The sequence below is a fragment of the Chenopodium quinoa genome, unplaced genomic scaffold, assembly GCF_001683475.1.
Source record: "Chenopodium quinoa cultivar QQ74 unplaced genomic scaffold, ASM168347v1, whole genome shotgun sequence".
Taxonomy (NCBI): Eukaryota; Viridiplantae; Streptophyta; class Magnoliopsida; order Caryophyllales; family Amaranthaceae; genus Chenopodium; species Chenopodium quinoa.
The window spans coordinates 831,788-903,154 of NW_018744311.1; the positions used below are offsets into that span (position 1 = coordinate 831,788).

Here is a 71,367-nt window from a genome sequence, read left to right on the forward strand (position 1 = left end):
TCTGAAAACATATAATGGTCATATATGGTTCCAAACGGCATTATATGACCCTGAGATGTATCCTCTAGGATCTCAACACTTTTCGCCACCAGGCCCCGTAACCTCAAAATTCCTTAAAACGCGTGAATAATAGTCTATAATTTTGGGATTTTTTGACATTTTTTTGCTCGGAAATGAAAATTACCGAGATGTTTACCATGGTCCCTAATAGCCTCCGGGAGCCCATTTTGGTGGGTAACACCTTCTAATATGCCTTTAAACGGTCAATTTACCCGTTCGCACCCTGCACCGATTTCGTGAACTCTAGCCTACCACGGACATTTCTGACAACATATAATGGTAATATATGGTTCCAAACGACATTATATGACCCTTTGATGTATCATCTAGGTTTTCAACACTTTTCGTCACCGGGCCCTGTAACCTCAAAATTCCTCAAAAAACGTGGTTAATAGCCCTTTAATTTTGGGATTTTTGACCTTTTTTTCGCCCTTAATTAAAAATTACCGATATGTTTACCATGATCCCTAATACCCAATAGGAGCCCATTTGGGTGGGTAAAACCATCCAATATTTCTTTAAACGATCAATTTACCCGTTCACAACTTGCATTGATTTCATAAAATCAGGCCTACCACGGACATTTATGACAACATATAATGGTCCTTTATGGTTCCAAACGTCATTATATGACCCTGAGATGTATCCCTTAGCATATGAAGACTTTTCAATACCGGTCCCTGAAACCTCCTAAATTCTCAAAAAACGTGGATAATAGCCTTAAGTTTTGACAAATTTTGACTTTTTTAAGGCCGGAAATAAAAATTGCCGAGTTGATTACCCACGACCCTAATATCCTTCGGGAGTTAACTTGGGTGGTGGAACCATCTAATTTTCCTTTAAACGATCCATTTACCCGTTCGCACCTTGCATCGATTTCGTGAACTCAAGCCTACCACGGACATTTATGACAACATATAATGGTCATATATGGTTCCAAACGACATTATATGACCCTGAGATGTATCCTTTAGGATCTCAACACTTTTCGCCACCGGCCCCGTAACCTCAAAATTGCTCAAAAATCGTGGATAATAATATCCTTTAATTTTGGGATTTTTTGACCTCTTTTTGCCCGGAAATGAAAATTACCGAGATGTTTACCATGGTCCCTAATAAATTCTGGGAGCCCATTTGGGTGGGTAAAACCATCCAATATGCCTTTAAACAGTTTATTTATCCGATTACAACTAACACTGATTTCATTAAATCAAGCTACACCACGGACATTTATGACTACATATAATGGTCATATATGGTTCCAAATGTCATTATATGACCCCGAGATTTATCCCCTACCATCTGAAAACTTTCCGATACAGGGTCTCGAAACCTCCAAAATTCCTCAAAAAACGTGGATAATAGCCTTAATTTTTGACAAATTTTGACTTTTTTTAGGCCAAAAATAAAATTGCAGAGATGATTACCATGGACCCTAATATCTTCCGGGAGTTCATTTGGGTGGGTAGAACCATCCAACTTGCTTTAAGCATCCAATTTAACCATTTTCGTATACGCCTCTTGGATTGGCAGTCAATCAAATTGATGCGCTTCTTAAAAAAAAAGTAGATGAAGTACTAATATAAACAACGTGAATCTACATTATTAAAACAAAATTGGTATAATAAAATTAAAATACACTAGAGAATGAGTGACAGCTAAAGTGGTTAGATCTTTTTTCCCGATTTGAGGATGTTTTGGGATCGATTCTCATCCCTGCCCCTTGTGGCTCTCTAAACACAAAAAAAAAAAATTAAATTAAAATACAGTAATTTAAATTTCATCAAATGCAATATTGTATATACTCCATATAAAAATACTGAAGATATATGTTGTGCTTTCAAATGATTGATGGAAAAGACAACCTTTTTGCTTTGATCCCTTTAAGGCATGCCTCGTATTGCACACCTTAAAGTTGATTGTAAAATTTTGCTTTGACCAGAGAAATTAAAAAAATGCTTAAGATGTCATTAAATTGACGGTTGGCATATCAATCATTTGATGTTGGTTTGCAAGTGTTATATTTGAAAATATAGCCTTTGGCATGTTTTGAAAATTATAGTTCCATCAATATTATTTGCCCTTGAACCTTCAACTGATAAAATGAGTTACAGTACTACCATGACCATCTTAATTACACATTTTTCTGTTTGCAATCAAGTGAATCCTCTTATTCTTTCGGCTTTCTAAGAACAACTTAATGATTTAGCCATTTTTCTTTGATCAAATCATAATGCCTAGGAAGTAAATTCTTCCTAACCCACCCAATAGATTATGGAACTACTTTTATAGTTGGATGTTAGTGCCCTTACTGTGCTGCTATCTATAATGCTAGCTATAGTTATGTTTGAATTCAAAAAACACGTCCTTAATCATCTATATTCTCTAGTGAAATGAAAATTACCTGTTTTACATGGATTTTTGACATACACTATCTTCGTCACTAAATATTCTTTATATAATGAACATTTAGTCGTGATTGTCTCACAAAAAGTCAAAACGTACAACAAGAAATTTTAGACAGGAGATTATTGTACTAGTCTTATTAAGGGACTCCAGTTGACAGATTTATACAAGGATCATTCATGTTCATTTGAATTCTATAGCTCTAGGCATGTTTTTTTTTAATAATGCTTGGATCAGCTACACAAATGAAATACAGAGGTTTCACTAAAATCCATGTTTTTGTCAGTAGTTTTAATTAGAACGTATACAGTATGACAAAGTTTTGTTATAATCAAACGAATCATAAAATTTGCAGATTGTAATATTTTGATATTCTCGATGTTTGTGATATGATGAACTTGGTATACCAGCAATATATATGCCAAAATATAACTTTGGTATGTGAGTCACGTACTAACAGAAAATATTCAGTGAAATTTGTGCGTGTCAATAACTAAGTGCAGTACAAGCTACGTTGGGATTTATGCTATCCATCCGGACCCTCCATGTCACCTCAAGTATCTATATACTGTATGTCGAATCCTAAAAACTTCGGTATTTCATTTTGGGTTAAAATAGCCGAGTTATATACTTGGACACACGTGTCAGACATGGGTATCCGAGTACAAGTAACACAGTCCAAGAGTGCCCATATAATAGAGTACTCTAACTAGAAGATTGCAACATTATTAGAGCAGGGCTAGTGAATGATAAAGTCTTTGTTATTCACTCAGCATTGAAGAAACAAAAAAAAAAAAGAAGTGAGAAATTTCAATGGGTAATAGAAGATGGATTTTTACTCTTATGATAATCTTGGGGTTAAATTTTGTGTTTAACATTAGACAATCTATTGCTTTGAAAAACTACCATACTAGTTTGCTCAACCGTACTTCCTTTCCTCAAAAATTCATTTTCGGCGTTGCTTCTTCAGCTTACCAGGTAATAAGGAAATCGATGAATGATTAATTTTTAGCTTGCTGTGTTTCCATCTTGTTTTCGTGTCTCGAGTTGGATTAGATTGATATGGTTGTTGCATTTCAGTATGAAGGTGCAGCGAAGGAGGATGGTAAAGGTCCTAGCATATGGGATACCTATGTTCATAAATATCCAGGTTGCTCCCTGTTTCTCTTTCTCTCCCTCCTTATGTTTACGCTATGTTTGAAAATAATAGTTAGAGTACTATTTTAGGATGTCTGGAAAATTAATGTAGTCATTAATCCTCGAATAGTAATGACTAATGACTTGTGTTGCCTTGTTTGTTATAATGTTGGCTTATAGGTAAAATCGTGGATGGTAGCAATGGCGATGTTGCTACAGATTCTTACCATCGATACAAAGTAAGTTTGTTTATTTGTAATTCCAGAATAGTCTAGAGAGGGGTATTAGATGCTCATAGGTTTTCACATACGAAGCATGAAGTATATATCAAATTAACCAGCTTAATTAGTATTTTGGTACTATTGATTGATATTCTTCATTATCTAGTAATTTTGAATTGAATTGCAGGAAGATGTGAAGCTCATAAAAGAAATGGGATTAGATGCTTTCAGATTTTCAATTTCGTGGTCCAGGTTACTGCCAAGTAAGAGCCATTTTGTCATTTTGATTCCCTAAAACAAACATAGTTTCTTTGGTATCTTTCAATTAGTACAAGTACATGTTTAATTAATTTGTTTTTCAATGACATTCTTATAACTAAATTATCAATGGGTTTTTGCCGTAATAGTTACTAAGGGTTGTTTTGATTTGATATGTGTATAACATGTACCAGCATGTGGTTAGCGTGTGAATCACACGTGTCATTTATTGGCATATCTAAGTCAATAGGTCGGGTTGATGGGCGGAGGATCATGATTGGCCCACGAGGCAATTTTGCTGGTTCAGGACCAGGCTGGACATGTGGACTAGAATTCGGCCCACAAGTCCACAACCCACCTAGGGGATGGACAATCATAATGTGATGCTTTAGTTTTAAAAAAGGTCAAACTTTTAATTTCCTAGATGAGTCACAACTCACAACTCACAAAAACATTGTTTTCTTCCAGAAGGAAAGCTAAGTGGAGGAATCAATCAGAAAGGAATCAGATACTACAACAATCTCATCAATGAGTTACTCAAAAATGGTACGGATTTCACACCATAAGTTTTAGTATGGTTCCTAGGATGGCATTAGTTTGGGAGCTTATGACAAAATCACGCGTAGTAGTGTAGAGCAACTTATAGCCTACTTGACAACGATGGATCTAAATGCAGGTATAAAGCCCTTCGTGACCCTATTTCACAGTGATCTTCCTCAAGCTCTAGAAGATTATTATGGAGGATTCTTAAGTAGAAATATAATGTAAGCACCATTTTTCTTTGGATTTTTATTTAGTGATATCAAGCTAGAATTAATTAAAAGAAAATCAAGTACTAGTACTTAATTATAAATGTGTGTGGCTCTCACACATTCGGGGTACTACGGGAGTTGGATGTAAGTAGCCTTATCCTTGTAACTACTGTAAGACTATTTTTGGCCAAACACTTCTCTTGAATAATGTTAATGACCTACACTTAATGAAAACTAGGAAGCATTGAAAATTCATTGAGCTATATTAACTTATTACTCTGTATTATTCCACCATGATGCAAATGTTCTTATATATTGTCAATAATCAATAAGCCTAATCAACTGTCTGATAGACATTTATAACAACCTTAGGAGGTATTCTACTAAGTTAGAATGTAATGATGTTTAGGAAGTGACAAATAATCATATTATTGTTTACAGAAATGATTTTAGAGACTATGCAGAGCTATGCTACAGAAAATTCGGCGACAGAGTTAAGTATTGGACTACACTGAATGAACCACTGTATTATGACTTAACTGGCTATGCAGTAGGATATGGACCACCAGGTCGATGTTCGAAATGGCAGAATCTCAATTGCTCTGCCGGTGATTCCGGAACTGAGCCTTACGTTGTGGCTCACAACCTACTTCTTGCTCATGCTGCTGCTGCCAAGCTGTACAAGCAAAAATATCAGGTTAGTCACCACCTTTAATTGCTAGCTAGGATAATTAGTCATCAACTTTTTCTTAGATTTCTTACTTTGAAACATACAAATTTGAGAAATTGAGTACATAAATGCAGCAGTAACATACTGTATTTAGCAATTTGTAATTCTTGTAAATGTGACATGATATTTGACAAGCTGCTAAATTAGTGCAGGCATCTCAAAAGGGAAAGATTGGCATTGTTTTGGCAACAAATTGGTATGTACCATTATCAAATTCTATACAAGACCGCGATGCTACTCAACGAGCACTCGACTTTACAATTGGGTGGTAAGTTATATCTTTGACAGTTTACAAAAATCTTCTATTCTGTTTCTGCCCTGGCAAAAATTCTGGTATGGTAGAACCCTCCTAACTTCCTAAGGTCATTCCTCAAGTCATAAAATATGTCAAATAGCTCAATTAGTATCATAACTATTGCTTGATACTTGCGCTTCTGCTGTTACTAGGTTCATGGAACCTCTTACAACAGGAAATTATCCACACAGCATGAGTTCTTTAGTCAAGGATCGATTGCCAAAGTTCACGAAAGAGCAGTCAAAGATGATAAAAGGGTCTTTTGATTTTCTAGGATTGAATTATTACACTGCTTCGTATGTAGCGAATGCTCCTCCAATGTCTTTCAATGGCTCAATAACGAGATTCAGCTACCTTTCAGATTGCATTGGTACCTATTCAAGTAAGCAATTCTCAGCACTTGCAACGTGATTATATTCATCCCAATTTTTCAAAGTTATGGTAAGTTAGTAACATTGATGTTGTGGTGTTATTGTTATAAGGTATTTTTCAACTTAGTTATTACTATGGTTATGCTTCTAGATCCACCTATACGTTTTTGTTTACACTCAAAAGTTGCTTTCATATAATGCATCGCGTGAGATTTATCAAAAACTTTATTGCAGATGAACGTCATGGAGTTCCCATTGGTCCAAAGGTAAGAATTGAACTAGAACTATCAAACTATTACTTCTAGGCATACTATTTTTCCTCTTATTGCATTAACTAGTCCTGTTTCAGGGTGCTACAAACGGGTTTTACAGTTATCCAAGAGGGCTACGGGATCTTCTGCTTTACATGAAAGACAAGTACAACTCACAAGAGATATATATCACCGAAAATGGTACTACTACTACTACTGTCTGTAAAGATGAGACGTATTATGCATCTTTCATGTGTATTTGATTCTTTTGCAGGAATTGGTGAGCAGAATAATTCCTCATTATCACTTAAAGAAGCCCTAGCTGACACGATACGGATAGACTACCACTACCATCATTTGCATTACTTAAGAGAAGCAATTCAGTAAGGCTCTTCTAATATCTAGCTTTATGTTGTAATTATGTCCGGAATTAATTGTCACATATATTTTTCAACTTCCCTAAACTAGTCATGGTTTATAGCTGGGCTTCTTAATGTACCTTTAAATTAGGTGATCAGATACAGTATGTTAGTAAAATTTGTCCCTAAATCTCAGACAGAAGGAATAATTATTACCTAATGGATGTTGTTTGTGACAGAAATGGTGTTGATGTAAGGGGATACTTTGCTTGGTCACTGCTGGACAATTTTGAATGGAATTTTGGTTATACAATCAGATACGGGATCAATTATGTCGATTTTCAGAACGGGTTGAAGAGGTATCCTAAAAGCTCTGCCTTGTGGTTCAAAAAATTTCTGCGGAAATGAGATCATCTTAGCTATATGTTCATCTGTAGTTTTCCTAGTGTATTTTTAACTTATGAATTGGGTATTGTTTCAAATTTTAACAGTTATAGCTATTGACTGTACACTTGCCTGATAATCTGAATTCCGACAGCATGCAATTACAAGAATAAGCATTCATAGTAAGAGTTGAATAAGCTTGTTCGTTAACCTTAGAAATTTTATTCTTCCTTTTTTTGTCTTTTGGTTATTTAAAAGTCAATAAATAATGTGGAAATTGCTGCTTCATTGGATAAGTACAAAAATTTAAAGTAACAGCTCTTGTACCTCAACTGAAGTGAGCCAAAGGCAACTCTGATAGACTGAGCCATTATAATCACCCTCATCGAGACATCATGGTTCGGTAGAGCTGTAGGATTGCCAGGGATGTCAATACTGCAGTTATTTTGAGGGACGAAGCTATGCATAACAGAAGCATTGACAGCCCATTACCCACACAACTTATTCATGCTTAACTGCATCATTCACATTAAAATAGTAAGCGGCCTCACCTTCAGCATGAGAAGCATGTCATGATCAGTACACGGTGGGTTGAAACCATAATTTATATGTGCACATACGTTGCCCATGAAGGCTTGAAGAGAGAAGCTTCACTCTACCGATTTTAGCACTCATGCGTTATCAAATGTCAAACACTGTACCTTCGACTATCATGTCATTTTTGGTACTATGCTCTCCAAAGATGAACCATCTACTCCATGGAGTCTATATGTGCGCCACCAGAATCATAGTTTTGTAACCTACAGCCCAACACCAAGTTCTGCAAGATATAATAAAGTTCAGTTGAGTTATATCAGCAAAGTGTAGCACTTAGATATACACTGCTTTCTTTTCTTTTCTTTTTTTTTTTTGTTGTCTTTTTCTTTTTTGACAGGATATATACACTGTGCTAAGGGTATCAAACGAATTCTTATTCATTCTATATGAATTATGTATAAGCATGAAAGCTCACATGTTACATTAATCTAAAACAAAATTACAGAGATTAATGGATAAATGATGCAAGAAGAATTAAAAGTTCAGGAAACTTGTTTTTGAGACCTCGGCTAAAATCTCATGTAGTTGGCAATCATCTGAGATTTACCCAAAAATCCAAATTAGAAAGATGAAAAGTGATGAAAGATCAAAAATATTGCAACAGTTCTCTGTTACAATTTCATTATTTTAGAGTACAGGGTACTAGTAGTAACAAAAATACAAAATCAACTCCACAACACATCCTCAATGTGAGGCTGAGGCACTTACACCAGCTTTATCTCAAAACAGCAAAGACAAATCACATACTTAAGGTCACAGTTCGTCTGTATCATCTCAAGTTTGACCCTTGCCTTGCCACAATATCCTGAAGCCTTAAGGTTACAGCTCGCTTGTGAGCTTCCAGTCCCTCAACGTCAGCCATGGCTGCCACGTATGGGCCTAGATTTCTTAGGCCTTCCTCAGTCAGAGATTGAACTGTTATATACTTCTGGAAAGAATCAAGTGACACTCCACCATACATTCTTGCATAACCATATGTAGGAAGGACATGATTTGTTCCACTAGCATAATCTCCGACACTTTCAGGTGTCCATTGGCCCATAAATACAGATCCTGCAAATATCATCAGTACAGAGGAAATTAGCAGCAAAAATCTGCAAGAAATTTACTCAATTTTTGGGATTCAAAGTTACTTGGTTTGAATACATTAGCATATGCCATATAAAAATTATGGAAACTACAACAGCACTAACATTGGCAAATGCATTGTCTATTCTTATATAAAAGATATATACTCTCTCTGGCACTCAGTAAACATCTTCATTTTGGGAAGTGTCCCACAATTAACAATTTTTCCTAATTCCAAAGCAAGTTTTCATCTTGGCCTTTTGAAAGTTAAGCCCTATGCACCTTCCCTCCTTTCTCATTTTCCATAATCTTTGCACAAGTAGACAACTTTATTGTGAGACAATCATCTAAAAAAAACTATAGGATGAAGGGAGAAGTAGATTAGAAAATACAATAGAGTGTATTTCTTGCAGAGGTTGGGAGCTTTGTGCTAAAAATTCAATGTTTATATGATTGAATAAGAGAGAAGAATTAATCATAGAAATCAAGGAAGAAGAGAAATTTAATTATATTTTGCAATATATAAATGATCAATACAAGTGACACTGCATTCGAGCTGATTGGGTTTCTCTCACTAACTCATTAGTCACTACAATTCGCAACTGCAATGAACCCACCACCACCACCCGTTACACCAACTTACCACAGGCGACAGAAGTAATAGCAAGTTCAGACCAACAACAACAAACCGTAGCCAATGCAAGGTCAGAGAGAGGACCGTTAAAACAGACAAACACCTTTGGCTATTTGTTTGTACTGTGTTAAAGAGGAAGAGGACAAGAGTAGTACTTGTAGAAATTAAGGCTATGTTTGCCAATATTCGCAATGTAGTAGTAGTAAAAATAGTGGTAGCCTAGAAGAGTAAAGTATCAAGAAAAATTGTAAGTAACTCATGGAGAGTAATGGCCTAAAGCCATTAAACCCCTTTCGCAAGCTTTAAGCTTTCTATCAATCAAACATTCAACCTTTCGACTATATCATCTTGTTGCTACACGCTAGTCCGTTGCAGTTGGTATCAGAGCTACTGTCATGGTCACTTTTGGGTCGACCTAGACAAGGCCGTCGACCACCCCGCATAGGCACGCAAGGCCTTCGGGATCCCGCTTGCCTACGTGAGCAAGTGCATGCTCGATTCGGAAAGAACGAGCCAAGTGAGGCTAGAGTTGCTCATTACCATGTCTAAGGCTTGTGAGGTTATCATGGATGATCCCCAAGTGCTTAGACCATGGTGCTAGCAAAGCATTGGCCAGCTAGGCCTTGGGCCTATGGCTAGCACGCGAGCGAGCGCACTAAAAAATCCTCGGAGTGTTTGGATGAGCAAAACTCCATAATAACCTTTGATACTTATTGAGGGGACTTATTAGGACCCTAATAGATCATACATGGCCATAGGCCCAAGGTTGGGTTCAAGGATCAGGCATGAGAGCCCATTATTGTGTTACTGTCAGTTGGGTATTTCATGGCCACATCAAAATAAAGCTCTTTAGGGGGCGAGTGCTCACTCAAGGATTAGGGTCAAAGAGTGGCCTTAGGGCTAGGGGCCTTGGGCATAGTTTTGGACATAAGATGACCTATGGGGACTATAGCACACTTGGATGGCTAAGGTGGACACTTGATTGGACAAATCGACTCGGTAGGTGCGAGGTGACTAACAAGGGCTTGGGACTTAGTATGGGCATGCTAGCTAAATGGTGCGTGCTTTGGCTAAGGAATGCTCTTGGGATCCTGTGAAGGTGTCTCTATGGTCCACTACTATAGTGGAGACTGTAGTAGCTCCAGCATGGAGGAACAAGTGCGGACGATGACCATGGATCCTTCGGGGGAACCATGGGCTAGTGTGGCTATGTGCTGGATGGTCAGGAAAGGTCTTAGCTTGATGATTGGTCTAACCAAAGCTTTACTTAGTGGTTTATTTATAGTAAGTTCTCCTTGACGGTTATGCTTAGTCATTGTGGTTACATGTGGTCGCCTTGAATCTAGGGATTGCCGGATTGGCCGAGTAGTGGGGCTAATAGACGGTTAAGGTATCCACCCACGTTGCTAGGGGTGTTCAAATCCGGGTACCCGAGATTTCGGGTACCCGGAGTTTCGGGTAGTTAAAAACGCGGCCCATGACCCGTCCCGTAAAATCCGGGTACCCGGTTATCAAGTACCCGAATTTCCCGGGTCGGGTCATGGGTACCCGACAAAATAAATTACAAAAAATTAATTGGGTGAATTTGAAAGCCAAAGAAAACATACTCGTACTATGTATTTCTCAAACACAAATCAAAGTTAATTATGGTTCAACCAAATAGAAGAAATTGAACAAAGAAAAACAATTGCAAGTTGCAACCACAATTACAGTAAACTAATATCAAAGATAAAAAGGAAAAAGAAAGACAAAACACCATGAACAATTACAAACCAACTCAACTTTCAAATTTGATTATGAAATCAGACTACCCATAAGTATCAAGTTACTTGGTTCAAGTATAATCAACGTTGCAGCTTAGCACATTACAATCTGAACTCAATCTTGCAACGGTTGTGGTGAGAGATCTCTCGTGTGGTTGGATCGACCGTCGATCGTAGATCTCGTGTGGCATGGTTCGATTTGCTGCTTGATGAAGGTTTTCTCTCGCGCGGTGTGTGTATAAACTGTGAACTTCTGAAGGTTTGAGAGAGATATATAGATCTAAGAGAGGGGGGAGGAGAGAGAACAGCTGAGAGAGGGGGAGGAACAGCAAGAGAGGAGAGAGAGAGGAACACTAAGCGGCGGAGAGAGAGAGGAAGATTGAGAACCCTAATTTCCTCTCAATAGTGGTATGGGCTGACCTTACTGGGCTACTGGCTTAGTAGCGAATTTTTTTTTTTTTTATTTTAATTTACTATCGGGTACCCGAGAATGAAAGTATGCGCCCAATGTCCCGACCCGGATAGTAGGCAATTCGGTATTCACGGGTACCCGATAGTAAATTAAAATACCTGACCCGTAAAAAAAGTTTTTTCTCCAAAATTTCCCGTCAGGTATTCACCGAGTCATCGGGAAATTGGGTCGGGACAATCGGGTCGGGTATTTTTGAACACCCCTACACGTTGCACCACTCTCCTAAATTGTCGGGACGTCTAGAGTTAGCACATGGCTAAGTATGGTTCCTAAAATATAAGGACCATGATGTTAGTGGGTTGACTAACGGTTATGTTGACTATGCTTGTGACTATGGTCGGACGCGAACGCGGTTAAGCCACTACGGGGACGGTTCCTATAAAATAAGAACACCAAAGTAGTGGGGTGTAATCATGAACGTGGGCAGTTATTTTAAGAGGATAGTGCCACGTCATGTGGAAGTTACACCACTCACTTAGTCGCCCTAGAAAATAGGAACACTAAAGGAGTGGACAGTTACACTGATGAGGCGGTTGAGCGCCATATAGGCATAACTGATGCATGTCTCCTAAAATATAGGAACATGGCATAGTGGGGTGTGGCGGTTACCAAGCAGTTACAAGGGCATGATGAACGTGGATAACTTCCTTAAGTACGTGGACAAGTCCAGATACATCCAACTATCCAAGTAAGCGTCCAAGTAGTAGGCGGTTACTAGATCATGGGTGTAGTGTATCTAACTGGAGTTGGCGCCTATAAATAGGTCAAGGTATTCATTTGCTTGGCATCGAATTTGGGAACTCTAGAGAGAGAAACTCCTTGTAATTTGTAGGCCACGAAAATAATAAAGTGTTTACGTTGTTGGTGCTTGTCTCTCACTTGTGTGCATTTATTCTTTGTTGCTTTAGTGTTAGGCTGGTCTAGGCTTGACCTAGGTCCCATCACAGGAACCTCCTTGGTCCCTAACTTAGAAAAAAGTTAGTCCACAAAATATCCTGATGGCGCCGACAGCCCCGACGACGACCGTTGAACGAATAGCCGCCTTGAAAAACGAGTAGAGGAGATTTTTGAGAAAATCGGGGAGGGGGAAAATTCTCTTAAGCATATTTTATTGAAGAACCAGGAGGAAGAAGCCCGCAAGAACAGAGCCACCATCGACGACGTCAGGCATGAAGGACAAGTTAACAGGTTTCGCAATGAGCAGAACCAACAAAATGCGTTGATGAAGAACAATGATGAAATTCGGGGTGTTCTAGCCACGATTAAGGACTTGGGCAAACCGGTGGAGGATGAGGCGGATAACGCTTCAGGGTGGCCGGAATTCCTAGAATTCGAATTGGGAGTGGGACCCCGAAGCCGGAGGGGGAATTCGAAACCACTACGAAGACCGCCCGAAAAATTGTGGTAGCTAGAAGTACCGGAAACTTGACATGCCAATGTTCGACGAGTCGGACCTAGATGGTTGGATTTTACGAGGAGAGCAGTACTTTCAATTTTACTGACTCACGGAGGCGGAAAAATTACAAGCGGCAATTGTAGTCATGGAAGGTGATGCGTTAAGGTGGTACCAATGGGAACATCGCCGACGACCGGTGGTCCATTAGGAGGATATGAAGATGCAGGTGTTAACTCAGTTGAGGCCGGTATATGCGAGAACCTTCCACGAAGTATTTGGCGGTAACTCACACGCCACGGTGGTGGGGTACCGGAAAATGTTCAAAGAGAAGGCATCACCATTGATGTTCCTGAGAGCATAATGAAGGGACAATTTGTAAATGGGCTTAAGGAGAAGATTAGGGCGGGGATCCGGATGCTGAAACCGTTAACCCTAGAGGATGCGATGGACCTTGCCATACGGGTCGAGGAGCAAAATCGGGTTAACGGGCTAAAGAAACCCAGTGGAGCTTATGTTAACGGGGTCCATATTCAAATTTCAACCGTAGCCCAACTTCCACCTCATTAGGGGTTAGCCAGCTCAAACACAACCCAAATTTTCAGCCTACTCATTACCCAAACTCACAAGTCCAACCCACCCGCTCTTACCGAACCAATCAGCCTAACGTCCAAAACCCATAAAGCTCCACAGCTTGTGTCACCCAACCAAACACCTCTTACCAAAATCACAGCAACCCAAGCTCCACCCAATTCAGCGAAAATGTAAGGCGGCTGACAGAAAGAGAAATTCAAGAGAAAAAGGCCAAAGGCCTGTATTTCAGATGTGATGGCAGGTGGACGGGGCCCACACACGTGTGTGCAGCCAAGGGGTTACGTGTGCTTCTAGTGGAGAAAGAAGGTGAGTAGAGTGGGGAACTTGTGGCAATGGAGAATTCCGGCGTGGAGGAGCTGACTATCTCCATGAACTCCATTGTAGGCTTATCTAATCCTAAGACCATGAGGCTTAAGGGTGAGATCAATGTGTAGAGAATAGTGATAATGATTGATCCCGGCGCAACACACAACTTCGTTTCATTGCAAGCCGTGGAGAAGCTCATTTGGGAATGAAGAAAATATCAAGGGCAAGGGCAATGCTTAAGCGTGAAGGTGAAACTAGATGAGGATGTCCAAATCGAAGAGGAATTCTTGCCACTCCAACTAGGCAACTCCGATGTGATTCTTGGGTGCAATGGTTGGAAAAATTAGGGATCGTGCTAACTAATTGGAAGCTACAAGAGATGAGCTTTTCATTGGGAGATCGAATGGTGACTATTAGAGGCGACCGGAGTCACGCTCAAGGCCATATTAAAACTCTCAAGAAGCAAAAGGGAGGTCTTTTGGTTGAATTGAATTTGGTGGAAGGAAAAAAGGAGCAGGAGACTTGATACTCACCTTCCTCCAAAAAGTGTTGGCCAAATTTAAGGATGTTTTTTAAGAACCGAAAGGGCTACCTCCCACTCGGGGTCATGAGCATTCCATAGTGCTCAAAGGAGGGTACTAACCCGGTGAGTTTGCGTCCCTATCGAGATCCTCAATTTCAAAAGGATGAAATTGAGAAGCTAATTGGGGAAATGCTATTGGCGGGAATCATAAGGCCTTTTACAAGCCCATTCTCGAGCCCGGTATTACTAGTCAAGAAGAAAGATGGTTCGTGGCGATTTTGTGTGGATTACCGGGCACTCAACAAGGAAACCGTATCAAATAAGTACCCCATCCCGGTAATCGATGTGCTCTTAGATGAGTTGCACGGAGCCCAAATGTTCACCAAGCTTGATCTTAAGGCGGGTTATCGTAAAATCCTTGTGAGGCCGGAGGATGCCCACAAGATGGCGTTTAGGACACATGAAGGACATTACGAGTTCTTAGTAATGCCTTGCGGATTAACTAATGCCCCGGCAACATTCCAATCTTTGATGAATAAGGTGTTCCGACCATTTTTTGCGCAAATTTGTCCTGGTATTTATCGACGATATTCTCGTGTATAGCTCCAACAAGGATGAACATGTTCAACATGTGAAGGAAGTGTTGTCGGTTCTCAAAGCCCATTCTCTATTTGCCAACATAAAAATATGTGAATTTGGTAAAGAGAGGGTAGCTTATTTGGGTCATATCATCTCAAGAGATGGAGTAGCTGTGAACAAAGAAAAAGTCTAAGCCATGATTAAGTGGCCCACACCCAAGTTCTTAAGAGACTTAAGGGGCTTTTTAGGCCTCACTTGCTACTATACGAAGTTCATCTTCCATTATGCACAGATAGCATAGTGTTAGAATCCAACTCCTTTTGATGTATTAGATTCCCTTTAGATGCTTTCCTAGAGTTTAGTTTATGTTTTCTTAGCTTGAGGTCCCATTATTGTGTTAGTGTCAGTTCAGCGTTCACTAGGGATTCTCCTTGTAATCAATTTAAAGCTCTTTAGAGGGTGAATGATTAATGAAATCTCAAGCCTTCTACCAAGTGTTGCTTTGCTTTTATGCTTGTTTGTTGTTAGACCTTTATAGATATTGTGTCTTACTGGCATAATAGCTCCCCTCCAAACCAACTTGATGCATTAAGAACTCGTGGTTCGGACCCGCTTGTGCCCGCCTTAAAGTATCGGCCGTCACAAGCCCCGACCACCCGCACTCCGTCGCCCAAATAGACGTGAGTGCTCCTTTGATTTAATTGCCTGCTTGTGTTGCTTTGTGCTCACAAGCCCCTCTTCCGCTCAAGGCTAGCGTTCTTGCCGCCAAAAGGCTAGAGTGCGCTGCACATTTCGGGGTCCAAACTCCCGGACCGTGACAGTTGGTATCCGGAGGCCCAAACCTCGTCGCAAGCAACCCGTGTAGGCACCCAGGAGGGCTACACGAAGATGTAATTCATAGAGGAAAGACTCGGTTGGCTCGAGACGAAAAAGGACGAATGGTCCCGGCTGCAAGTCATTGTGTGCGAGCAAGCCGAGCAATTTGTGAAATTGATGGAAGATAGAGATGCTCTCCGCGAACAATTGCAATTTGTTCAAGGATAACCAATGAAGCACTTGAGAAATGTGCTATCTTAACGCGCGTTGTGGGCAGAGACGCACATGGGGTTGGTGCGGCGATGATCAAGCCGCCCAAACCTCGCAACTACAGCGGCGCTAGAGATGCTAAAGAAGTAGATAACTTCCTCTTCAACATGGAGCAATACTTTCGAGTGTGTCAATTGAGTGGCGATCAGAAGGTGGATACTGCCATCATGTACTTGTCCGAGAGCTTTGGTGGCGCACCAAGCATGCAGCGAAGCAGGAAGAATCAAAATTGATACTTGGGTGGAGTTTAAAGGGGAACTCAAAGAACAATTCTACCCCGACAACACAGAATTTGTTGCTCGGATGAAGTTGATAGAGTGCCGCCAGAAGGGTTCCATTCCAACTATGTGAAAAAATACTCGACGATAATGTTGGACATCACAGACATGAATGAGAAAGATCGAGTGTTCAATTTTGTCAATGGGTTGAAGGAATGGGCGCAGCGAGAAGTTTTAAGGCAGAAGATTGATACCCTTGCTGCTGCAATGTGTGTCACTGAGAGATTAATGGACTACTCAGTCGGGAAAAGCCGGCAATCCGAGAATGATTCAAGTGGGACGTCAACACGCTCCAATAGCCCGACTCAAAGCTCTCCAAAGGGCGCAGAGATCGGCTCTCGAGTATCGTCCAACACCGCAAATACTTAACAGAGAAGAAGTGGAGGAGGTGATGTGACCGGCTCCCACAACTCCGGAAACTCCAAGGCTAGCGCGTCCTCGACAAATACCAAGCCACCGAACTGCATTCTTTGTCGAGGCCCACACAAATGGTGGGAGTGCGAGCATAAAGAAGAGCTTGACAAGATCCTAAAGAGATTGTCATCTATGTCTGCGTAGGAGTCCCAAAGATAAAGAGGAAAAAGAGACCAGCAGAGATAACAGCCCATACTACGGGATGTACTCCATGCAAATGACTACACCAGCCGAAGTCCAGTACCTATCAACAATGCGAGTGATGGAGCCAGAGAAACAAAGCTCGCACTAAAGACGCCCAAAGGCGGGAGATGAAGCCCAAAGAATCGGCAACATCCTAGATACACACCCGCCAACCTCAAAATCGACACCCGGTTTGAAGCAAAGAGTGACGAGCCCATAAACCCAAAGACAAGCTCCAAAGATTCTGGTTGTCAGCCGCATCAATGGCGCGTCAGAGACTTAAGATAGTTTACGATTTTCTAGTTATGTTGTAACTCTTGTAAGTCGACAAGATCGTCAACGGCTTAAGTAGGGGAGGATGTTAGAATCCAACTCCTTTTGATGTATTAGATTCCTTTTAGATGCTTTCCTATAGTTTAGTTTATGTTTTCTTAGCTTGAGGTCCCATTATTGTGTTACTGTCATTTCAGCGTTCACTAGGGATTCTCCTTGTAATCAATTTAAAGCTCCTTAGAGGGTGAATGATTAATGAAATCTTAAGCCTTCTACCAAGTGTTGCTTTGCTTTTATGCTTGTTTATTGTTAGACCTTTATAGATATTGTCTTACTTGCATAATAGCTCCCCTCTAAACCAACTTGATGCATTAAGAACTCGTGGTTCGGACCCGCTTGTACCCACCTTGAAGTATCGGCCGTCGCAAGCTCCGACCACCCGCACTCTGTCGCCAACTAGACGTGAGAGATCCTTTGATTTAATTGCCCGCTTGTATTGCTTTGTGCTCACAAGCCCCTCTTCCGCTCAAGGCTAGCGTTCTTGCCGCCAAAAGGCTAAACGCGCTGCACGTTTCGGGGTCCAAACTCCCTGACCGTGACACATAGCCACTCACCGACCAACTCAAAAAAGACAATTTTGGGTGGTGTGAGACGGCCGAGCAGGCGTTCGTGAAGCTTAAAATGCTATGACGACGACACCGGTTCTTGTTATGCCTGATTTCACTAAGTTTCTTTTGTGGTGGAGTCAGACGCCTTGGGGTAAGGCCTCAGCGCGGTGTTGATGCAGGAGGGATAGCCGGTGGCCTATTTTAATAAAGTCTTGTGGCGGAATGGCCGTGGTAAGTCGATCTACAAGAAGGAGCTCATGGTGGTTTGTTTGGCCGTCCAGAAATAGAAACACTACCTTTTGTGGCGGCGATTCCTCATACGCAACGATCAACGGAGCTTAAAGTTCAGAACATAACTAAGGGAAGTGGGTTCGGAATACTAGAAATGGGTTAGGAAGTTAATCGGGTTCGATTTCGACATTCAATATAAACCCGAGGTGGCCAATCGGGTAGCTGATGCGCTGTCTAGGCGCGGCGAGGTTGTCGGTGAGCCGAAATTGTTGACTTTGGTTACGGTTCAAGGAGTAGATTGGGATCAATTAGAGAGAGAAATTCGAGGAGATGAATGGATATAAGGGATGAAACTGACGATCGAAAAAGGGGAAGTGTAATAGACCGACTTTAGGGGGCAATTAAGTAAAAGACAAATTTAATTAAGAAGAAGAAAAGGAAAGAAAGCAATCACCTTTTAGTATGTTTTATTATGGTTTTTCCATTTTTGTTAAGTAGTCACATGTAAGATTTAAGGTCAACCTTGACCATTAGTATAAGTAAGTTAGTATGTGTAACATAGAAGGGAGGCAGAAATTGAGTGAACCTCTTGAGAGACTTGTAGCCTCAAGCTACTAGAGAGATTTGTAGCCTAAAGCTACTGAACCAAGTTATGGCTATCCTTATGTAATCCAACCGTTAATCAATCAAATGTTCAAGCTTTTAGCCTTAAATTAATATTCTTTGTGTTAATCTTGGGGTCGAAAATCTGGTCTATAACAGGAAGGAGGAGCTGCGGATATACAGTAGATGGTGACCATGTTTTTTACAAAGGCCAATTGGTAATTCCTCCTAAATCTGCCTCGAAACAATTCTTGCTCCGAGTTTATCACGTTTTTCCATAAGGAGGGCATGAGGGTGAGTCCAAACCATACTTGAGGTTGGCACGAGAATGGTTTTGGGTTGGGATAAGGCGTGAAGTCGCAACCTATGTCAAGGAGTGTTTACTTTGTCAACGCAATAAGCACTCCTAACAATCTTCGGCGGGGCTTTTGCAACCATTACCCGTCCCGAAATGAGTGTAGGAAGACATCACTATGGACTTTATTGAGGGGTTGCCGAAGTATAAGGGAATTGATACAATATTAGTGGTGGTTGATCGTCTATCCAAGTATGCTCATTTTTTGGGGCTCAAGCACCCTCGCGGTGAGAGTGGCTGAGATTTTTGTGAAGGAAGTAGTCCGGTTGCACGGAGTTCCTAGTAGTATAGTGACAGATAGAGATCGAGTGTTCGTAAGCTCGTTTTGGAAGGAGTTGTTTTGCTTGCAAGGGACGGACCTCAAGCGTAGTACATCCTATCAGCCTCAAACCGACGACCAGTCAGAGGTGGCCAACCGAAGTCATGGGCTCGCTGGTTACAATGGGTTGAATATTCCTATAACACCACCACACGTCGACCCACATGACTCCCTTTAAAGTTCTGTACGGCCGTGATCCACCACGTTTGATGAGGATGGAACTTGGGCAGACCACGGTGGGTACGGTGGAAGAGTTATTACAGGAACGTGATATGATGTTGGATGAGCTGAAAATTAATTTGTTAAGGGCTCAACAAGTCATGAAGTCAAACGCTGATATAAAGAGAAGGGAGGTGGAATTCCAAGTTGGGGATCGAGTGTTCCTTAAGTTATAGCCATACCGCCAACGTTCATTAGCTAAGAGGCCATTTGAGAAATTGGCAGCGTGCTTTTATGGACCGTTTGAGGTAATTCAACGAGTAGGGAAGGTGGCATACAAGCTGCGATTGCCAAAGGATTGTAGGATCCATCCGGTTTTTCACGTCTCTCGGTTGAAGCAGGCCTTGGGTATCACCCCTAGCTCGCCAAATATTCCCACTCAAATCACACCCGAGTTGGAACTAGTAGTTGAGCCCGAGAGAGTGCTGGACAGCAAGCCGAAATTGGGCAAGGAGGATGGAATGGAAGTGCTGATACAGTGGCAGGGATTACCGGAATTCGAGTCCACTTGGGAGGATACTCAGGCCATCAAGGTGGGTTTCCGGACTTCCATTGTGAGGACAAGGTGGCTCTTTTGGTTGGGGAGTATTGCAACGAACCCACCATCTCCACCCGTTACACTAACTTACCACAAGCGATAGAAGCAACAGCAAGTTCAGACCAACAACAAGCCGTGGCCAATGCAAGGTCAGACAAAGGACCGTTAAAACAGACAAACACCTTTGGCTATTTGTTTGTTCCGTGTTAAAAGAGGAAGAGGACCAGAGTAGTACTTGTAGTAATTAAGGCTATGTTTGCCAATATTCGCAATTTAGTAGTAGTAAAAATAGTGGTAGCCTAGAAGAGTAAAGTATCAAGAAAAATTGTAAGTAACTCATGGAGAGTAATGGCCTAAAGCCATTGAACCCCTTTCGCAAGCTTTAAGCTATCTAACAATCAAACATTCAACGTTTCGACTATATCATCTTGTTGCTACACGATAGTCCGTTGCAGCAACCCATTACACATACCTCCCCCTCTCCACAGCCCCGCCTACTATCTCATTATTCATTCCCCAAACACCCCTAACAGCTATGTAATCAACTACTACTAGCAATACCCACCTACAAACTCATTATATATTCCCCAATTCAAGCATATGTGCCAACAGGGAAGAAAGATGGATTACTTTAAGCACCTTATAGACAAATGAATGACCAATACAGAAAAGCTTGCCAAAGTATGATGACTACAAGATTCAAACATGTACCTGCATTCTCAATGAAGCTCTCCCATTTCTCAGCATCTTGTACATTAATAATTAGATGCTCAGGTGCGTACAAGTTTGAGAAAGAGACTGCCTGCATGTGAAATGTAATAAACACATCAACGGACAGTGCATTTTAAAAAATAAAAAGAATAAAAAAGGATCACTTAGTAGGAGATGGAAAGCTTGTTAAACACTTAAACTTGGAAATGTAAATTAGATACTGCAGCATGCATGTTAAGCAGCAGTTGAAAGAGACAAAATCACAAACCTCAACCATATCACAAGCGAACACGATAAAACTATGAGATAATGCTTTTGATGCAAAATCCCCTCTAGGTAGATTTTGACATTGCTTGCTAATTTCATCCTCAATAGCATTTAGATTCACACCATCACCAGCTACTACGAGAACAACCTGACTATCTGGTCCATGTTCAGCCTGAAAAAACACGAAATATTGAATAATACATCACTTCACAAGCAGACAAGAATATTGATCCATTTTACACATACAAAACAATTAAATTGATAAACATTCTAAGCAACAATGCCTTAAGGCACACATGAAAGACACAAATAGCATCCCATTCCCCTTTTCTACTTAAAGGTTGGGCATGAAAGTAGCCTGTTCAAAACAGTGATTGAGATGAGGACTTTTGCAAAACATATATCACTCTGACAGCAATGTAGATTATCTCTTCTCCATGGTATGTAAGGGCTCAAGCCCTTCCTGGATGCATATAAAATGCGGCCCGGAAGGGGTGCATATTATATGCTGCCTACTCTTCCCTTCAAAAATCTATTACTTCGTATATGTTTATTAAGGAAATCGTATGATGATGCAGATATCAACATGGTTAGCTTCCAAAAAAAAGGGTACAGAGACATACCTGAGAAAGCAAGTCTGCTGCAACATGAACAGGATTAGCATACTTGTCAGCAATCACTAGAACTTCTGAAGGGCCAGCAGGCATGTCAATCGAGATCATAGCTTCACTATTCTGATGGATAGTGAGGAAGTCAATCAGAAGAAAAGTTTAAATTTAGCTAAGAAACTACAATAAGTGACTAAACTCCTACCTGCAGGATCATCTTTGCAGCAGTTACATATTGATTTCCTGGTCCAAAGACCTTCTCAACCTATATATTTGAAGAAAATTAGTAGAAATGGAAGTTGGGCAAAGAATTTCCAATTAAAAAGAAAAACCATCGGGCACACTGGTGTGTATATATACAAAATATCTGAAACAATAAAAACAACCTCAAATATAGATATTTATAGTCTTAGTAGTTAGTACCTTAGGGCAAGAAGATGTTCCCCAGGCCATAGCAGAAATGGCCTGTTCAATAGAAAAAGAGGATGGATATGAACTCCAACAGATACAATAATGATTTAAGTTGAATTCAAGAGGTTGGAGAATTTTTCATAATACAGAATATTGTATTTTTAAATAGTACAGCCTCTCAGACCTGAGCTCCTCCAGCTTTAAGGATATGAGTGACACCAGCTTTCTTGGCACAGTAGAGGACTTCCTAAAGAAGAAGAAAAGAGAGCATTAGTCATCAGGAAACTCCCAGAGTCATTCTACCACTGCTGGAATGATGGGAAGTCAAAGATACCTTGCATATGCTGCCATCCTGGCTTGGAGGTGTGGCAAGAACTACAGTTTTGCAGCCCGCAATTTTGGCAGGCTAGAATAACAAGTAGATAATGATGTCAACATTATTCAAATTTTGAAATTTCTTAAAATTTAGAGGCACTAAGATAAAAAGTTGCAACTCACAATTGAAAGCATAAGAGCTGTGGATGGCAATACAGCAGTCCCTCCCGGAACATAAAGTCCCACAGAGCCAATGCTTCTTGCTACACGTTTGCACCTAACTCCCTGACTTTGAAAAAAATCAAATGCCATTATAAGATGATAATAAAAGAAAATGTAAGATAATGGAATCAACCAATGTCTCTATGAAACTTACCTTCATGTTCTCAACACTTCTCTCCTCCGACTTTTGAGCAGCATGAAATGCATAGATATTGTCATAAGCAACATCGAAGGCCTTTTTTATATGGGGATCAAGCTGCAATATTGAAGATGTTAGGAAAAAGAAACTGGTTTTTCAATAACAAAAGAGCTACAAAATCTAGTAGGCCTATTGTAGATTATATACAAGAGAACTGATTTTTCAATAACCAAAACTAAATTTCTTGTTTCAAAAAAAAAAAAAAAAAAAAAAAAAAAAAAAAAAAAAAAAAAAAAAAAAATCTAAATTTCTAATTAAAATAGTCCTTGAGAAGTATCTTATGAATACCTCAGGCTCTGGTAAGTCTGCAACATCTTCAACCACCTTATCCAGTTTGACTTTGTCAAACTTGACGGTATATCTGTTAGGGGATCATTACACCAAGTAAGTTTATAGTGCAAGTTTGGACGTGTATTGAAAAAAATGGGAGAAAAACAGGATGTATATGGTCACCAAAAGCATAGATAACATACTCTTTCACTGCATCATCACCCCGAGTGCGGACATCATCAACAATGGGTTGGACCTGATAAGTTTCAAAAGGGATAAAAACCATTTGACTCCTTCAAGAATGACTGCTGTAATTTTAAAGATGAAAGAGAGAACCCCCCCCCCCCTCCACACACACACACACAACACAGTGAACACACACACACACACAAGTAAAAAAGAAAAGAGATGAGAATTACAAACACCAAAAAATACACTCATTATCCAATGGAGAGAACTAAGTTGGCTAGTAAATATGGTGGGATATCCTATTCAGCATTTGAGAGCATGTTAACGGAAAGGATAAGTAAATAGGGAAAGAAGATAGCTCACCACACTAAATATAGATGAAAAATCGATGCGGGGACGAGATTTAAGATTATCAACCTCAGACATAGAAAGTTCAGATAATTTGTAAGACTTCAAGGCACATTTCACCCCGTTGCTCATTGAACCTAATGTAAAAGCAGCACACAATTGAAGCATGCACTAAAAAAAACTCAAGGACACAAATTTCCCAACAAGTGAGTAATACTAAGGTAACAACACAAAGTTCTTCACAACAATATTACACCGAAAACAAGCAAATTTAATCAACAGATTAGAGAAAAATGAGCATGTCATCAACAAAAAAATGTTTCAGTTTGCACCAGAGCATTACATGATACTGATACAAAATTGTGTTCACTAGTTCCTCCGTTCCGAAATAGTTTCCAGCTTGTCTCAACCCATCAGAGGATATAACAAAATTATATTTAAATTACTGTGTACGATAATTGGGTCATACCAACACTCTGCAATCTCTGCACTCAGTTTTAGCAGGGTGAAAAATAATCATAAAAAATTACTAATAGAAGAAGGGTGACAAGTTCTTTCAAACATTCAGTATTATTTGGCATCAAACGGTCTATTGAGAGTAGTAAGATTAGTTAAGAGCTTTAAAACAGGGTGACGCAAGAATTGGGTAGCATATGTAAGCACCATTAGATCAACAAAAAAAACTAAGAGTCTCTATTAGAGTATTAGTAACAGGCAGAAGAGAGAATAAATTTACATAAACTTCTATTGCACCTTACATGTACTCGGGATATGTCTTAAACAGGTATATGTCCATCTGTCCAATGCAAACTGTACAGGATAATGTTCGACAACTTTATTACTTAAACAATCTTGACATTCCATTGTAAAGTGATAGTCTTCGTTATGCTTTATTTGTTATCGAGCACTCTAGCCTTGTCTCCTAGACTAATTATATCTTATTGTTAGCTCTAGAACTTTCACTTAGCATATGATTCCTGCAATCATATATAAGGTAAACCTACGACATTAATGTACAAGTTTTTCTACTTCTCTGTATCCAAGTGTCGGACTTGGCCATATTGGAAACATTAGCATTTTTTCATCTCAAGGCAAAGTCTCCAAGTGCCTATACCTATGTTGTACGGTCAAGTATCCATGTAATATCCTCGTATCAGAAATTCATACAAAACTTATTTCAGTTCACTTGCTTATACTATGCATCAATTCACTTGCTTGTTACAAGAACTATAACAGAAGTTTAAAAAATATATATATAAACAGCACCAGCTCCAGGAGAAGGGAACTAATTATTGAAACATCATCAACTTCTACAATTTGATACGATACGAATAAACAATTGTTCATACAACGCTAATATAGTAATATTGATAACTTTACATCCTAAAACACAAGAAATGAGATTAATTTAGTTAATAAGTAAGAGTACCATATACCTGATGACAAAATTCGAGGCCGGAAACTAGGTTTCGACGAGCAGGGAGAAGACAATCGAAAGGAACGAGCTTCGAAAGGGTTGAATAACAAACTGGTTCGATGTAAGCATACAAGTTTAGTCTCCATCAGCAACTCCTTCAACAAGTCTTAATTGAGGCAATTTATCAAACAGTTTGTGGGCAGCACATAAAAAAAAAATAATAATAATTATTGAAGCACAACTATCCAATTAATAAAAAATCTTCCAATTCACAAATATAAAGCAATAATACTCAATTTAACAACAAAAATAACGAAGAACACAACATCAAGAAACAAAATTTCAATCAAAATTGACCAATTACATAAATTGAATTTCAAGAAATAAAATGAATCAATTTTCGGGGAGAGAAATAATCGTAAATTAATTAGTAAATTATACAGTAACTGAATCGAATAATAAACGAAATTTATAAACTAGATTAATTTACAATTAAGGAAAAGAGAATAGAGAAAAGATGATTTTACCAAATTGGTAGAGAGAAAATGGGGGTCTGATGTTCAGTGAGTCCAGTCAGATAGCCTTGTCAAAGTGAAAGAGTTCTTTTGAAGGCAAGTGAAAGAGTTCTTAAGATTAAGAATGGGTCAGTCTAGTTTGGGTTTTTTTTTGTGAAAAAAAAAATTAAATAAAAAAATAAAAAATTAGTTGACATTTGATAATCTGAAAAATAGAAGTAAATAATCTCACCTTATAATAACAATCTAGTTTTATATATATATATATATATATATATATATATATATATATATATATATATATATATAAAATTTCTTTAAAATAAAATAACAATGTAGTTTTTTAATTCCACCTTTACATGTCATTTTCTTTTACTAACGGTCTATTCTCAATTTCTCATTGACTGAAATGAATATTTTATAAGAGAAGGAAATTAGGAACTGAACTGAACTGAGGTGAACTGAACTGAACTGAATTTCAACGCATGAGAACATGCCCTAAACCCTAACTTGTTAGTTTTTCAAAAAAAAAAAAAAAAAAAAAAAAAAAAAAAAAAAAAAAAAAACTCTAGAGAAGAAACGCCTAGAATTTTCGAATCTCCTTCGAAAGTCCCTAGGAGATTCAAAAATTCTAAGCGTTTCCCTTTAAAAAATTTCAGATTTCTGCGTTTTTGTCGTAATTTATGATACCAAACTTGGATTAAAACAAATAATATTTCGTATATATTAAACAACTTTTTAACCCAATTAGAATTACGTTAATACAAGTATTATATTTAGATATTAAGAAAAGTAAAGTGAACCAGATTCTGGCAAATTTTAAGATGCACCATGGTGCACCTAGAAATAGATGCACCATGGTGCACCTAGAAATAGGTGCACCACGCCTATACTTTTGAACAATTAGTAAAAAAAAATCTGAACAATTGCAAATTTTGAACATGTAGCATCTGAACATCGCAAATTTTGGACATTTAGTTAAAAAATCTGAACAATTGCAATGCATCATGCTTATACTTTTGAACATTTAGTAAAAAAATCTGAACAATCGAGAATTTTGAACATTTAGTTAAAAAATCTGAACAACGCCATTTTTGAACATTTAGTAAAAAAAATCTAAACAATCGCAATGCAGCACGTCTATAATTTTAAACTTTTAGTAAAAAAATATGAACAATAATAAATTTTGAACATATAGTAAAAAAAATCTGAACAATCGCAAATTTTGAATTATTACGAGTCAGACAAATTTTGAACTAACTCGTAATAATTCAATAGTTTTGTAATATAAACTGAACATTTAATGTATACAAAATGAACATTTCTTAATAAAATATGAACATAAAAATTGCATGTTTATGTTCAATTATTGTGACGTGTTCATATTTTTTTTACTAAATATTCATTTTTTGCATAATGTTCAATTTTTTTTATTAAATGTTCAAAAGTATATTCGTGGTGCACCTATTTCTAGGTGCACATAGTACTAATTGCCAGATTCTTTCAAAAAAAAAAAAAATGGCCCGGATTAATTTACCTTTCTTGGGCCAGCCCATATGAAGTTAGAAGTTTCCAACAGCAAGCAAGGCAGTGGTTCGTTTGACAAACTTTCTCCGCAATTCATCAATTTACTCCGCAACAGCGCCATCCATCGGCACAACCGTCGACCTTCTCCGCAACAACAACCGGCGAAACCAACGCCGGTGTCATTACCCAAATTCCGCTCACACAATGTATTTTTCCTCCTTTTCTTACTTTCATATCACCTGCTTGCATTATTTTTCTCTTCATTTTCAACTGTGAATATTTGCCAAATTAAAAGGAATTAGCTTTTGTTAGTAGTCGATTCTCGTACTTGATCAAATGATACTGTCAAGAATTAATTTATTTTTTTGGTAGAACATTGGAAAGGACATTGTTACATAACATCATACATTGATATGTATGTATTTATGTTACATTGTTGTATTTTTTAGGCTCTAATTTGCTAGCGAGTATAATATTACTGTAATAAAATTACTCTCAAATGTATTGCGATGTAAGAGTTAAGTTAAAATTACTTATATAGAACTATAGATCGTTCAAGTAAGGCAGCATAGCACAAAACACACTAAACAAGTGCTTTTAGTATTATAAGGCTAGTCCACCTCAGGGTAAGGACTAAGGAGGGGAGTGTTGTCTGCACGAGTCTGCATATGTAGCTCTCAGTTTCTCACTTCTCGGTTTATTTGCTCGCTTATGAAGCATTATGCAAGGCTGATTGATTATCACAAATCGGAACCTAGTTTTAAGAACAGCAACATTCATTTCTTTTTGGAAGCTTACAAGCCATGGGTGTCAGGGTGTGAGTGTGAGTAAACATTGAAAGCATAAATCCCCACTCTTATGACTTACAAGAGTTTCAACAACGAAAACAACAACAAAGCCCTACAAGTAAACTCCACGCTTTGTTAGCAATGGTAAAACCGTGTGGATAGATCCTAATTAACGCAATTAAAAAAAAAAATACAAATTGAACCCAATTGAACTTAGCTTGTAGTCAAATTATTTGTTTTGTTTTTTCAGATGGAGATGCTGTTTGGAACTCCCATACCGGTGACCCCAGGCTTTTCTGATATAGGCCTTAACAACTCATAAGGTACAACACCAGCTCCATGCCTATGCTTTAGATTTTCATCAGCATTCCTGTTGTCAATTGATTTGTCTAATTCACTTAGCCCATCTTGAAAATCTTCAAAAGCTTTATTTATCTCTTCTTCTGCCTCCCAAGATGGCTCCTTCTTTTGGCCTATATATTCCTCTTCGGATGAATGACTTGAAAGTACATCCAGTACTGCCATAACTGTAGCTGCCTGTGTCATTGTTGGGAAGCATTCGAGTAGTGTCTTCTCGGGACTTCTAATGAACAATGCCCACCCTTCATCAGTGCGATTTTCTGTAGGCATCTTAGTCCTAGTGATGGTAGGCCTGTTAGGGAAGTAACCTGCATAGGCGTATTGGCCGAAGTTGACAGCAGCATGGTGCCCTGAACTCACCCATATTATGGTTGACACAATTTGGATTAGATCTTCTGGAGTATTTAGGGGCAGCCACCCTTCTTTCTTGTCTCTATGCCCTTCGGTAATTACCTCCATCCACCAAGCTTGAAGCTCTTCATCTGATTTTACTAGACTCGGATCTTTATAGTAGTGGCTTACATATTTTGTTACCCACTTCTTAATGCATCCCCATAGGTCTAAGCCATCTTTCGCGTATGGATAGTCATCAATTATGAGCCTCACTCCATGTTCAGCTGATGGATCTTCAACTGCCATTCCCCTATTATATTCCAACATAGAGGCTTGTTAATACGAATGAAGTATTAGTTATTTAGAGAATTAGAGACTAATGGGTGCATGATATGAGAGTTTGTTTAATTCAAATAATTCCATGATGCTAAACCAGGAGATTAAACTACCTGTGTAGCAGGTCAGCTGGTAAGGCTTCGCGATCAAACTGCCACTCTGATTTATAGATGGCAGAGCTCATCTCTAAGCAGTACTTCCCAGGTGAAAAAGTTCTCTCAATTATACCATCTGCATTAACCAAAGCTAGCCTAGCAAGGGCGTTGATCTCCATAGTGTAACGGAAATGAGGATGCAACAACCTATATATTGGGTGCATAGCGCTCAAATGCCTATTTGCTGCAATTATGTAAGGTTCTGTGCAGCAATGTGCTCTAAGCCTGAAACCAACCATTGAACCAATCAAATTAGACATGGTAGTAAAATTCTATGTAAAAATAAAGTCAAAGTTATAGGAATTTAGTCAACTAAACTGAACTAAACTTATTGGAGCTGAACTGAACTGAATATTTTATGAGAGAAGGAAATTAAGAACTAAACTGAACTTATTGGAACTGAACTGAATTGAAAATAATCTGAAGAGAACAGACCCTAAAGCAATACGAGTAATTTGTTACATACGCGTAAATAAAGAACAGATTAGAGTTTATGGAAATAATTACCAGTGGCTTATAAGTTGGTGGTAGCCAGTGTCATGAGCAAGGACATGAGCCTTGGCAAGCTTCCAAAGCCATCCTTGAGTGGCATTGTTTCTTGGCATAAATACTTCCTGATACGGAACTGGATTTTCTTTAGTCGGAGGCCGGGTTAACTCAATAGCAAGAGGTTTTAATGCTTCATCATCATCATAGATGAACAAAGTTCGCGATGCATATAAATTCCTCCCCTCAAGCTCCGATACTCTGTTTACGTAAGGCATAAATGCATCGTGGTAGTCAATTATGAACAATTTATTCTCTTCCACTGCCTGCAATACAACAATATATAGGATAACATACAAAGAAAATCATGAGATTAACATACAACATTTTAAATTAATTAATCAACACAATTGATTATATAGCAAACCTTTCTTAAAGTCATATGATATCGTCGTTTTAACTCATTGTCCAGCAGTTGTTCTGTCAAAACTGACTCAAATTTGCCGCAAATTTTTTGTTCTAGGATACTGTTCAGCATCGATATCTGTAAAATTAGCACACACTTAATTAGTTAATTAGCATGTTTTTTAGGAAAATTATCACACCAAAGTTAATCTAGAAATTAGCTAGTTCGATGGATTTCATAGTTCGGTATATTGGAATAATCTACCATAAAGACGTGATAATATTAATTAGGAACAAAAGAAGTATGTAAGCATCTTTTAGTTTTAATTTGCAGATTATACCGTGACACGCTTGATGCTTAAAGGATTCATCCCAGCAAGAGTTTGACGAGCAAACTCCTCATCCTTAAACCATGAAAAAGCATCCCCTAATATACATTCAATCACATACAAATTAAATTTAGAAAATGTGAAATAAACATTAAAACAGTTGTAATAATATCATATATCACAAAGTAACTACTACGTACTTCGATCATATACCAAACGACGATATTATAATAAGATGAAATTAAAGTCAAAATGTGACAATTATTTTGAAATGGAGTAGTTTTACGGAGTATATTCTTACGTTCAAATATCTGGGGGAGCTCAAAACGGAAAACTTTTTCAGCAGAATCAGAGGCATCTCTGATAAATCTATGCACCACATCTTGTACACCCCCACGTTGTTGCATATCAGGACACTTAATTTCTTCGTTGAAGAGCCTGTTTATGGCTGTGATGAATGGATATTCCTTATCATCATTGATGAACTTTGTCTCCAATGGTGGTATTAAATGATGCAGCAAAGTGTACAGGGTACGAAATCCGAATTCTTTCAGCTTCAGTTCCGAAAATGTTTCGTCTCTAGGTACATACACATTTTCTTTAAATAAGCTAACAATGCTACCTGCACCAATGGCGGAAACCATAATTTTTTATAAGGGGGGCAAGAGTAATATATGTAGTGGGAAAGTTTTGTATGTGGCCACATTCGTGTATAAGAGTAATCTCCATTTAATTGTATGAGTAACCTCATTTTTTCATAAGAGTAATCTCATGTTATCCATAAAAGTAACTCAAATTCAATATACGAAAAAAACAAGTAATTTAGAAATAAGTAACCTCATTTGTTTATTCGAATAACCTCTATTTTATTTTTTTAAAAAAAAAAAAAGATGAAGGAAAAATTCCACATATTTAAGAGAGTGGTTCCTTTTTTCTCATTTAAGTAATCTACATACGTTAAGGTAACCCCATATGCTCATCACCGTAACCTTATTACAAATTAATTGTCTTATAGTATGTGATTATGTAAAGTGACCAAACCATGTGGCTAGCCACATATACAGTGTATTTGGATAAAAAAAAAATGGGAAAGAAAAGGAGGAGAGAGAGGTGAAGGGGAAGGAAGAGAAAGGGAGGGGAGGGGAGGGAAGAAAGATGAATTTTCCTTTCAAATCTCTCTATTGTTGAAGAGATCAAATTCTTACAATTTAATCCCTCCATTTTTCTCCCCTTCAATTCCCTTCCTTCCTCATTTGTTATCCAGATGAAAGGTAATTTTACTTAATTTTTCTTTCCTTCCATTTCCATCAATCCAAACAAAGTGATAAGAATTTGTAGAAATATATAGATCAAAAGAAAGTGAATGATAGTAGAAGTACCTCCTCTTGCAATAAGACTTCCAGTTCTACACCGCCTTGGGTAAGGAAATTCTTCACTACCACCCAAACTTGGTCGAAAATTGCCCGGATCACCAAGGTCATTGTAAATGTCATAGTCATAGATTCTCTCATGAGGAAGGCGTTTTTCTTTAGGTTTTGTATCCCCTCGCAAGATTTCAAGTTCATACTCCCTCAGCCTTTTCAAACCACTTGGTGTTTGTGATGGCAAATACGACTACAACATGCATCAATGGAAATTTTTCTATATTAACTTCAAGGAAGACTATTCAATAACTACATAAATAATTTAAAATGCATGAAAGAGGTGTATAATCGAAGTACCTTATTAGTAAAGAAGACCCTACTTTCTGAGTTAACAGATTTGGGGTGCACCCATGAATTACAACTAATAGTTTGTTGTGACATTTCAGGGAAACGTTCAAGAACAATGTCAATGACGTGCATCTCAGTACGGTGTTCATTCTCGACTTGTACAGCACCCACCTTTCCGAACCCTGGCTTAATTTCTATATAAGCCACATATTTCGCAAACTCAACCTCAGGAGGCTTATATCTGTCCTTAGTTTTATCATCCTTAGCAACCGGAGTATACACTTCGTCCTTAGCCGTTGAATGATAGGCGGGCGCTTTGGGTGTAATGTTCTCACAACCCGTAACTTCAAATCAACAGAAAAAACCACAAACAAATAATTAATAATGAACATTTTAGGTATTTTAAGCGGACATTACACTAAACTAGTGAAAATTTACTAGAAATAATGTTTTTACACTTACTTGGGTCAACCTCAGTGCCAATTAGCTCCAAGTTTAAGACAGCATGATGACAAAAATCAGCAAATTTATCGGCTGTTTCGCTAGGAAGGTGGGATACGTACTCAACAATAGATGGTAATTGTACAAAGATGGTGGCCTTGACATATTCTTCAGTGGATATATCTGAAAAGGCTGTTTGGATTTTGTCGATATTTTTGGCATGTATTTCGTCATTAAGGCTTTTATCATGGTCTGGTTTCCCTAAGGTGTCATCTTTATGATGAACCGGTGGCGTTGGAGTTGGAGGTGGAGTTGGAATTGATGGCCCAGGGGTTATGGTGCCGAAAAGGTCTTCAAAGTTGGGCATCCTATCGAGTAATCTCATAAGGACCATTATTCTCAATATTGCAAGAACTGACACAATAAGCAACACGACCCATGAAAACCAAACCCCAATAGCCATTTTGGCTCGTGCAATGCCTATAAATAGCCACCAAAATGGGGGGTTGATCAATCTCAATGTAGCCACTAAAAGCTTAACGAGACTTTTCTATGTGATACAAACGTAACAAGCTTAAGTTATTGTCTCACACACGAAATAAATTTTTTTGGTGGATGTCTTTCGACAATTTTTAAACAATAACTAATGGGCTTGGATGGGGATTGTATCGGAATTAAAGAAGAAGAAGAATAATAATATTAGAAGTTGGATTTTTTTGATGGGAAATGGAGTTACAATAAGGTTTCGTTTTATAGATGATGATGAGGGCATGCATGGAAATTAATTTTGTAGTACTAGAAAACTAATATGACTATTAATAGGATATTATGTTAGTTGGAGATGGGCACGACGTCAACGTGCATACAAGCTCAGGAACCAACTACATGGTTTATGTGACTAAAAAAAGTTTACCTTTTTTTGGGGTCATATATAATTACTTTAGGTGAGTATATTAGGGGAAGGAATATTTTAATAGACTTTTGTAGACTACAGATTAGCACGTTGTGCATATGACAACTAGGCCAATTCGGTAGGACGTTGACCCAAATTAAGAATAGAAAACTCTTTTATTTTAATTGACTTTTAACCTTTGTACATCAGAAAAGACCGGAACAACTGGTCGACTGTATGAGGTATGCCCACATAACCCAAAAGGTTCATCCTAAAATCAATTTGTAAAAAGTATGGTAGTCTACCAATTATCACTAGGGGTGGCAAACGGATCAGGTCGGGTCATATTCGTGTTCGGGTCATTTCGGATTCGGGTTGAAACCCCCTGACCTGAACCTGATCTGTTTAGCATTTCGGGTCGAAGTTCTTGACCCTAACCTGTTCGGGTTCGGGTCAACCCGAAGTTGACCTTGTTCAACCTGATTTTTTTTTTTTTGGGTAGATTAAAGAAAAATTTATTACCAATAAAAATCTTAAAAACAAAAAGAAATCAATACAAATTGAATCTCAACTTTAAATCTGTAAATCATAAATAAATTTAAATGTAATAAATTTACAACCAAAACTTCCAATTAAAGGGATTTGAAACTTAAATTTACAACAAAATTTTAACTTCTCAAAATCCTTCACATGCTGGTTTGTTGTTCGTTCTTTCCTGCAAACAATAACAAAAACACATTAATAAATATTCAAGTCATCAATTTAGATTATATAAAATACAAAATCAACTTTCAATAATATGTATATTCAATTCCAAAACAATTCAAACCATAAACACTACGACAAAGTAGTAGAAAGTAGATGCAATTTTCACCAATTTCATAAATAGCCATCTTAATATAAGAAATATCAAATCAAACAAGTAGATCTAGATATTAAAATACAAGCTAAGAACATCTAGATGTAAAAAAATTAATAACTAATGATGAATTCGAATATAAACAACAAATGACTTCGAAATTAAACAAAAATTAACATGTTAAAAACGAAAAAAAAAACCCTGAAAGCATGTAAATAAATTCAAGAGGAAAATTACCTTGAGATGATGGAGAAGGTTAAAGGAATGATTGTAGGACTGAAGGAAAGGAGTGAAGGAGACACAAGTGAGGCAATGAGACAAGGAGAGAGGAAGAAACTGAAAAACGGCTGTTTGCCTGTTTCAGAAGGACAATGTGAGGGTTTTAGGGTTTTTCTCTTTTATTAGGTGGATTTTTGGGCTTGGGCTTAAGAGTTATTTTCGTTTTTTCTTGTTCGTTCTTTTTTTTTTTTTTCGGGTTAGATGGGTCATTTTCGGGTTGAAAATTTCAACCTTAACCTAACCCATTTAATTATCAGGTCGGGTTCGTGTCGACCCATTTAAGTTTTCGGATCATAAATCTCAACCCAAACCCGCTATTTTCAGGTCGGGTTCGGGTCGTGTTTTCGGGTCGGGTCAGTTTTTGCCACCCCTAATCATCACCATTTGATATCGAAAGAAAAAAACATTGATGGGATATGTGTATATATCTCTCCAACTTTGTGCTTTGTTACGCCTAATTCTTCTAAACTTATTTTCGTTTCAATTTAAATTAAGTTGTTTAGGTTTAGTAGTTATTTTTCAGTTATGTTTAATTCAGGCCGTTTTAGTTCAGTTATCATTATTATTATCATTATTATTATTATTATTATTATTTCTACTACTACTACTACTACTACTACTACTACTACTACTACTACTACTACTACTACTACTACTACTATTACTACTACTACTACTACTACTACTACTACTACTACTACTACTACTACTACTACTACTACTACTTTAGTTTAATTATGTCGGTTTAATTTGATTCATTTCAGATCGGTTCAATCTAGCTCAGCTCATAAGAATAGGGCTTGGTGTTAGTGACTTTAGTGTGAAGTGTATGTTTGCCTAATTAGGCTGCTAGACAGTTTAGCCCCAAACTTATGATCCAATTATAAGGGTATTGTTTCTGCAGGAATCCGATAACCCGAATTCAAGATCCAAAGCTCGAGTATGTAACCCGTTCTGCTCCTATCGGCCAAATAAGAACCTGCACAAAGAGAAGAGATAAGCTAGCCCCGGGGTGAATCCGGGGATAACCACTCCAAAGATTAAGTCAATAAGTGTTTATAGAAGAGAGATGATTTAGAGAGAGAAAGTAGTGAGAGAGAGAGAGAGAGTGTGTAATTAATGCTACCTTCTTTATGAAGTAAAACCGGATTATTTATATGTTTACTAGGTGACAGATGGCAGTTCAATAAGTAACATAATTTCTGCCACGTGTCAAACGTGAGCATGACAAGTGGCAGCTACCTACGTGCCGATATGTATACTTTATAGGAATGCCGATATTAACAAAAGCCATTTGATGGATCGAATTCAAATAGTGTGTCGGTCTGTCATACCATATCGGTCCATTATGATTTCCGTTATGTAGATATTTCCCCATACAGGTATATTGGGCCTGTGAGATAAGTATTCCATATTCCATTTTTTTTTTTTTATTATTATTTTTTTTTATAAAGTACTCCATATTCGTTTTTTTTACTTTTTTTTTGAAAGTATTCCATATTCAAGTAGCAAGTGCAAACTTAGTAATTTATTTACTCCACCGTCAAATCTCTTCTCAGCTGCGCCGCCCGTAGCAACCACCGTCCTCTTCCGCCACCACTACCGGCGAAACCACGTATGATGTATCTTTTTCACCTTTCTTATTTTTTTTTTGGGAAGTTAAAACCTAAAAATTAATTAAACTGCTTTAATGATTATAATTAGATTAATTTGATGGGTGATAATTGACATAAATTGTATTTGCAATTGTTTCCCTTTTAAACTAGCGAAAATAAAAAGTACGGAGTATAATTTTCTGGAAATATATTTGTAATTAGTGAATATATATAATCAAAGAAGGCTTGAAGCCTCATCTTTCCGAGATTTATGCTAGGACCTTAGCGTATTACTACTGTTTTATGAATCTGCTGGTTATATATCTACTACCTTTGTTAATTGTTTTCTACACCTTTCGTAACGTAAAAAATTCTAAAGTTGCATATAACAATCAACAAAGGTAGTATTTGATTTGTTGTTTGTGGATTTCTGTTGCTACATTTTTGCAAACTGCTATTTAACGACTAATCTTGATGAATTACCAAAGTTTTCGGAAATACTATTTGATTTGCACTGCTTCCCTGAAATTTTTTTAGTATATACTTTGATGAGTTTATAATTTTATGTGATGAATTCTTGTAAGATTGACATTAGAATATTGGATGCTAATGACTTCCTCTGCTTCATACCTTAGATGTTCTAGCCTTCTAGGTATCATCACATGTATAAGTCTATAACTATTATCAAATAACCTTTTCTGGAATGTAAAAATAGTTTATTGATCTATACTCATACAACACTATAAGTCTATAACTACTATCAAATTGCACAAATTAAATTTCCCCCCTACCCCCTTGTAACACCAATAATTATGATGTGAAGCTAAGTTAAGCTAAATATCCTAAATTATTACAACCAATTAAAAAATTTCCTTTCTTATAAAATAAAGTTGTATATAAAGATTTTGAATTGTAGGTTATGGGTTTGGATTATATCGAAATGCTGTTTGGAACTCCCATACCAGTCACCCCAGATTTCGAAAATGGCTTAAGTAGTTGATATGGTAAAGTTCCTGCTCCATTTCTGTTCTTCCACTTGTTATCTGCATTCCTTGAATCAACAACATTCTCCAAGTTTTTCAAACTAGCATTGAACCTCTCAAATGCTGATTTTATCGTTGGATCTTCAGCCCACGAAGGCTCAGTTTGATCACCTATGTACTCCTCATCAGGGGAATGATTCGACAACACACTAAGAACAGCCATAACTTTTGTTGCTTGCAGTTTGGATGGAAAAGTTTGGAGCAAAAAACCAACTGGATCTTTAGCAAAATTTGTCTTTGTTTCTTTAGTGGGGTCTTCTGAAGGCATGTTGATTCTTGCAATGGTAGGCCTGTTTGGGAAGTACCCTGCATAAGCGTACTGACCGAAGTTGACAGCAGCGTGGTGCCCTGAAGTCACCCATATCATGCTTGTTAAGACTTCAATAAGGCTACTAGGTGTGTCGAGCACAGGCCACCATGTCTCGTCTTTCTTGTCTTGATGCCCTTTAGTTCGAATCTCTTCCCACCATGCTTGGAGCTCATTATCATCCTTGACTAGATGTTCTGTAGCATAGTAGTGGTTGACATAGTCAGTCACCCACTGCTTGATCGCGTCCCAGAGGATAAGCCCATCATTGGCAAAAGGATAGTCCTCGATTGTCAGCTGCAAACCATGGGGTGCTGATGGATCTTCAATAGCCAATCCCCTAATGAAATTGATATTGATACAGAATGAGTTGTTAGAGATGGAGTATGACATAATTACACATCCAATTGAACAATTTTGTATTATTAGGTACCTGGCAATAAGATCAGCTGGCAAACCCTGTTGATCAAACCTCCACTCCTTGTCATATACATAAGAGCTGAACTCCATGGAATACTTTTCAGTAGAGAACGAGGTCTCAATGATCCCACCCGCATTAATCAAGGCTTGTCGAGCAAGAGCATTGATCATCATGGTGAACCGAAAGTAAGGGTTCATGAGTCTGAAAATTGGATGCATAGCACTGAGTTGTCGATGGGCTGCAATTATGTAAGGCTCTACGCAACAATGAGTCCTTAGCCTGCAAAACCGAACAATTCTCTTATTGTTGATATTATGATATGGTTACTAGAAAACCGAAGAATGAGTCCTTAGTCTGCAACTCTTCACATACCAGTGGCTAATAAGTTGGTGATGACCAGAATCATGAGCGAGTACATGAGCTTTAGCAAGCCTCCAAAGCCAGCCCTCGGTAGCATCCCCGCAACTCGGTGAGAACACTTGCTTCCATTGTGGCTTCCCATCATCAGTAGGAGGCCTTGTTAGCTCAATCGCAATAGGCCTAAGAGTGCCTTCAGGGGTGAGGAAAAACAACGTTCGTGATCCATACAATGTTGTGTCTTTAATCTGTCTTACTTTGTTCACAAAAGGCAGCAACAAATCATGGTAGTCCAGCATGAAGAGTTTCTTTTTCTCTAGAGCCTACAGTTTGCCAAAAAATACAGTTAGATCAGAAATCGAAGCCTTAAATTCAGGGGAAACAGAGAGTATATATGATCAAGTACCTCTTTAACAGACATGATGCCCATGATCTCTTCCTCGACCAACTTTGAAGTGATTGCTGATTCTGGTGGACCATAAACTTCAGGATCTAGGTTGCTCTTCAGAGGCCATTCCTACAAATTGTGTTAGAGATTATCAGTTCGAGTCCAATGTTTGAATTTGTACGTAGTTGTAAGTATATGTTCTGTTAGGCTGCCATGTTTAAATATTTGTACTCAGTCTATAGCTTAATTGTTTTAAGTCTCGGAATAATATCTAAGATTTGAGATCAAATTTTATCTACATGACTCGTGAGCAAAGAAATAAATATGTATCGCGAGCAGTTACAAATTCATACCGTGACAAGCTTGATTGCGTAAGGATTTAGACCAGCAAGAGTTTCGCGAGCAAACTCATCATCTCTAAACCAAGCAAACTCATCTCCTACACATCCCATACAAAAACGTTATCTTCAATGAACAAAAAATAAAAAATTAAAAGTAGAGAAATTGAGATTTGAGCAACGACTTACTGTCCATTAATTCAGTGGTAGGAAAACTAATAACATCTTTACTATCAAACAGGTTAGGCAACTGATCTTTCATGTTACTTCTGTTTTTCATATCAGACAGCTCAATTCCTTTGTTGAACAATACGAGTATCTCTTTGAAGCTTTCGAATCCGAGATTCGTATCAACAATGGTTGCCTCTAGAGAAGGTAATAGTGCATGCAATACATTGTCTAGGACATTGATCCCAAATGTTATCGATTTCAAATCCGAAAAATTTTCGTCCCTTGGCACGTAGAAGCTGCCTGCCCTTTCTTCTGACGATGGATCTATATATGTATATCACAATATGTAAGTGAGTTAAGATGGAACCAATAATTAAGTATATTTAAAAAAAACAAATTATTAATTGAGTGACATTTTTGTAAATAAATCATTAACTTTTTTTTTTTTTTATCAAATGTACCTTGACCTTCATGGCCACATACATGTTACATCAATCTTATACGAAAATGTCACATCCACAATTGAAAATTTGTAATTATGCCATATGATATTAAATGCTCTTTTTGTTTATCTCCATGATAAAGAAGGCTTTTTTGAAAAGTCTTTCAATTAATTCTCCATATGCAATCAAAATTCGATTTTAATGGCTCTTTGGTTTACTAGTCCTAGGTGAAATTACCTTTCTTAGCAGGTGGACGTCCGGTTCTACAACGCCTTGGATAAGGATGTTTCTTGGTTCCTAGAACCGGCCGGAGAAGCTCAGAGTTACTATCAGGATCACCAATATCGTTGTAAGTGTCATAATCATAAATTCTATCATAAGACCGTCGTTCTCCTTGTCCATTGCCCCTCAAACTCTCAAGATCCTTTTCACGCAAACTCTTTAATCCAGCTGGAGTTTGTGATGGTAAATAAGCCTATAAAGTAGAGCAAAATATTGTAATTATTGTAAGTAATAACATAAAAAAAAACAATATGTTTGAGCTAATAATAATAATAATAATAATAATAATGATTAATTAAGCAATTCAAACTCAAGCTCGCAACACCTTTTATTTAGGTGCACATAGAAGTAGGTGCATCCAAAGTTTATTTATTTTTTTATTTTTATTTTTTTTCTCTCATTTGATATTTTTGTTCTCATTTTAAGATTATAAAATGAATAAAAAAATATTAAATGAGTAGAAAATACCCTTTAATTTCGGTGTATATAAATTATTTTACAGGCCCGAGCTAACTAGTTGAATTCTTAATATTAACTTGTCGAGTACTAGTTTGTTTCATCACACTTACCTTATTCGCGAAGAAGATTCTTTTCTCAGGATTATCGTACTTGGAATGCACCCAAGACTCACAATCCACCTTAACAACACCTTGAGGCAAGCCTTCGAGGACGATATCTTTAGCGAACATTTCTCTTCTATGCTCATTTGTAACTAAGATTGCGCCAAGTTCTCCAAAATTTTCATGGACTTGTAACTTTGATTCATACTTGGTTTCATTTTCCTCGGGACGTAAAAAGATGTTTAGTTTTGCTGGTGCTCTAATTGCCTCCTTTTCCAAATTTGCCCCTAACTCTGTAAGATCAGTACGTATATATCAATTCCTCATATTATTAAAGCAAGAATTATAAAACAAATCAATTTTTTTTTTTTTTTGGATTCGATTAATTATGAAAAAAGCTCGTAACAATTAAATTGGTAAAAACTAATGTCCTCAAACAATAAAATTATGCAATTAATTAACCCCAAATCAATCTAAATTAATAGAAAAGGTGTTTCATTTCAAAAACATTTTTTAAATGGAAACGATATACATAGTTGTGAAAAATATCTCATTGGAACGAATCAAATTAAAAATTCATGCATGAGACTATTATTTTCAAACAGAGGGAGTACATCAATAGTTTTAACGCGTGAATGATTGTATAAATGAATACTTGTATAGAATAATGAACCAACATACTTGGATCGGCGGAGCTAACAAGTTCCAAATGGAGAGCATTGCCTAGCAAGAGATCTGAAATGCCATCAATTCCTTGGCCTAAACCAATGTTCTTCAAGAACCCAGTAGCAGTTAATTGGACAGTAACAATAGCTCTAACACTAATTTTTTTAGCCATAATAAAATTGATTTTATGAAGATAAATTACACTATGATTTTGTTTTTTTTAAGGTTCAAATAAAAAGGTGGTACTAGTTTAATCTCAAGAGCACCGTACCCTTTATATATAACTCAATTATAATACCATTTGCGCGTCTTACTGAAAGCTACTATTATTGATAAAAATAATAGTCTTCTAATAAAAACAATTTATTTAAGGAAATTGTAAAAACGTTGTTTCCAAGTGGACTTTTCTAGATAGCTTTCATTGTCAACGAACCCAACTAGTATTGCGAGAAAACTAACTTGATAGGGGACCAACAAAAGTTTCAAACAAAAGTTCGTATTTGTCAAAAAAACGAAAGTTCATACAATGTTAAATGCATGTGTTATGTGGATAATTTCCTACTCCCTTTGTCATTTAAAAACTATATGACATATGTAGTACGAATGAAGTAATTTCTATATTGGATTGCATGTGGTTTACCATGTCTAAGGGCCCTCGTCATTCAATTAGAAGGTACTACTTGAAAGGTATGAGAAGAAAATTCTTTAACAAGGCCGGTCATATAGTAGCTTTGTCTATCATTCAACTATGTAGACTAATAATAGAACTTTCTTTGTTAACATGTACTCGTACTTTTATTTATCTTGATTGCAATGTTAATATATATAAAATAGAAAACGAGTGAAACACCGTCATATCATAATTGGACCTGACTCAAAAAGAGGGAGCAAATTAATGGGAGGCTACCTAATTGGCTTTAGATCTTCAACTAGTACTATTGTTAGATTTGTAGATTTATTATTGTCTAGCAAAATTCACCCTAATTTAGGGCTGAAGCCTGAAGGATATATTTCTACATATTGGATGTCTCGACAACATATTATTCAAAAACATTAATTTAATAGGAGGATTTTTGGGAGTTCAAGATTACCCAAAAAAGTAAAATGTTTCAAAATGTAGATATGGAATTGAAGTTCATAAGAATAGAGGTGCCAATTCGAGTAACTAGGTCGGATTTGGTGAAACCTGGTTGGCTTGAGTTCATTTTAAAGTTGAGTCAATTCTAAATTACTGTGTTCCTTTGTACAAGTCGAAACTTGAATTGATCTTTTTAGGGATTATATTGAACTGAATCGGGTCAATTTTTAACACATTTATATAAATAATTTCTATATACAACTAACAACAGATTTTATGGATTAAGTGAATATATATATAGCTGGTCTTATGGATGCCATTGCAACTATCTAAATTAAGAATCTAGAGATTAAGGTTTAGGTCCACAATCCACATCAATGCCTTTTCCCCCTTCCCCTAAAAAATTGTTTATTTCAAATAAAACCGGCAAAATCTAGCTCACACGATACGAAATTAAAAGAAGGGTAATTGTCAAGGGCATATAAACCGATCAATTAATTTAAACGCGGGTCAACACGATACATTACTTATAATTAACAAGGCGGATTAGTGCTAAGATTTCTAACAGAAAACTTCCACAATTCAATCCTCCGAAGAAAAATGGTCAATAATGATTGGAATTGAATACTAATTATTGACGAGGTAACTCTTTTTAATATAACGCGACAACACAACACAAATCAGATATGAAAGAATCAGCTGGTTGATTATTAATGTCAAGCTAGCTAGCGTTTCAACACATATAATTGAACAACACACGACACTACACATTTATGTTGTTAGTTCTAATCAATTTATGCTTCAATCCTATCTTAGCAAATTTATGATTCAATCCTATCTTAGCAAATTAATCAATTTATAACTGAACTGAACTGATTGGAGCTAAGCTGAACTGAAATTAAGCTGAAGTGAACAAACCCTTAGTTCTTTTTTTTTTTTTTAAAAAAAAGCAATATGCTTTAGTTCTTCTATCTAGAAATTTAAGTATATATTTATCTCAAATTTTTTTTTTATTATTTTTGGGTGAAAAATTATACAAAGTATATTTATATTGACACCATTCCTTTTTTCTTCACGTGGAAAAAAGGAAGTCTACCATCTTCATTTACTTCAAGCAAAGAAGAAAAACGAAAAGTATTTCGTTCCAACATTTTACACCAACCAAATCAACCTTGATGATTTGATTAATTAAAAACGTTAGTGTAAAAGACCTAGTCTTTTTTTAATTAAAGAAGACTATAAAAGTCAATTAAATTAAAGGTTGGCCTGGCAATGACAGTTCACCAAATCTTTGCAAGAAAAGTAGTTTGACGTACACTTTGGTCTATTTCAAATGTTAATGTTGGCTTCTCTTTCTCCATATAGTAGTTAGACGTAGCTCGTACTAATTTAATTTGATAAGGGCAAAGTCGTATATGTTTGTTAGGTTAAATTTAACGTGTTAAAATAGCCTTTTGTTTGGAACGGTTTTATATTATCTCAATTTTAGGAGACTTTGCGTACATACAAAATCATTTTTTGTGTTGCACTAAAGAAAAAAACATATTTCGTGTCCAATTAAGCACACTTACGTTTTGTTATACTCTATGTGAAAAACACTATTATTAATGTTTTCTTGTAAATGTACTCGGATAAACCTTCTGTTAAAAACCAATTAAAGGCGAACAAAACAAGAGTCTGAAGATAAAATCTATAAGAGGGTGACGAAAGATCGATAATAGGGATTAGGAGGGTCATAGAATGAGAGGCGGTGTGAAAAAAAAATCAAGGGTAAGTAGTACGAGTAGGATTAGGTGTAATTAATACCTACCATGTGTGTAAAAGAGTCATAATTTTACTGATTAATGCATATATACAACACTTTATTGTATACTAGCTCTTACTAGAAGACTAGAATGTTGTTTAATGAACGCATTCTAATTGATTAATCCTTAATCAATTGCGTATTGTTTAGTCAGCAACGTGTATCATCTCTATACACATACACATGCATGATAGTATGATACATTGTTAGATGTATTATATACAACATTTTATAGATTATATACATCGCAAATTCGCAATAAATAAGAAACTTACTCAAATAATACACTAAGAGAATGTTTGGTATGAAAATTTGTAACATAGGAAACGTAAACAAATAAGTGTTTCCGTTTCTATTAGTTTGCTATGAGCTATAAGTAACAAATACCGTTTCCAAAGGGTAACAAAATCCCCCAAATTAAATTGTTACCCTTATCCAACTAGTGGAAACAAAATGTGTTTCCCTCCTCAATCATAAACTCCTCAATTTGTTTCCATTTTATAAAGATACCAAATAAATATCAAAGGTAACGTGTATCATTACCCTTTCCCTTACTTATATAAATCCTTTTTCATTCTGTTTACGGAATTTATACTAAACGCCCCCTAAGTAATAAATGATGATATACGGAGTATTGATTACATATTAATTAGTCAACAACGTGTATCATGTCTATACACATACATGATACACGGTATCACCTACTAGAGGATTAGAATGAGAACACCCTTTCAAAATCTGGATAAGTGAAGCACTCCGGCCCTTCCTTTTTTTTTTTTTTTTTTTTTTTGACATAATAATATCATTAGATCAACCTTACTAACGAGGTTTTGATAAATTAGTATTTCCTTCATTGGTGAAAAGGCGTCACATTTACCCTTTTTAGCATTTCTTTTTCAAAAACTTTTGCATGGCCCCGGTTTACAATAATTTTATTGTACATCGAACATTTTTCGAAAAGTGATCCTTTTTACTTACAAAAGTGACCATTTTTTTTATAAAAGTGACCCATATTTTCACAAAAGTGACCCTTTTTTTCCATAAAAGTGACCCTTTTTTCTTATAAAAGTGACCCTTTTTTTTATACAAAAGTGACTTATATTTTTACAAAAGTGATTTTTTTTTTTTCAAAAAAGTGACCCTTTTTTTCCGCAAAAGTGTTCTTTTTTTTTTTTCCACAAAAGTGACCCTTTTTTTTTCCCAAAAACAGAGTATCAAAATCAATAAAAATAAACACAAACGCATGCAAAAGTATACTTGATTGATGTCGTATGCTTAACGAAATAATGACAATTAACTTAGCTTGTTTCTGAAATTGGGGCTTGAATTGAGAGCTTCTCCTTGTTTAGCTTGTTTCTGAAACAGAGTACCGACGCGAAATCAGGCAGAACAATTCCTTATTGAATTCTTTTACAGTTTATTCCTGCTTCAATAGGACATGAGGGGATTTTAAAATCAAGAGTTTATAATTTCTTTGGATGGATAACTAATGTCCTTTCTAGACAAAAATTTGAGATGACGATCTACAAGGAACAATAGATCGGAGTTCGGCCGGATTATTGGGAGATGCTAAGGGAGTTCGACGGTGGCGCGGCAGCTGGGAGTGGCGACAGGGTTGGTGGTTTGGCGGTGGGTGTTTTTCTCGGCGGTGGTCCGGCTGACTTCGGCGGTGGCTCCATGACTTAGAGTTGATGAAGTTACATGCCCAGCCCGATTTACACTAATTTAGTGTAAACCGAATGTTATTAAATAATTGTGTTTCTTTTTAGGGCCTGTTCTTATTGACTGAATTCAGTTAAACTGAACTGAGCTAAAATGAACTGAAATAAATATTTTATAAGAGAAGGAAATTAGAAGCTGAATTGAACTGAAAATAAACTTATGAGAACAGGCCCTTAGTGCTTACGTTTCAATGATTTTGTAAATTTATAATTATTCTTTTACACATTTCCTTCCTCCATACATGCATACTCCTAGCAAAGATTGAACCGCGAAGACCTATGTACAATACGTTCGGATTCTAAATTCGTCCCCTCCAATCTCCCAAGTCCCAGCCGTTATTTATATAATACCCTTGTGGCTGATTTGATTAAAAATTAAAAACTTGATTAATTCAAGTATATACGATCAATTGCTCGTCATTGTCATACTTAGAACATGACAAAATTGACATATGTTAATATGTACAATGTTGTTACAATAATTTTTGGAGAATTAAATCTGATTCACGTTTATTCCATATATGACATCTAAAATGAAAAAAAATTGAATTAGCTAGGCATTATATTATTGATCCATGGATTACACATTATCTTATCTCCAAAGCATCTTGATTTAGTGGTCCTATCTTAATTTATAAATGGACCACTCCTGATTCATCGGACACAATCATCGATCCAAATCAAACTCAGCATTAGGGTGAAATTTATAGTGAAATAATGTTACGGAGTAGTTTACAAAAGCACAAAACAACAACAATACGAAGAACAAACTTTAATACGAAGAACAACTTTGAAAATTTGAATCTCTCTATCTATATAGTCTTTCCTAAACAGAAACATACTGTAAGCTTTTTTGGTGCAGCAGGCCACTAAGCTTTTTTGGTGCAGCAGGCCACACCGCGTGGCCTGCTGCCAAATCAGTAAAAATAACAGATTACACTGTATAACGGGGTTACTAATCACTCGCATAACGGGGTTACTAATTTTGTCAGGGTTACTTGTATTTTTTTTTTCAGGGATTACTTGTATTTTTTTTTTCAGGACTTGTATTTTTTTCAGGGGTTACTTGTATTTTTTCTTTCAGGGGTTACTTGTATGGACTATTTATTCAGGGGTTACTTGTATTTTTTTTAGGGGTTACTTGTGTTTCGGGGTTTTCTGATGTCCTGCGAGAGAGTTACAATTCCGAGACTGGAACCGGACGCCTGTACCTGCAAAACAAACGGATGCTCCGGATGATTGGAGATCCGCCTCCGACGGTCAAGTTAGTACTTGATTAAGGAGTAATTAATGCGGAAATTAAAGTGATTGGGTCTCTCTAGGTGAGAGTGTTTAATGTGTGTAATCTGCGTTTTTAGCGTTGTCTCCCTTAATGAGGATTAAGGGAGGTATTTATAACATCGGGAAACGTGTCAATCTAGGTTTAGGTTAACCTTGGGCTGATTGGGCTTCCCTCGGAAGTTGGGCCTAGGTGACCGGTTATCCCAGGTGTCATGGGAAGGACACGTGTCGTGTCGTAATTGGTCCATAGTGGACGGATCATTGCTTGACACGTGGCAGGCTCATGTTGGCCCATGTGACGGACACATGGCGGAACCTGATTGGTCCACTTGTCAGATGGTGATTGGTGGGGAAAAATCCCCTAATCATTTGCCCCTCACAGGTGGCACGTGACTGGTCACGTGTTACCTGTGACAGGTATCGCCCTGTAACAGGCGACGGCCTGCTACAGGTGTCACTCGGCGAGAGGCCGAGAGATTCTCCCGCCAAAATTTTGAATTCTAGAAGTGACCCTTCGCCTTCTCACTTCGCCTATATAAAGGAGTGTTGACTTCGGTCATTTTCACACTTGAAAACTTTGTGAGAGAATATTTGAACCCCTGAACTTGCTCTGACATTTTGGACCCTTTCTGCCTACCGCCTGCTCTGACAAGCCGACTGCAAAGGATTTTCAGAACTTCATCAATCGTCACTCGTTCAGGTAACTGTCGGTTCTCTTACTCTTAATTTTCTCTTTACTTTATTCTTTTTTGAAATGGCACCACGGAAGCACACGACACGACCTAGGTTAGTGATCAGCCGGTCACCGGGGACGGCTGAATCTAGGACTAGGAGTGCCGCCTGCCCTTTTCTGGACCCATCTTTGCCCTTTATACAAAGTCCGACTGTATATGTGTCTATGCAGAGCATGATGGCCAGAACAAAAAAGACTGCCAGGATCTCAAACTCAGACGGCTCCTCCCACAGGGTGCCGATTAGTGAAACATCTGACCAGGCGCCAGATGTGGAAGTGAAACAAAGCGGCTTGAAAGCCGGCAGTTCTGAGGGAGGAGTCAAAGTGACCCCTTCCCATTTTACAGTTGACAATTCTACATTCTCTCCTGCTCCTTTTAAAGGAGAGGAGGCGGGCCCCTCCGGGAGAGGGGAGGAGTTGTCCTCTTCGGACTCGTCAGAGGACGATTCCGAGTCTAGCTCTTCTGGCCATGCTTCCCTGGACACAGAAGAGAAAAACAGTCGCCTACAAGAGGCGAGGCTTTCTCACGCAGTTGAGAAGGGAGACGATTGGGCGGAGCCATCTGCCTCTCACCGAGAGCAAAATACCCCCTACTACTGCACGGTACCTCGGGGCCGGATCACGGCCATGCAAGAGAAAGTGGAGAGCTTTATCGCAAACCACACAATGGGCCCCGGCTTTTTAGTGTTCGTGCCGGATCCAGAAGACACAGTCGTATGGCCGGCTGGTACCAGTTATGATGGCGCCTGCTTTGGCTGCTACGAGGCGGCCATCAAGGCTGGGCTGCGCTTCCCACTACATCCAGTTGTTCAGCGGATCTTGGATGGGTATGAGTTGGGGTTATGGCAGTTAGCCCCGAACTCCTGGGTCAACGTACTCGGCTATGTGGCCGGGTGCGAACTGCACGGGGTGGAGCCGAGCTTCGAGGCTTTTGCCCACATGAACTACCTCAGCCGGACCCCTAAGGCAGGCGGTACCGGCTGGTATCAATTGACGAGCCACAGGGGCTACCTCATGACGAGAGGTAAAGCAAACAAATGGAAGGACTGGCGGAGCACCTTCCTCATCATTGAGAGTTCAGACACAGAGCTGAACAAGCGCTTCAACAGGTGGAACAGGAATCCGCCCCTTCTTGCAGGCGGCCGCAGCATGCCGCCTGTTCCCCCCAAGGCTAAGAAAGAGATCCTAGATAAAGGACTCTTCAAAGTAGAGTCGAAGGTGAACTCTACTTTAGGGGTACGAGAGCAAGTACCCCTGCACTGCGTCCCGAGCTTCAAATGGCTCTACGACGAGTACTTTTTGGCCTCCTGTGGCCTCAGCAGTCGGTGCTCAAGAGGTAGCCGGCCTGTCGAATACTCTGTTGTTCCGTGCATTTCTTGTTATGACTTTTATTAACTTTGCTATTTGTTTTTGCAGCGGACGCCATGAGCAAAATTACTGCCTCCAAGACTGCGGCGGCCATGTTGCGGGCCTCCATCATGCAACAGTCTTCAACCGACTCCCCCAACAAGGGGGCACCCTTGGTGGGCTTCGAACCTTTCACCCTCTTTTTGGAGTTGTGTTTATGCATATACTGACTCTTTTCTTCTTTTTTAGACGGGCGCTCCAAGAGCTTCTTCTTCCCAACAGCCGGACCCCAAGGCCCGGAGGACGACTGTTGCGAGCTCTCCTGGTTCTGCCAGGAAACATGCGGCGGCTGAGAAACAGCCGGCCACTTCTTCTAAAACTCCAGCTGGGCCACCTAGAAGTATGAAATTGTCCTTGTAAATTTTAGACTTGCTCCCTTCTTTACTAGGTCTAATCCGTTTGTTTATGCTTGATGCAGCCGGCACTCAGGAGCCTGACTTGGTCGAGGTGGCCAAGTCTATGATCAAGGCCGTTCCTCCAGCTGAAAGGGAGGCGGTCAGGGGTGTCGGCACCCTTGACCTAGACGGGATTGCAGGGGTCCTTGCTGAGGTATACTTAGCATATTTTTGAGTATTTGAATTCCAGGACGCCTGTTTTCTTTTTGTTTGGAAACTGATGCCTGTTCCCCTTTTTACTTAGGTCCTGCTCCGAGTGAACGGCCTTCGCAAGCCGCTTGACCGGAAGAACAAAGAGGTAAAGGCTGCAAAAGCTATGGCCGCCTCTGACTGTGATAAGGCAATGTTTCAAATTTCCCAAAATGAAGTTCTGACCATTGATATTCTTTATTATCAGGCGCAGGCTACCGCCGCTATCCGGGCTCAGTTAGAGGCGGCCCAGAAGAGGAATAGCGAGCTGGAGGCGACCATCAACAACCTCAAGGCCAAGCTGAGACCTCTTCGCCAAAAGATGTCCTCATACGAAACCTTGGAGAAATCCTTGGCGAGCGTAAAGGTACGCCTGGTGACCCAGGAGAAGAGTCTTACTCAGGAGCTCTCGGAAAAGGCCGAGCAAGAAAAGAAAGAGCTGGTCCGGGAGATGATGGAAGACTCTGCTCAAATCCAGCGCATGACTTGGGGCCGCCTCTTCCCCAATGCCGACTTTGCCTCATAGGAAAAAACGTACCGCCAGTGTTCTGATAGAAATAATCAGGAGATCCTGGCGGCTGCTGAGGAAGAGGCGTTGGCGGCTGCTGAGGAAGAGGCGTTGGAGGAGGAGGAGCAGCCGGTAGTGGCGCTTGTGCCGCTTGGGGATAATGCATCAAAGAAGGATGCAGCTGAAGCCGAGTCCAGCAAAAAGAGTGCTGACCAGGCGGCAGCTGCTAATATTGAAGATCTGCCCCCTTCTTAAGCTTTATGTCTTCTTTCCACGGCCTGCGTGCCGTTTGTTTGTATTTACCCGGCCAGGGGGCCGGGGCTCTGAATATTTTGCCGGTCTTTAATGACCGGCTTCTTTTTAATGAATTTTTTGTTTTGCTTCAAATTTGTTTAAGTATTGAATATTTTGATATCCAATTGTACACTATACCGACTGTTTTACATGGCCGATAGTTGCAGACAGGTACGGATAGTTAGTCACGCCGCCTATGCCCCTGGACGACTGGTTGTCTGTTTCCAGGCTAGACGATCAGTCGGCCATTTATCTAGTCGGTATTCGAACCATTTTAAAGACTGGATCCCCTTTAGGCAGGCGGTTCCGTCATATAAAATTAACCAAGTAGGAAAGTGGTTTCCTACTTGTCATGTTTTTAGGCTAGAGACTTTAGGCCGTCTAGGCCGACTGTTCCCCGCCATATTTAATCTAGTGTGAGCCGGTGCTGTATGAACACCTTTTTAGTTTCATACTAAATTTTTAAGGAGTGACCAAGTAAACATGATTGTTACCTAGTCGCCAAGTAACTGAGTAGTAGAGGTATCAAGCGGTGGGTACCGGTTGTTCCCCTTTATTTGCCAATGTTTGTTGGCTTTTAACTCATAGGTTGTTAACCTAGCAGGAGTAGTGGTTGAGAGCCCCTGTTTGCTAAAAACAGGCGGACGACTCATACCTTTTAGGCTCCATACTAAGTTTGAGAGAGTGACTATGAGTTAACTTTGGAGTTACTCAGTTGCCGTCACTCCTTCTTGAGTAGTAAAGGTACCAGGCGGCGGAGGCCGGCTGAACCTTTTGATTCGCCAATGTTTGTTGGCTATTAACTCAAGAGGTACCCTCTGCATTTATCCCAAGTAATACAGGCGGTCATCTGACTTAGATGTCAACTGCTACCACTGGTTTGGTTAGTGATAGAGTTATCCTTGTCTCAAAAACGGCTACGTGGTTGCCCTTGGGGACAGTCGTATAGGTGCCGTGTAATTAGTTTATAGAGTAATGTTCCACCCAAAAGGGAGCTGCTCTCTGCGACGAATTTCATCCGGAGGGATGCCGCCGGACGCCTGCTATGATGTTGGGACAGGTCGTATTAGTTTTGAAGATTTGATCAGTTGGCTTGGCGCCTGGTCTGATCATTCGGCCTGTGGCCTTTGTTAGTTCTTGGTGAACGTAGGTGCTAAGTAAAAGGAGGGTAGCCGCCTGTTTAGGCACAGGGTCGGCCAGGCCCTGATCATTTTTAGTTAAGTATAAGGGGGGTGGCTGTGTGTTTGGAACCAGTCGGCCCTCTTCTATGGAGAGTAGCCGACTATATGTCCAGACGGCATGCCCCTATGGTGATAGAGTAAAATATTCAATGGAGAGTAGCCGATTGTAAAGGTACAGGCGGCATGCCCCTCTGAAGATAGAGTAAAATACTCAATGGAGAGTAGCCGACTGTAAAGGTACAGACGGCATGCCCCTCTGAAGATAGAGTAAAATACTCAATGGAGAGTAGCCGACTGTAAATGTATAGGCGGCCTGCCCCTCTTAAGTAAGAATAAAAATTAAACATGGAGAGTAGCCGACTGTTTGTTAGTAGGCGTGCCCCTCTTAGTACAAAATTGAATATTAAGTATGCAAACTTTTATTAAGTAGCCCTTGACTATTTACATCATTCAAAAGAAATATTTCTTAAGATTATCTACATTCCAAGTTCGAGGCAACGGTTGTCCGTCTGGTGTTCCCAGACGGTAGGTACCGTCCCTGACCTCTTCACAGATTCGGTAGGGTCCTTCCCAGTTGGGAGTTAGTTTGCCAGACTCATTAGCCCTACCAACTGCTTCCATTTTTCTAAGTACAAAGTCCCCCACTTTGAGTGGACACCTGTGTAATTTTTTGTTGTATGATCTAGTCATTCTCAGGCGGTAAATTTCATGGCGCAAGACAGCATTGCCCCTCCTTTCAGGAAGTGAGTCTAATGCCAGGCGCATGGCTTCCCAGTTTGCCTCTTCGTCATATAGCATTACTCGAAGAGTCGGCTCGTAGTGTTCTATTGGAAGAACAGCTTCCGCACCATAAGTTAGGAGGAATGGAGTTTCTCCAGTCGCCCCTTTTTCAGTCGTCCTAATGGCCCAGAGAACATGTGGTAATTCATCCGCCCATAGGCCGCCTGCTCGTTCAATCTTTTTCTTGAGACCGTCTGAGATGATTTTATTAAAGGCTTCTACCTGGCCGTTTGCTTGTGGACGGCCGACAGATGCAAAGTAGTGTGCAATTCCTTGGTCACCCAACCAGCTTTTGAGAACAGGCGTCTCAAATTGGGGACCATTATCAAAAACCATAGACATGGGAACCCCGAACCGAGTGATGACATTTTTCCAAATGAATGAAATTACGTCCTTCGTCTTGATTCCCTTTACAGCCTCCGCCTCTACCCATTTAGTGAAGTAGTCGACGGCAACAAGTATGTACCTCCTTCCGCCTGTAGCAGGCGTATATGGACCCAGAATATCCATGCCCCACTTAGCAAACGGTAGTGGGCTATGAATGGTAGTGAGGTCAGTAGCCGGACGGTGAATTAGTTTGCCAAACCTTTGGCACTTGTCACATTTTTTCACCATCACCATCGCATCTGCTTCTAAAGTAGGCCAAAAGTAGCCCTGCCGCCTTGCCCGTTGAGCAAGCGTCCTACCGCCTATATGGGAAGCACAGTAACCAGAGTGAAGATCGTCTAGTATCTCTCGTCCCTTTTCTGGAGTAACACACTTTAAGAAGGGTTGAAGGTACCCCCTTTTGTGAAGTTCTCCCTTTATTATTTCAAAACTGGTTGCTCGTTTTTTCAGTGATGCCGCCTGTTGATGATCATCCGGCAGGGTACCGTTTGTCAGATATGCCCTGATTGGATCCATCCAGGTTGAGCTTCTGTCTAGGATTCCAATAGGGTCTTCCTCGATGCTTCTCTTCTCCATTACTTCCCAAAAAACAGTTCGAGGAGTATCACAGGAGGCGGATGATGCTAATTTTGACAGTGCATCCGCCTGGTTGTTTTCTGATCTCGGCACTTGGGTCAGATGGAAATCCTCAAGGGAGCCGACTGCTTGTCGGACCGCCTGTAAATACTTGATCATGGCCGGATGGGTTGCTTCGTATTCGCCATTGTACTGACTCACTATCAATTGTGAATCGGAACAGGCGTCTATTTTTCTTGCCCCTGCCGCCTTGCACATGCGGATTCCGGCTAGTAAAGCTTCATATTCTGCCTCATTGTTTGAGGCCTGAAAACTGAAGCGTAGAGCATACTCGTACCTGTCGCCCTCTGGCGACTGACATATGACGCCTGCTCCACAACCATTTGAAGTAGAGCTTCCGTCCACATATACCTTCCAGACTTGGTCTGTAACATGAGAGTCCGGAGGACGAGTCATCTCAACAATAAAGTCAGCAAAGGTTTGCCCCTTCACTGCTTTTCTAGGCTCGAAAGTAACTTCGAGGCTCTGAATTTCTATGGCCCATTTGATCATTCGGCCTGACGACTCCATGATGGTCAGTGGCCGCTTGATAGGTTGGTCTGTATACACGACGACTGCATGTGCCAAAAAGTAGGGCTTTAATTTTTTAACAGCCATGAAGAGTGCAAGACCAAATTTCTCCACTAGGGGATACCTCAACTCGGCATTTTTCAGTACGTGGCTGACAAAGTAAACCGGGTGCTGACAGCCGTCCCTTTCAGCAAGGAGAACAGCGCTTAACGCATGATCAGAGACGGCCAGGTACATGTAGAGAACCTCTTTGGGCAAAGGGCTGACCAGCCTCGGCAAGGAATGCAAGTGAACTTTCAATTTCTGGAAGGTCGCCTCAGCATCCGGCCCCCATTCAAACCTTGCCTTTTTCTTAATTGCCTGGAAAAAAGTATAGGCATTTGTCGCCTGTTCGGCTTAGAAATCTTCCCAAGGCCGCCAGACAACCTGTTAACTTCTGAACCTCTCGGATGGTACGAGGCGACTGCATATCAATGACCGCCTGCACCTTCTCAGGGTTCGCCTCTATTCCTCTCTGATTGATAAGGAATCCGAGAAATTTCCCAGACTCAACTCCAAAGACACATTTCTTGGGATTGAGCATGACATGGTGCCGCCTGAGTGTGGCGAAAGTTTCTCGGAGGTCCGACAGATGATCTTTCTGAAGTTTTGACTTGACAATCATATCATCAATATATGCCTCGACATTTCTCCCAATTTGATCAAAGAACACAGTGTTTATCATTCGCTAGAAAGTGGCCGGGGCATTCTTAAGACCAAACGGCATGACCGTGTAACAGTATAACCCCTGATCAGTGACGAAGGTCGTCTTCTCCTGATCTCTCTTCCATAAAGGAATTTGATGGAAACCAGAGTAGGCGTCCATAAAGCTCATCAAAGCATGGCCGGCTGTTGAGTCGACCAGGTTATCAATTTTAGGCAGAGGGTAACTGTCTTTGGGGCACGCCTTGTTTAAGTCTGTGTAGTCTACACACATTCGCCAGGTGCCATTCGACTTTTTAACAAGCACCACATTTGCAACCCAGTCTGGGAAGTAACATTGCCGAATGAACCCTGCATCAAGTAATTTTTTAACTTCGGCGGCTGCCGCCTGACTTCTTTCTTCGCCATGGTTCCGCTTCTTCTGCCGTACCGGCTTCTTTTTCGGATCCACGGCCAGTTTATGTACCGCCAGATCAGGACTAATGCCTGGCATTTCATTGACTTCGAATGCAAAGATGTCCTTGTATTCTTTCAATAGTTTGTGAAAGTCGTCACCCAGGACTCTCAGAGCAGTCGTCCCAACTTTTACTGTTCGCTCAGGACGTGAATCGTCTAAGATCAAGTCCGTATGCTCACTAGCCGGCTGAGGGCGGAATTCATCCGACCGCTCCTCTGCCAATGATTGCTATTTTCTGTCTTTTCTTGCGGCCCCTGTCTGGGATGCCTTTCTCTTCTTGCCGCCTGCTTCTTGAACAGGCGCACTCTCCTTGACATTGTCAAGGTCTATTTTTCCACCACTCGACCCAGTGGCCATAACAGTGGGCTTAACATCCGAGAGATAGCACTCTCGGGCCATCCTCTGATCTCCCCTTAGGGACCCGACTGTTCCATTATCCCTCTCAAACTTGAGCAACATAAGAGATGGGATTATAACAGCCTTAGAATTATTCAGGGTTGGTCGTCCCAGAATCATGTTGTAGGCCGAGAGTTCTTTTACTACCAGGAACCGGACTACCATGTGTCGTCCTTCTCCTTTTTTGCCCAGGCGGATGGGTAAATCCACTCGTCCCACTGGGTGGACGACTCCTCCTCCAAACCCTACTAAAGGGTGGGATGCCGGATGTATGCAATCAGTCTGATATTTTAGTTTCGACAGACATTTGCTACTGATGAGATCTGAGGAGCTTCCGGTATCTATGAGGATTCGGTTAACTCTCTGGTTGGCCACTTTACATTCAATAACGATAGGGTCGTCATGCGGCCCTCTTACCCCTCCTAGATCTTCTTCAGTGATGACAATCTCAGGAAATGAATATTTGGAGGGTCGTTCTTGGTGAACGGAATTTACATCTAACCGTCTGATATTGTCTTTGTTGCCCCTAATAGTGGGGCCGCCTCCTGAGAAGCCGCCTGCAATGGTGTAGACGACTGCATCATCTGTATCGGAGCTGTCGGCCTGTTGATTCTTTTTGGTCGACTGCTTTTTTGAGGAAGTGTTCCCCGTAGATTTCTTGACATAAGTGTCAAGATCACCTTGCTCAGCCAGGCGGTCCAGATACCGCATGAGACTGATGCATTCATAGGTGTGATGACCAACATCTTCATGATAAGCACAGAATTTTTCTTGGTTCCGGTTGTTTGCAGAACCCTTCATGGGGACCGGCTTCTCAATTGAGATCCGTCCCTTGATTTCCTTTAGGATAAATTGGCTATCCTTGTTAAACGCATACTTTGGGGAGTATGGTTTGAATTCTTTTTTCTTTTTCTGGGCCGGCTGTTTAGAGGAATCAGCCGCCCAGACCTCTTTTCTCTTCTCGTCTTTGTTTGACGACTGTTTCTGTCGTCCTTCTCTTTTGTCGGACCTTCTCCCTTCTGACTGTTTTACCGTACTACAAAGATCAGTCGCCTGTATATAGGCTTCCGCTTCAATCAAGGCCTCTTGAAGAGTCGCCACCCTCTTTCGGACCAAATCAAATTTGAAGGTCGACCCGTCTTTGAGACCTCTGAAAAAAGTCAGTATAGGCTACTTCATCCGGTAACCCTTGAATCTGTATTCTCATCAGGTTAAACCGCCTGATATAAGAACGAAGCCCCTCCTTCTCGCCCTGCTGAATTGTTCCTAAATCAAGGGTCGTCTTCTTCGCAGGGATGTTCATGGCGAAGTTGGAGGTGAATAAGTAAGCAAGCGTCTTGAAGTTATTTACACAACCAGTCGGCAGGTTGTCGAACCATTGTTGTGCGATTCCTTTGAGAGTCGCTGGGAAACACTTGCACCAAGTGGGATCATCCAACCCTTGAAGGTACATCAGGTTGGTGAATGCCATCAGATGGTCTTCTGGGTTAGTAGTGCCGTCATAGGCGCCTACTAATACATTTTTCACTTTGGCCGGCTGAGCGGCTTCAGTAATTTCCTTGGAGAAGGCCGACGGCTGTTCACCAAGTCTAAGCAACCGTAGCTGCCAGTCCATAGGTTGGACATTTTTTGCTGCATGTCCACCAAACGGAGGTGGCTGTAAAAAATACTGTTGTTGCGGTACAAACGGTAAGTTTGGTACCGCCTGGTCGCTATGAAAGCCGGAATGACGGGAGGTGCCGCCAAACTGACTCTCACGATACGACTGAGTATGCCTCATTGAGGTATTTCGCAGACTGTCTTGGAAGTTTGAAGTAGAGGCCGACTCTGACAATCGGCTACTCTTCTTCTGCTCTAGCAGTAGCCGAGCGTTTGTGTATGTTTTCCTCGACCCGTCCGCCTGAATATGACGAACAGGTTTCCTATTTCCTGGAGTAGGAAAACGGTATTTTGTGAAATCAAGGGCAGGTGGCTCCCACTTCCTAGATTTAGGATGAGGGGTCGCCTCTCGCCCTTGAATTGGTTTCCTTTTCAGTGAAGTGGAGGGTTTCTTAGCCGACTGCTCCTTGTCCAGAGCAGGCGACTTCTTATTGATCAACTCTTGAATTTCTCCCTTGAAGTCCCTCATGAAGGTCATGAGTTCGTTCCTTGTGATGGGAGCAGACCCATCAGTCGGCTGCTGCCGAACAGGCGGTGCGCCTGCTGGCTCACTTCCAGTTTGAAGATGTTCCCGTCCCCTTCTTTCGGTATGACGGGTACGTCGGGCCCTTAGGGTCCCGTCTGAAACTGTGTGAGCTTCAACTTCAAATTCATTCTCAGTATCGTGGTCCGACTGAACTTGAGGGTCGTCTAGGGGACGCCTCTCTTCAGGAGTCGGTACAGACGTGGATGCCATCTCAGAAGTACTCTCCCCACAGACGGCGCCAAATGTTTCGGGGTTTTCTGATGTCCTGCGGGAGAGTTACAATTCCGAGACTGGAACCGGACGCCTGTACCTGCAAAACAAACGGATGCTCCGGATGATTGGAGATCCGCCTCCGACGGTCAAGTTAGTACTTGATTAAGGAGTAATTAATGCGGAAATTAAAGTGATTGGGTCTCTCTAGGTGAGAGTGTTTAATGTGTGTAATCTGCATTTTTAGCGTTGTCTCCCTTAATGAGGATTAAGGGAGGTATTTATAACATCGGGAAACGTGTCAATCTAGGTTTAGGTTAACCTTGGGCTGATTGGGCTTCCCTCGGAAGTTGGGCCTAGGTGACCGGTTATCCCAGGTGTCATGGGAAGGACACGTGTCGTGTCGTAATTGGTCCATAGTGGACGGATCATTGCTTGACACGTGACAGGCTCCTGTTGGCCCATATGACGGACACATGGCGGAACCTGATTGGTCCACTTGTCAGATGGTGATTGGTGGGGAAAAATCCCCTAATCAACTTGTATTTTTTTTCAGGAGTTACTTGTATGGATTACAAATTCAGGGGTTACTTGTATTTTTTTTTCAGGGGTTACTTGTATGGATTATTTATTCAGGGGTTACTTGTATTTTTTTTTTTTCAGATGTTACTTGTATTTTTTTTTCAGAGGTTACTTGTATGGATTACTTATTCAGGGGTTACTTATATATTTTTATTTTCAGGGGTTACTTGTATTTTTTTTCAGGGGTTACTTGTATGGATTACTTATTCAGGGGTTACTATATATTTTTATTTTCAGGGGTTACTTGTATTTTTTTTCAGGGGTTACTTGTATGGATTACTTATTCAGGGGTTACTTATATATTTTTTTTTTCAGGGGTTACTTGTATTTTTTTTTTCAGGGGTTACTTGTATGGATTACTTATTCAGGGGTTACTTATATATATTTTTTTTTTCAGGGGTTACTTGTATTTTTTTTTTCAGGGGTTACTTGTATTTTTTTTTTCAATATTTAGTTGTATTTTTTTTTCAGGGGTTACTTGTATGGGTTAATTCAAGGGTTACTTGTATGAGTTATTTATTCAAGGGTTACTTGAATGAGTTACTTATTCAGGGGTTACTTATATGAGTTACTTCAAAGGTTACTTGTATGAATTACTTATTCAAGGGTTACTTGTTACTTATTCAACGGTTACTTGTAAGCCCCATACCAAACCAGTAAGACGCTACAAGTAACCCTTGAGCAAAACTAGTAACACTCTACAAGCAATCCCTAACCAAACCAGTAACACCCTACAAGTAACTCTTGAGCAAAACTAGTAACACCCTACAAGTAACCCCTAACTAAACCAGTAACACCCTACAAGTAACCCCTGACCAAAACCAGTAACACCCTACAAGTAACCTGACCAAACCAGTAACACCCTCACCAAATCAGTAACACCCTACAAGTAACCCCTGACCAAACCAGTAACACCCTACATGTAACCCCTGATGACCAAACCAGTAACACCATCACCAAACCAATAACCCCTGACCAAATCAGTAACACCCTACATGTAACCCCTGACCAAACCAGTATTACCATCACCAAACTAGTAACCCCTGACCAAACCAGTAACACCTACAAGTACCCATAACCAAAGTAGTAACACCCTACAATTTTTGACGTAGAATGTTTGATCTAAGATTCCACGAAGAAAACGAGCTCACATTTCTTTGGCTCTCATCAATTTCACTATTTCAAATGTTGTTGATGATTTTAAGGATAATTAATCACAATTTTCACAGCAATTTAACACCCAATTTCTACAATTTGGGGCTTTAATTGCAACAATTTGGCAAAGAGGAGAGAAAAAATGGGTGGAGTAGAGATATGGTTGTTGGTGATGTGTGGTTTGGCTTGAAGAAGAAGCTAAGAAAAGAGGAGAGAGAAAATGGGTATAATAGAGATATGGTTGTTGGTGATGTATGGTTTGAAGAAGAAGATAAGAAAAGAAGAGAGAGAAGAGTTGTGGTATTTTTTTTTAAAAAAAAAATTAATAATAATATTTGTGGCTGGCCACACCGTGTGAATATGTTGATGACACTTTAATTTATACAAGTTAAAGATACGCTACGCGTGTACAATATAAGAAATTAGATGAAAAAAATAATAAAGTGGTTTTATAGTGTGAACAGTTGAATATGTAAATTTATGTGGAAGAAAGGGAGCGGTTATTATTGGGTAGTTATGATAGGATTTTTTTTTTTTTTTGTAATTTTGCAACTTGAGAAGGGTAATTTGGGGATAGTGAAATTTATCACCCAAAAGACCCTTTCCCTTTATATATAGGATACGGGGACAATAGTTTCCACCCAAGGTTGTCCAAATCCTCGGGCACATCCTTCAATTCAATCTTGATAGCTTTTCCAAGTTTTGGATCACATTTTATTACGAACTTAGGTAGTCCAAGACAACATGATACTAAAATAATTTCGTGTCCATCTTCTATGCAAGCAAACTTTAAATTCCGACTATGCCAATTTCTTGTAGTATAGTAACGATTAGTCCTGTAAAATTGGTGATGAAATATTCGAGTCCAAGACTTTTCCACACCATATTTCTCCAGCATCCATATATCCAACGTACATGTCACGATACACACTCGACCCTTAAAAAGGGTCAATTTAGATGAATCAAAATTAAGTACTTCAGGGAGGTGTATCTTGTAATACTTTCGTGTGAAAAGATCGAAACACCTTAACTCTTCTGACATCATTTTTTTTGGATTAGGAATCTTCCAATGCAAAGTGTTGTTGGCCAAAACACTGTTTGTGGTCTTAAAATACTTGAAATTCTTCCAAGGAGGGTTTGGAATAGTCTCCCAAACATTTGTTTTCAAACTATAGAGCTTAGATATAATGCCTATCTTCGATTGTGATTTCATAAATGTTAAAACCTTATAATCATCCGATACACAATCATAACCAAAAGCAGCCGTGTGAAAAGGTTCGTAGATGTTTTTTTCATCGTTAAAACTGAAGGGCGGTAGTTTTTTATAGGCTCGAGTCGCGGGGTTGTAAAGTGAAACTCTCCTGCGGCGATTTGATGCAATGCATAGTAAGCCGTTGCACGAGCCTATAACAAAGCCAAATTTATGAGGGTAAAAGAGTTGATTGACATGGTAGTCGGATTGGTGATATTCAAAAGAGTAACAATTACGCTTGGTTTTGAAAGAAGAAAGAATGAGTTTATTATTTGAATTTGATTTGAGGGATCGATCAACATGGGTTTTGATGAAGAACTTATCGTTGATGAGTTGACACCATGACTTGGAAACACACTTGAAACGCATGAGAGATTTGACGGGTAGCCTTGCCAGTATGTCGATTACTAGCTCCGTTGGAAGATGAGCATTCGACCTTTCTTTCTCCATTATTATGCCAATAATCGAATTATGTTGATTCCTCGATCTTCCTTCTCTTTCACTCTTGTTTGGATGTTCAAATAAGGTTTAAACCCTTTACTTATATAGCCAATTTCCAAGTTATTTATGGCAATATATTAAGATATATTTAGGAAATATATTATTTGATTTGATTTTCTTTTTGAGGAAAAGAAACATTGTATTATAAATATTCAGCTCTTATGAGGATAATGATCCGAATGGCTTTTTTCGTTCACACGTTACCATAACTTATGGTAAATATATGAAAAGATAGAATTGCAAATATCTTAGTTAATTACTTTTGCATATTCTATCTTTTCACACTCTATCATAAGTTATGGTAACTATGTGTTACTCTATTTTTTATTTTTTTTAGCTAGGTATGTATTTTAATTAATAGAAGCAATGGAATTGAAGCAAGTTCAACAATACGATCGGGGAATACACCACAAACGGTTGAAAGTGAGCCAATTCGTGTGCTATTTTGTTCCCTTCTCGCCTAACAAAGGACCAAATCACATCATCAAAAGTAGAACTAAGCTCTAAAATATCATCTAATAGCATATGAAAGGCACTAGTTCCTTTAGCAGCTTCACGGAAGGATTGAATGACTGTCAAGCAGTCACTTTCCTCCACCAACCTTCGAGCACCCACCTCATTAGCAAGCTTAAGACCGAAGACCACCGCTTTTGCTTCAGCAATGACCACCTCCCAACACTCACGGCCCTGCCAGGTAGCACAAGCGCACACCTGACCATCGCTGTCCCTAATTATCGCACCCAGACCAGACCCCATATCTCGCACTGACCCTGCATCAACATTGACCTTCAAGAAATCCCTGGCTGGAGGAGACCACACCGTGGGCAAGCTGCTGCTCGTACCCCCATCCTTAGTCTTCTCGGACTCCCCACTAGCCTCATTCCACGTCTTAATTGCGTAGCTCACAATATTCGCAGGATCCGGGTTCTCGCCTTCCATCACAAGGGAATTGCGAGCACCCCAAATAGCCCAACACAAAGTCACCACACCCACAACATCAGTTTAATCAAGCTCCACAAAGCAACTCTCCCACCAATCAAGAATATGACCAGTCGAGGGCGTGAAGGGTCGTCTCGAAATCACGATGACAAACACTACAATCAGGGTCATAATCACGCACTCTATGATTTATGTTGCTTCTTGTTGGCAGGGCATTTGGTTAATTGAATACAAAGTGTATCAATCTACTCAAAAAAAAAAATAATTAATAAATAAAAAGGTAAGTGTATCAATCCATTTAATAATATTGATATGTACTGATTGTAAGGTGACTTAATTACCAATCTATACTACGAGTATATGTATATTATCTGATCAATTCACATATATGTCTACAAACCTCTGTCCTTTAGAGTAGAAATCATTAAGGATTCATTAACTGCTATGCTTGCAGGTTAAAAAGCATTAATTGGAGCAATTAGGAAGCTAAGATTTATTAATTAAGCATTAATAAAAAGCACCAACATTAACATGTATGGGTGCAGATAGGAAGGATTTTTTTTTTTTTTTTTTTTTTAAAGCAAATAGGAAGGTTTAATTGGTTTAGGTCTCGAGAGATTTTGCAGTCCAAGCAAGGGTGAAAGCTTTCTTGACAGCATCGCAAATTCGCAAGGCTGTTTCATGCTGGTAATAAAACTGAAGAATTCTTCAATAGAAAAGTAAGAAAATAACCAAAACTTCATTGATTTCATCAAAACTTTTGAGATTACAAAGGCTAAATTTAGAGACAGAAAATAGATCGACAAAGAAAGTGTTTTCACACTAAACTTTTGATTACAAAAAACAGCCAACAATAAAGCCTAAAACAGAATTTATATTCTCTTATTACGAAGATTCTCTCTAACAAACTAACAACCTTCCAGAACCTTCTCTTGATCTTCCATCTTCTGCTGCTGACTCAGCCAAGTAATGAGATAAGGTACCAATTGCTCTGACTCTTGAGGTTTATAGTGATGACTCATTACTTCTCCTCCATAGAAAAAATTCTGTTGTTTCGTTTAAAAAAAAGACATATTTTGACTTTTTGTATTATTCATCTATTAACCTTGCCTATATACTTAATTATACTAATATAGAGTTATAGATAGCTCAAGTTTATCAAAACGTTATACCATATACGAAGTACGGAGTATATTAGTATAACACATCAATAGATATGAATAAAATAATTGCACCAAAAAAAAACATGAATAATATGAATTATTATAATTTATCTATTCTTTAGTTTCAAATCAAACAAGTAAAACTGGCGTGACACTTGTGCTTTATTTGAAAATTTTAGCAAATTAAAGGCCATGCGTGTATAACTTCTTGCATTGAACTCACTAAAATAAAAAGACCCAAAAACTTATTGTAGACTTCATCATGAACTATATATATGTTTTACATAGATTTTATTCATTCATTATTTATCCCAAAGTTTTATATTAGTTTCAAATAGAGATGCTGTTTGGAACTCCCATAGCAGTGACACCAGGCTTAGAGAAAGGTTTCAACAATTCATAAGGCACAACTCCTGCTCCATGTCTGTTCCTTAATGCTTCATTAGCATTCCTTTCGTCGATGATCCCCTCCAACTCCTTTAATCTCCCGGTAAACTTCTCGAAAGCCGCCTTTATCATAGGTTCTGCCTCCCAACAAGGCTCCAATTTTTCACCTAAATACTCTTCTTCAGGTGAATGGCCTGAGAGCACATCCAAAATTGCCATAACTCTAGTAGCCTGTATTTGAGATGGGAAGCATCCAAGGAGTGTATCCTCGGGTTTTTCGATGAAGTTGTTCCATTCATCGTTAGTGGGGTCTTCTGTAGGCATCTTAGTCCTAGTGAGTGTAGGCCTATTAGGGAAGTAACCTGCATAGGCATATTGTCCAAAGTTGACAGCAGCATGGTGCCCTGAAGTCACCCATATTATGGTTGTCGCGATTTGGATTAAGTCTTCATTTGTTTTAAGGCCGGGCCACCATGGCTCATCTTTCTTGTCTCCGTGCCCTACGGTTCTTACCTCGGTCCACCAAGCTTGAAGCTCTTGATCCGATTCTACTAGGCTCGAATCTTTGTAGTAGTGGTTCACATAATCCGTCACCCATTGCTTGATGATAGTCCATAGGTCTAAGCCATCATTCGCGTATGGATAATCCTTTATTGTTAACTTTAGCCCATGTGGTGCTGATGGATCTTCAACCGCCATTCCCCTAAATTTTCCAACACATCAACATGTATGCACTCACATTTTCAGACCATTACAAGCTAATTAAATTAATTACCAATTAATTAATTTAATAATTAGCTAGAGTTTTTATTACATATACTGATATACCTATTAATAAGGTCGGCTGGTAAGGCTTCTTGATCAAATCGCCACTCTGCTCCATAGATGACAGAGCTTAACTCCATTGCGTACCTCCCTTGTGAGAAGGATCTTTCAATGATACCGCCTGCATTAATCAAAGCTACTCGAGCAAGAGCGTTGATCTCCATGGTATACCGAAAATGAGGATGTAACAACCTATATATTGGGTGCATTGCACTTAACTGACGATTTGCAGCAATTATGTAAGGTTCCGTGCAACAATGTGTTCTAAGCCTACATTCACCAAAACGAACAAAATAAAAATGTAGTTAGCTCACATTCATGAATTTACATGTATTGATCAACTCTTTTTTTTCATTATCATATAAAAGTAGCTAGACAAATAAAATCATATCCTCAAATTTATGCAATCTTATCAATAATTAATGAAAACGTACGTATACTACGTAACGTACCAGTGACTAACAAGTTGGTGATAGCCAGAGTCATGGGAAAGAACATGAGCTTTGGCAATCTTCCAAAGCCATTCAGAAGTGGCACAAGTTCCTTGGGTAAAAACTTGCCTCCATTGAGGTTTCCCATCGAATGGAGGCCGAGTTAATTCAATAGCTAGAGGTCTAAGTGTTGTGTCGTTGTAAATAAACAAAGCTCGAGATCCATACAAAATTGAACCCTTCAACTCCCTTACTTTGTTCACATAAGGCAAAAATGCATCATAGTAATCTATTATAAACAACCTCTTCTCTTTCAAAGCCTGCAATTTATATCATTAATTGTTACATCCAATCACCTCGAAAAAAAATTAATTAAAGCTTATCCTCATAAGGTTGATTAGTTAACCTGTTCAACAGTCATGGAGCCTTTTATCTGATTTTGCACAAGCTCTGTAGTCATAGCTGATTCGGGTGGGCCGTAAATGTTCCGGTCCAAGTTACTCTTTATCGGCCATTCCTTCAAAATTGCAAGTTTATAATCGTTTCATATGAGATCCTAAGCAATCAAATAGGCTAATAAACATACTAGTATATATTGATAAATTGCCACATTCAATTAGTACTGTATCTTATATCAATCCATATACTTATAATATTTAGTTTTACATATCATACCGTAACACATTTGATGCTTAAAGGATTTAATCCAGCAAGAGTTTGACGAGAGAACTCCTCATCTCTAAACCAACAAAACCTATCCCCTGTATTTTATAAGTTAACCAAAAAAATAAAAACTTAATTGGTTAGTGCAGAATTCATTCAAGCTTGTTAATTAATTGTAGCTTAACATAAGAAAGTAATTAGTGTTCATACGATCAAAAATCTTGGGGAGCTCGAAACGAAGCACACTATCTTTCAAGTCAGTAACGCCTTTGATGATCCTAGGCAACACAGTCCGTAAGGACTCGTGTTGTTGTAAGCCGGGACAATTAACTCCTTCGTTGTAGAGCGAGTCTATGGCCGTGAAGTATGGAAAACCGAGGTCAGGATCAACCAATGCGGTCTCTAATGATGGTACAACAGCATGTAGCACCGAGTACACGGTTTTGAACCCGAATTGTGCGTTCTTTATCTCTGAGAATGTTTCGTCTCTAGGTACATATACACTGCCGGCTCTGCTCTCCGACCTTGGATCTGCATATTGTATACATACATGGTACAACAGCATGTTATTATATGTATAAAGGTGGTTAGAAAACTTAGAATATGTTGTTAGATTTGGAATTTAATCGTCACAATTTGACTTTTTCCATTATTCATATAACCCTGTCAAAAAATAAATTTAAGGAACAGAGGCAGTGGCGGATCCAGGATTTCCGAGATAGTGTGTCACCATCAATTATTGATCATTTGTGAAAGTACAATTTTTTTTTCCATGTCTTGTTCATAATTAATTTCAATCCAAAACTTATATGTATAAAATATATATATATATGTATATATACATATACCAAATTGATTTCAATCCAAAAATAGGACACAAAAATTCATATCACAACCAAATACAGTACTTAAGAATTCAATTTTACAAGTCGAAAATACTACAAATAACACGTTATAAACCAATGGTACAATAAAATTATTATATTGAATTAACTTTATGATTTTTTAGTTAATTGATAAGCATTATGGGGAAATATTAAAATTGGTTGTACAAATATAAGATATAAAAAGGGAAAAAAATTTATTAAAAAATTATACAAAAAAAAGTGAGATAACTTAAAAGACCAGTTATTAAATATAACTGGTCTCTTTAATGAAAAAAAGTAACGCAAAAAAATTGTGAAATGCAATAGCAGCATCAAAGAGACCTCTTATATAAATAATAGGTCTCTTTAATATATAAAAAAAACACACCAAGTCTTTTGTAGCTATAGCAGCATCAAAGAGATCTCCTATCTTAATAAGCGGTCTCTTTGATATTGTTTCTAGCAGCATCAAAGAGACCACCTATCTATAATAAGGGGTCTCTTTGATATTTTATTTTTTAAAAAAAATACTGTGTCACCGGACCCACTATGACTAAAGGTGGGTCCGCCCCTGAACAGAGGATACCTTGTTAATTATAAATGAGAATAGTGATGATTGAGAGTATAAAAATTATATACCTGTTTTAGTAGGAGGACGTCCAGTTCTACAACGTCGAGGGTAAGGAAGATCTTTAGTACCACCCAATACAGGTCTTGCGAGTTCGGGTTTCGTGTCTAGAGCACCAAGGTCGTTGTATGTGTCGTAGTCATAAATTCTCTCAAAGTTCTTACGTTCACCCTTCCCATCCCCTCGCAAACTTTCAAGCTCTTTCTCCCTTAATTCTTTCAATCCACTTGGTGTTTGTGATGGCAAGTAAGACTACAAATATTACACCATTGCAAATTGGTCATTACAAATCATACAATATTTTCACGTACGTATATGTTTGAAAATTATACCGCGAATTGAGAGTATTTAAACGATTAAAATTAGACTTGTTAATCAAAAGAGTTTATGAAAATCGTTCATTCGTTTGTTCTATACCTTATTACTAGCGAAGAATACTCTTTTTTCAGGGATGTCATATTTGGAGTGCACCCATGAATTACAAGTAATATGAACTGGACCAAAATTCGGTCCATCGAGTACGATTTCAGTGAGTTACATCTCTTTGTGGTGTTCATTCTCAACAAGAATAGCACCCACTTCTCCAAATTCCGGCGAAATCACAAAATTAGCTTCAAATTTCACCATTCCATCCTCTACCAATGAACGATGAGCGTATCCTTTGATTTTTTCCTTATCTGATCCTGTATCTTCTAATTAATAATTATTAGTTAAAGGCATAATTTAAATTAATAATTATTAGTTATATATGTGACATACAATTAAACTAGCTAAGGTTGGATTTCCTCCTATATATATGCATATTGATGTCAATAAATTAAAAGGCAGTGAGCATTGTGCATACGTCTCCACTATCAAATTTGCAAATTTGGTACATTCAATCATTTTTGTGATAAATTTGTTCTCGAGAAAAATCAAATTATATCAATTAAGTAAAGTGATGTGTAAATGTTAGTTGTAACAATCTAAATGGCACAAGTACTTAAAAACGTGTACAAGATTTTGCCTTAATAAGTACTTCAATTGTTCAAAGTTATCGATCTATATATTTAAAATTTAAATAATCTTGTCTTTGGAATTATTAGACAACCCTAATTGAAGTATAATACTTGTATATTATACTAGTTCGTTGTTTTTATAACTTACTTTGTTTTTCCTCACCACTAACAAGCTCCAAGAGGAGGGTTTTACCAAGCACATCAACAATATCATCAGCCCCTCGGCCTATGCCAATGTTGGTCAATAACCCACCAACAGTTGGTTTTACCGAGACAATGGCCTTAATTTTCACAGATTGTTCGCTATATTTGGTTGCTACTGCCTGCACTCTAAGGCCACTGTTTCGAGCTCGGTGTGCCCTAGTTACAACACCATCACCATACAATCTTCTTGATAGAAATAATGCACCTACTGATGCATTATTTATGACCCTAGAGGAGTTTAAGAGTTTAACATAATTTTGTTCACCTCCTCCAACAAAGGGCTTTCGCGATAGATTTGGTGATGGGGTTGTGTTGATCACAACCGTGGATGTGCTCAACATTTTTATATATTTTTTGAAGCTAAGCTAAGTTGTTTAAGAAGAAGAAAGTTTTTTTTTTTTTTTGGATGATGGATATGGAGATGTAAGAATGAAGTTTCTTGTGATTTATAAAACAAAGTTGATGAGGGCTTGCAAGGAAATTCACTATATACTACGTCCTCCGTTTCTATTTAGTTGACGCGTTTGATTTAGGCACATTGCACATATATTAAGAAGAGGAGAGAGTGTGAGAGAGAATGAAAAAGCAAGTGGGGTAGCTTGTAAATGCATGGTAAAAAATTTGGGTAACTTTTGTATACATCCGGTTTACACTAATATTAGTGTACATCGAGCAGTAGAGGGGTAACTTTAAGCCAATTTAGGGTAACTTTTTGCCTTTTCTGGGTAACTTTGAACATAATATGATTTTTTTTATAAATCGAACAAGAAAATTTTTATAAGGGTCATTAAATTACTTTCAATCACTAATAATTGAATTTTAGTCATTTAAAATGTGATTCTTTGCCAATAAAACATAGATTATTTTTATTTGTATCGGGTTACTTTTATACATATTAGGGTAACTTTTATTCATTTTAGGGGTAACTTTTGATCACTTTAAGAGATATTTAAAATGGATGTACAGCCAAAAGGAAACGTGTCAACTAAAAAAAAAACATCCTTAAAAAGAATATGTGTCAACTAAAATGAAACGGAGATAGTATAACTTTTGAAATAACTTTTGAAAAATTAGCAATAAGATCAAAACGTTTGTGGTATGTTTCCTTTTTATTGTTTTTGTTTACATGCATGTGATAGATGTGATAGGTAGGAAAAAATGACTAGGGCGAACCATCATGAGTGTTCATCAAGACTATTTCAAGCCCTTTATCCTTATTTTTGACTCTAAGTTCATAACCTTTTTGGTACTAATTTTTGCTTAGTTGGTATTCACTTAGTATCATAAAAAGTTGCTCTATAATTGTATCAATCAAAGCCCAAATTCTACGTACTACGTAACAGCTATCAAAATAAAATAATTTTGTATACTACGAGCATGTTACATTTACTTAATTACAGTTCAGTTCAGTTCAATTCAGTTCAGCTCTAATCAGTTCAGTTCAGTTCAACTCCAATCAGTTCAGATCAATTCAGCTCCTAATTTTCCTCTCTCATAAAATATTCATTTCAGCTCAATTCAGTTCAGTTCAGTTCAACTCCAATCAGTTTAGTTCAGTTCAGTTAAGTAAATGTGAACAGTCCTACATAAAATGATTGCCAACTTAGTACCAAACTACCAACAAGATTTTAATTACTACAGACATTATTACTAGTCATTAACGACTAGTAATTTGGACCAATTTAGTACAATATCAAAATAATGAATTATTGATGACTCGTAGTACTAGAGATTGAGAAGTTTAAAAATGACGAAAGTCTAAATAAAGCAAGTATTATAATGTATCTTAATTGTATTTCTAATCACTAAACTAAAATAACAAAAAGTACATATTTATTTGTTTTCTACTTCGTATTATCTTTCGGTGCTTATTCTACGGCCACACTGTATGACCGAAATTACTTATACGGAGTAGGGGTTATTGTTACTCAATCAATCAGTTACTTATTTTGGGGTTATTCAGTCGGTCATGGACTCATGGGTTACTTATAATAAGTAACCCCACTGAATAAGCAACCCCTATAAATAAGAAAGAGTGTAATACAAAGTACTAAACAACTAACTATACAGATCTCCCCCCTTCAAAAAAAAACAACTAACTATACAGTACAAGTAACAAAAATTTGTTTACCTCTTCTGAAGCAAAAAAAAAAAATAAAAAAAAAATAAAAAAAAATGATGCAGTACGTATGTAACCAAAAATTTTCAAAACAAAAAAAAAATGTAACCATAACTTAATTTGCCACGATTGAAGTTACAATTTTATTATTATTATTATTTATTTATTTTGGTTGTTAAATGAGAAAGTGAACCTTGATTATAAATAAGAAAAAAAAAATTATAAAAAAAAAAAAAAAAAAAAAAAAAAACTAAAAATAGTGTTCGGTTGATTAGAGATACGGAGTACTAGATATATTGTGGGCTCAATTGTGAACTGGACTAGATAGTCTAGATTGGACCTATAATTACAAGGCACGTAATTAAATCAGACACATCCTTCATCCATCTTTACATTAATTCTAAAGAGGTGTGTTGCAAGTAAATAAAAACAGAGAAAGATATAAATAAAAATTATGATCAAGAGAGAAATCATTTCTGCAAAGACGTACTTTACCAAAGCCACAACTACTTCATTGAACTTACTATAATCAAAAGTCCCAACAACTTTCATGGATCTTAGAGTAACACGTACTTGTGCATAGATCTATTATTGT

At 38.5% G+C, this 71,367-nt stretch overlaps 6 protein-coding genes and 1 pseudogene across 7 annotated transcripts in view; 1 reads left to right on the plus strand and 6 right to left on the minus strand.

The window, feature by feature from the left end:
- The first annotated feature begins 3,061 nt into the window (after nt 1–3,061).
- LOC110695973 (beta-glucosidase 13-like) lies at nt 3,062–7,421 on the plus strand. Its single transcript, XM_021873220.1, has 13 exons — nt 3,062–3,444; nt 3,547–3,616; nt 3,784–3,842; nt 4,012–4,087; nt 4,551–4,628; nt 4,759–4,846; nt 5,276–5,531; nt 5,717–5,832; nt 6,012–6,241; nt 6,465–6,496; nt 6,580–6,682; nt 6,756–6,864; nt 7,080–7,421. Exons 1-13 carry the CDS (start codon nt 3,280–3,282, stop codon nt 7,246–7,248), a joined length of 1,551 nt encoding a protein of 516 aa, XP_021728912.1. The 5' UTR covers nt 3,062–3,279; the 3' UTR covers nt 7,249–7,421.
- An 829-nt stretch (nt 7,422–8,250) lies between these two features.
- Nucleotides 8,251–25,954, minus strand: LOC110695974 (histidinol dehydrogenase, chloroplastic-like). Of its 2 annotated transcripts, none has more exons than XM_021873222.1 (15): nt 25,745–25,954; nt 25,237–25,383; nt 23,816–23,937; nt 23,467–23,519; nt 23,282–23,354; nt 22,949–23,050; nt 22,756–22,857; nt 22,592–22,663; nt 22,442–22,504; nt 22,270–22,311; nt 22,052–22,111; nt 21,862–21,972; nt 21,240–21,410; nt 20,972–21,062; nt 8,251–8,874 (listed from the first exon to the last, which is right to left on the minus strand). In XM_021873222.1, exons 2-15 carry the CDS (start codon nt 25,361–25,363, stop codon nt 8,591–8,593), a joined length of 1,473 nt encoding a protein of 490 aa, XP_021728914.1. In that variant the 5' UTR covers nt 25,364–25,383; nt 25,745–25,954; the 3' UTR covers nt 8,251–8,590. The 2 variants fall into 2 exon arrangements, with proteins under 2 accessions (XP_021728914.1, XP_021728915.1); XM_021873223.1 differs by having other exon boundaries at nt 25,237–25,328; nt 25,745–25,953.
- Nucleotides 25,955–28,032: 2,078 nt separating this feature from the next.
- On the minus strand, nt 28,033–33,067 carry LOC110696152 (linoleate 13S-lipoxygenase 2-1, chloroplastic-like). The gene is made up of 9 exons (XM_021873440.1): nt 32,626–33,067; nt 32,173–32,507; nt 31,831–32,065; nt 30,753–31,073; nt 30,464–30,549; nt 30,145–30,261; nt 29,739–30,043; nt 29,190–29,456; nt 28,033–29,050 (listed from the first exon to the last, which is right to left on the minus strand). Exons 1-9 carry the CDS (start codon nt 33,065–33,067, stop codon nt 28,294–28,296), a joined length of 2,865 nt encoding a protein of 954 aa, XP_021729132.1. The 3' UTR covers nt 28,033–28,293.
- A 3,827-nt stretch (nt 33,068–36,894) lies between these two features.
- LOC110695975 (linoleate 13S-lipoxygenase 2-1, chloroplastic-like) lies at nt 36,895–41,466 on the minus strand. The gene is made up of 9 exons (XM_021873224.1): nt 41,221–41,466; nt 40,549–40,832; nt 39,935–40,172; nt 39,273–39,578; nt 39,099–39,184; nt 38,764–38,874; nt 38,373–38,680; nt 38,013–38,279; nt 36,895–37,919 (listed from the first exon to the last, which is right to left on the minus strand). The coding sequence occupies exons 1-9, from the start codon at nt 41,375–41,377 to the stop codon at nt 37,160–37,162; spliced, it is 2,517 nt and encodes an 838-aa protein (XP_021728916.1). The 5' UTR covers nt 41,378–41,466; the 3' UTR covers nt 36,895–37,159.
- Nucleotides 41,467–61,903: 20,437 nt separating this feature from the next.
- LOC110696153 lies at nt 61,904–62,488 on the minus strand. The gene has a single exon (XM_021873441.1). It carries the CDS (start codon nt 62,486–62,488, stop codon nt 61,904–61,906), a length of 585 nt encoding a protein of 194 aa, XP_021729133.1.
- Nucleotides 62,489–63,981: 1,493 nt separating this feature from the next.
- On the minus strand, nt 63,982–69,647 carry LOC110696191 (annotated as a pseudogene).
- A 1,577-nt stretch (nt 69,648–71,224) lies between these two features.
- Nucleotides 71,225–71,367, minus strand: part of LOC110695976 (linoleate 13S-lipoxygenase 2-1, chloroplastic-like) — a 5,933-nt gene continuing 5,790 nt past the window's right edge. Inside the window, exon 9 of the mRNA XM_021873225.1 lies at nt 71,225–71,367. This exon is cut by the window's right edge and continues 835 nt beyond it. The gene's annotated coding sequence lies outside the window, so the exon portion shown is untranslated.

Coding starts and splice junctions, on each gene's coding strand:
- LOC110695975 (XM_021873224.1), bottom strand. CDS start 41,377: ATGGCTAAAAAAATTAGTGTTAGAGCTATTGTTACTGTCCAATTAACT. Junction 38,875..39,098: donor ACGCAATCAAGCTTGTCACG/GTATGAATTTGT, acceptor CACAATTTGTAG/GAATGGCCTCTGAAGAGCAA. Junction 37,920..38,012: donor CCAGCTGATCTTATTGCCAG/GTACCTAATAAT, acceptor CAATTTCATTAG/GGGATTGGCTATTGAAGATC.
- LOC110695973 (XM_021873220.1), top strand. CDS start 3,280: ATGGGTAATAGAAGATGGATTTTTACTCTTATGATAATCTTGGGGTTA. Junction 6,683..6,755: donor GATATATATCACCGAAAATG/GTACTACTACTA, acceptor ATTCTTTTGCAG/GAATTGGTGAGCAGAATAAT. Junction 6,865..7,079: donor TACTTAAGAGAAGCAATTCA/GTAAGGCTCTTC, acceptor TGTTTGTGACAG/AAATGGTGTTGATGTAAGGG.
- LOC110695974 (XM_021873222.1), bottom strand. CDS start 25,363: ATGGAGACTAAACTTGTATGCTTACATCGAACCAGTTTGTTATTCAAC. Junction 22,112..22,269: donor GAACATCTTCTTGCCCTAAG/GTACTAACTACT, acceptor TCAAATATATAG/GTTGAGAAGGTCTTTGGACC. Junction 8,875..20,971: donor GAGCTTCATTGAGAATGCAG/GTACATGTTTGA, acceptor TGATATTTGCAG/GATCTGTATTTATGGGCCAA.
- LOC110696152 (XM_021873440.1), bottom strand. CDS start 33,067: ATGGCTATTGGGGTTTGGTTTTCATGGGTCGTGTTGCTTATTGTGTCA. Junction 32,066..32,172: donor GGGTCTTCTTTACTAATAAG/GTACTTCGATTA, acceptor TGCATGTTGTAG/TCGTATTTGCCATCACAAAC. Junction 30,262..30,463: donor TAAGCATCAAGCGTGTCACG/GTATAATCTGCA, acceptor CTAATTTTACAG/ATATCGATGCTGAACAGTAT.
- LOC110696153 (XM_021873441.1), bottom strand. CDS start 62,488: ATGGAAGGCGAGAACCCGGATCCTGCGAATATTGTGAGCTACGCAATT.